Raw genomic sequence first — 72,089 nt, 5'->3', positions numbered from 1 at the left:
TCCTTCACCATAAGCGTCGCCTAGTGACCCACGCGGGTTTACCGTATCGAGGACCTCGCTTTAAGCGGGAAAGACGCGGATCGGGGGGCAGGGGTTTAGGCGGCGCAACATCTCGCGTTTCCTCCTGGAAATGCAGACCTCTAGTGTTACGTTTGCTGCCCTTCATTCTGAGGATCGTTCATTCTTGTCCGGTTAACTCCGCCCACAGTTTTCGAGATATCGACTCCGTTCAAAGTTTCATTCGTAGAGCTTCCCTGTGGGATGCGGGCTTGTATACAGCTTTTGGAAAAGTTGCATAGTTTTAGCACAGTAAGCATTTGAAGTTTCATCTTTTCTCCCATAGGAATGAATGGAAAAATGTCCATAAACTTTTGTCAAACTTTCAAACTGCTGTCACACGCTCAGTTTTCGAGCTAGAGACACCAGAACTCAAACGGGCAGACCCGAGAGTCCAAGGTCCCACCACGTGAAATTATGGGCCGATAGCCCACCCGCTTCATGACCTTTGACCCCGTTTTCCATTCACGGCCTACACAGCTCCACATAGTCCAATGTAAACTGCTGTGGGACAGTGCTCTCTTAACATCCCACTACCAACAGCTTAGCAGTAAACTCCTTCACCATAAGCATCGCCTAGTGACCCACGCGGGTTTACCTTGTCGAGGACCTCGCTTTAAGCGGGAAAGACGCGGATCGGGGGGCAGGGGTTTAGGCGGCGCAACATCTCGCGTTTCCTCCTGGTGTTACGTTTGCTGCCCTTCATTCTGAGGATCGTTCATTCTTGTCCGGTTAACTCCGCCCACAGTTTTCGAGATATCGACTCCGTTCAAAGTTTGTTTCGTAGAGCTGCCCTGTGGGATGCGGGCTTGTATACAGCTTTTGGAAAAGTTGCATAGTTTTTGCACAGGAAGCCTTTGAACTTTCATCTTTACTCCCATAGGAATGAATGGAAAAATGTCCATAAACTTTTGTCAAACTTTCAAACTGCTGTCACACGCTCAGTTTTCGAGCTAGAGACACCAGAACTCAAACGGGCAGACCCGAGGGTCCAAGGTCCCACCACGTAAAATTATAGGCCGATAGCCCACCCGCTTCATGACCTTTGACCCCGTTTTCCATTCACGGCCTACACAGCTCCATAGAGTCCAATGTAAACTGCTGTGGGACAGTGCTCTCTTAACATCCCACTACCAACAGCTTAGCAGTAAACTCCTTCACCATAAGCGTCGCCTAGTGACCCACGCGGGTTTACCGTATCGAGGACCTCGCTTTAAGCGGTAAAGACGCGGATCGGGGGGCGGGGGTTTAGGCGGCGCAACATCTCGCGTTTCCTCCTGGAAATGCAGACCTCTAGTGTTACGTTTGCTGCCCTTCATTCTGAGGATCGTTCATTCTTGTCCGGTTAACTCCGCCCACAGTTTTCGAGATATAGACTCCGTTCAAAGTTTGTCTCGTAGAGCTGCCCTGTGGGATGCGGGCTTGTATACAGCTTTTGGAAAAGTTACATAGTTTTCGCACAGTAAGCATTTGAAGTTTCATCTTTTCTCCCATAGGAATGAATGGAAAAATGTCCATAAACTTTTGTCAAACTTTAAAACTGCTGTCACACGGTCAGTTTTCGAGCTAGAGACACCAGAATTCAAACGGGCAGACCCGAGAGTCCACGGTCCCACCACGTGAAATTATGGGCCGATAGCCCACCCGCTTCATGACCTTTGACCCCGTTTTCCATTCACGGCCTACACAGCTCCATAGAGTCCAATGTAAACTGCTGTGGGAGAGTGCTCTCTTAACATCCCACTACCGACAGCTTAGCAGTAAACTCCGTCACCATAAGCGTCGCCTAGTGACCCACGCGGGTTTACCGTATCGAGCACCTCGCTTTAAGCGGGAAAGACGCGGATCGGGGGGCGGGGGTTTAGGCGGCGCAACATCTCGCGTTTCCTCCTGGAAATGCAGACCTCTAGTGTTACGTTTGCTGCCCTTCATTCTGAGGATCGTTCATTCTTGTCCGGTTAACTCCGCCCACAGTTTTCGAGATATCGACTCCGTTCAAAGTTTCATTCGTAGGGCTTCCCTGTGGGATGCGGGCTTGTATACAGGTTTTGGAAAAGTTACATAGTTTTTGCACAGTAAGCATTTGAAGTTTCGTGTTTTCTCCCATAGGAATGAATGGAAAAATGTCCATAAACTTTTGTCAAACATTCAAACTGCTGTCAAACGCTCAGTTTTCGAGCTAGAGACACCAGAACTCAAACGGGCAGACCCGAGGGTCCACGGTCCCAGCACGTGAAACTATGGGCCGATAGCCCACCCGCTTCATGACCTTTGACCCCGTTTTCCATTCACGGCCTACACAGCTCCATAGAGTCCAATGTAAACTGCTGTGGGAGAGTGCTCTCTTAACATCCCACTACCGACAGCTTAGCAGTAAACTCCTTCACCATAAGCGTCGCCTAGTGACCCACGCGGGTTTACCGTACCGAGGACCTCGCTTTAAGCGGGAAAGACGCGGATCGGGGGGCAGGGGTTTAGGCGGCGCAACATCTCACGTTTCCTCCTGGAAATGCAGACCTCTAGTGTTACGTTTGCTGCCCTTCATTCTGAGGATCGTTCATTCCTTGTCCGGTTAACTCCGCCCACAGTTTTCGAGATATCGACTCCGTTCAAAGTTTGTTTCGTAGAGCTGCCCTGTGGGATGCGGGCTTGTATACAGCTTTTGGAAAAGTTGCATAGTTTTTGCACAGTAAGCCTTTGAAGTTTCATCTTTTCTCCTATAGGAATGAATGGAAAAGTGTCCATAAACTTTTGTCAAACTTTCAAACTGCTTTCACACGCTCAGTTTTCGAGCTACAGACACCAGAATTCAAACGGGCAGACCCGAGAGTCCACGGTCCCGCCACGTGAAATTATGGGCCGATAGCCCACCCGCTTCATGACCTTTGACCCCGTTTTCCATTCACGGCCTACAGAGCGCCATAGAGTCCAATGTAAACTGCTGTGGGAGAGTGCTCTCTTAACATCCCACTACCGACAGCTTAGCAGTAAACTCCTTCACCATAGGCGTCGCCTAGTGACCCACGCGGGTTTACCGTATCGAGGACCTCGCTTTAAGCGAGAAAGACGCGGATCGGGGGGCGGGGGTTTAGGCGGCGCAACATCTCGCGTTTCCTCCTGGAAATGCAGACCTCTAGTGTTACGTTTGCTGCCCTTCATTCTGAGGATCGTTCATTCTTGTCCGGTTAACTCCGCCCACAGTTTTCGAGATATCGACTCCGTTCAAAGTTTGTTTCGTAGAGCTTCCCTGTGGGATGCGGCTTGTATACAGCTTTTGGAAAAGTTACATAGTTTTCGCACAGTAAGCATTTGAAGTTTCATCTTAACTCCCATAGGAATGAATGGAAAAATGTCCATAAACTTTTGTCAAACTTTCAAACTGCTGTCACACGGTCAGTTTTCGAGCTAGAGACACCAGAACTCAAACGGGCAGACCCGAGAGTCCACGGTCCCACCACGTGAAATTATAGGCCGATACCCCGCCCGCTTCATGACCTTTGACCCCGTTTTCCATTCACGGCCTACAGAGCTCCATAGAGTCCAATGTAAACTGCTGTGGGAGAGTGCTCTCTTAACATCCCACTACCGACAGCTTAGCAGTAAACTCCTTCACCATAAGCGTCGCCTAGTGACCCACGCGGGTTTACCGTATCGAGGACCTCGCTTTAAGCGGGAAAGACGCGGATCGGGGGACGGGGGTTTCGGCGGCGCAACATCTCGCGTTTCCTCCTGGAAATGCAGACCTCTAGTTCTTATTATTCTTCTTCTTATTATTCCACGTTTCCTTGTCTCCTTAACTAGTCCCGCAGCTTTCGAGCTATCGACTCCGTTCCACCTGGAAATCGTGCGTCCTATAGCGACGATGTGGGCTTGTATACAGCTTTCCGATACCCGCACTCGTTCGTCCGCTACACTCGTTTATCGCTCCGTTTTTCCCCACTCATTTCTATGGAATTAATTTTCAAAGTGCTCTAACTCGGTCATTTTTCAAGCTACGGACACGGGATTTCAGACGGTCGGACCCGGGCGTACCGGCTCCCATCACTTCCGTTTTCGGAATTTTTGCACTCATCCTTCCCTTTCTATACCTCCTTCAAAATCCCTCCATTCATTTCAATGGGAGGCTCTTAGAGTGGGGGTGATGTCATCCACTGTAGTTTCAGTGGCCAAAGCCGTTTTTTCACTTTTCAGCCGAACAAATCGCCATAACTTCCTCATACTTTCACCTAGAAACTTCATTTAAATTTTAAATGGTAGAGAAACTTGTCCTTTCTAAGACCTCTAAATTTGAACATTATTGAAAATACGGTTTTTGAGTTATGAATTTTTGTTCGGCACTAGGGAGGGTTTCGGCTCCCATAGGGTTCAATGTATTTTTGGAGCAGCTCAGAGTGCGGTTTCTAAAATTTTCTCCTGTTTTTAACTCGTCATAACATGCTCAATTCTCACTTAATCTGCAAATTTTTTATACCATATCGATCCCCAGACTCTCCTTGTCGCAACGGTATATACGGTTAAGTGATGTGGGGAAAACTTTCCGAGCTATAAGCATTTGTTCGGAGGGTGGGTACGCTCCCATAGGAACCCATTGAAATTATTTTTTTTCTTTTTCAATTTTCTGCTGAACATTTCACCATAACTTCCTTATACTTTCACCTACAGACTTCATTTAAACTTTAAATGGTAGAGAAATTTCCCCTTTCTCACACTTGTAAGTCTCAGACCGTTTGAGAATACCATTCTTGAGTTATGAATTTTTGTTTGACACTTGGGAGGGTTTTCCTCCCATAGAGCTCAATGTATTTTAAGAGCGGGTCGGCACGCAGATTTTCAAAACTTTGCCTGTTTTTAACTCGTAATTACACCATCAAATCTCGCTCAAAGTGCAAAAATTTTTACACCATCTCGAGCACCAGACTCTCCTTGTCGCTACGGTATGCTTCGTTCATTTTTGGACCTGGAAAAGTTTTTGAGATATTTGAGGTTTTTTGGAAGGTGCGCCACCGGTCGAAATTCATTGAATCATGAGTCTGTCAGTTGTATTCTGTGAGCGTGCGTGTGAGAGAGACAGAGGGGGGAGGAGGAGGGGCAGAGTCAGAGACTGAGGGGAAGAGCTGTGAGGGCCACAGAAATACACAGGCAGTCTGTAACACTTTAAAGGTCATTTTTAAGGGGGACGTCTTAATTATCCAGGGTTTCTTAAGGTGGAATTTTTAAAGAATACCTCATTCACAATATACTGGCTGTCTTTTCGACATTTTAAGCTTTATTTAAAGTGGTCATTTTTAAAGGTGGACGTGTCAATACAACTGTGGGTTTCTTAAGGTGGAATTTTTATTAAGGTGGTATTTAAAATGTATTGGCCATCTTTTTTTGCTTTTAAGACTCTTTTGGCCTGTGATGTGGACATTTCAATACAATTCTGGGTTTCTTAAGGTGGAATTGTTTTTAAAGGTGGAATTCAAAATGTATCGTTTTCCATTCACGGCCTACAGAGCTCCATAGAGTCCAATGTAAACTGCTGTGGGAGAATGCTCTCTTAACATCCCACTACCAACAGCTTAGCAGTAAACTCCTTCACCATAAGCGTCGCCTAGTGACCCACGCGGGTTTACCGTATCGAGGACCTCGCTTTAAGCGGGAAAGACGCGGATCGGGGGGCAGGGGTTTAGGCGGCGCAACATCTCGCGTTTCCTCCTGGAAATGCAGACCTCTAGTTATGTTGCGCCTGCTGCTTTAAGCAGCGGCGCAATATATTGTTCTTCTTAAGTCATATTATTATTTTTATTATTTTTATTATTCCGCGTTTCCTTGTCCGCCTAACTAGTCCCGCAGCTTTCGAGCTATCGACTCCGTTCCACCTGGAAATCGTGCGTCCTATAGCGACGATGTGGGCTTGTATACAGCTTTCCGATACCCGCACTCGTTCGTCCGCTACACTCGTTTATCGCTCCGTTTTTCCCCAGTCATTTCTATGGAATTAATTTTCAAAGTGCTCTAACTCGGTCATTTTTCAAGCTACGGACACGGGATTTCAGACGGTCGGACCCGGGCGTACCGGCTCCCGTCACTTCCGTTTTCGGAATTTTTGCACTCATCCTTCCCTTTCTATCACTCCTTCAAAATCCCTCCATTCATTTCAATGGGAGGCTCTTAGAGTGGGTGACATCATACACTGTAGATTCCTTCTCAGAAAACGGGTTTTTCACTTTCCAGCCGAACAAATCGCCATAACTTCCTCATACTTTCACCTAGAAACTTCATTTAAATTTTAAATGGTAGAGAAACTTGTCCTTTCTAAGACCTCTAAATTTGAACATTATTGAAAATACGGTTTTTGAGTTATGAATTTTTGTTCGGCACTAGGGAGGGTTTCGGCTCCCATAGGGTTCAATGTATTTTTGGAGCAGCTCAGAGTGCGGTTTCTAAAAATTTCTCCTGTTTTTAACTCGTCATAACATGCTCAATTCTCACTTAATCTGCAATTTTTTTATACCACATCGATCCCCAGACTCTCCTTGTCGCAACGGTATATACGGTTAAGTGATGTGGGGAAAACTTTCCGAGCTATAAGCATTTGTTCGGAGGGTGGGTACGCTCCCATAGGAACCCATTGAAATTATTTTTTTTCTTTTTCAATTTTCTGCCGAACATTTCACCATAACTTCCTTATACTTTCACCTACAGACTTCATTTCAATTTTAAATGGTAGAGAAATGTCCCCTTTCTCAAACTTGTAAGTTTCAGACCGTTTGATAATACCGTTCTTGAGTTATGAATTTTTGTTTGACACTTGGGAGGGTTTTCCTCCCATAGAGCTCAATGTATTTTAAGAGCGGGTCTGCACGCAGATTTTCAAAACTTTGCCTGTTTTTAACTCGTAATTACACCATCAAATCTCGCTCAAAGTGCAAAAATTTTTACACCATCTCGAGCACAAGACTCTCCTTGTCGCTACGGTATGCTTCGTTCAATTTTGGTTGGGAAAAGTTTTCGAGCTACGGGTGATTTTTTGGAGGGTGCTCCCCGGTCGAAATTCATTGAATCATGAGTCTGTCAGTTGTATTCTGTGAGCGTGCGTGTGAGAGAGAGACAGAGGGGGGAGGGGGAGGGGCAGAGTCAGAGACTGACGGGGAGAGCTGTGAGGGCCACAGAAATACACAGGCAGTCTGTAACACTTTAAAGGTCATTTTTAAGGGGGACGTCTTAATTATCCAGGGTTTCTTAAGGTGGAATTTTTTAAGAATACCTCATTCACAATATACTGCCTGTCTTTTCGACATTTTAAGCTTTATTTCAAGTGGTCATTTTTAAAGGTGGACGTGTCAATACAACTGTGGGTTTCTTAAGGTGGAATTTTTATTAAGGTGGTATTTAAAATGTATTGGCCATCTTTTTTGCTTTTAAGACTCTTTTGGCCTGTGATGTGGACATTTCAATACAATTCTGGGTTTCTTAAGGTGGAATTGTTTTTAAAGGTGGAATTCAAAATTTATCGTTTTCTATTCACGCCCTACTGAGCTCCATAGAGTCCAATGTAAACTGCTGTGGGAGAGTGCTCTCTTAACATCCCACTACCAACAGCTTAGCAGTAAACTCCTTCACCATAAGCGTCGCCTAGTGACCCACGCGGGTTTTCCCTACCTACGACTTCGCTTTAAGCGGGAAAGACGCGGATCGGGGGACGGGGGTTTCGGCGGCGCAACATCTCGCGTTTCCTCCTGGAAATGCAGACCTCTAGTGTTACGTTTGCTGCCCTTCATTCTGAGGATCGTTCATTCTTGTCCGGTTAACTCCGCCAACAGTTTTCGAGATATCGACTCCGTTCAAAGTTTGTTTCGTAGAGCTTCCCTGTGGGATGCGGGCTTGTATACAGCTTTTGGAAAAGTTACATAGTTTTTGCACAGTAAGCATTTGAAGTTTCATCTTTACTCTCATAGGAATGAATGGAAAAATGTCCATAAACTTTTGTCAAACTTTCAAACTGCTGTCACACGCTCAGTTTTCGAGCTACAGACACCAGAATTCAAACGGGCAGACCCGAGAGTCCACGGTCCCGCCACGTGAAATTATAGGCCGATACCCCACCCGCTTCATGACCTTTGACCCCGTTTTCCATTCACAGCCTACAGAGCTCCATAGAGTCCAATGTAAACTGCTGTGGGAGAGTGCTCTCTTAACATCCCACTACCAACAGCTTAGCAGTAAACTCCTTCACCATAAGCGTCGCCTAGTGACCCACGCGGGTTTACCGTATCGAGGACCTCGCTTTAAGCGGGAAAGACGCGGATCGGGGGACGGGGGTTTCGGCGGCGCAACATCTCGCGTTTCCTCCTGGAAATGCAGACCTCTAGTGTTACGTTTGCTGCCCTTCATTCTGAGGATCGTTCATTCTTGTCCGGTTATCTCCGCCCACAGTTTTCGAGATATCGACTCCGTTCAAAGTTTGTTTCGTAGAGCTTCCCTGTGGGATGCGGGCTTGTATACAGCTTTTGGAAAAGTTACATAGTTTTTGCACAGTAAGCATTTGAAGTTTCATCTTTACTCCCATAGGAATGAATGGAAAAATGTCCATAAACTTTTGTCAAACTTTCAAACTGCTGTCACACGCTCAGTTTTCGAGCTAGAGACACCAGAACTCAAACGGGCACACCCGAGAGTCCACGGTCCCACCACGTGAATTTATGGGCCGATAGCCCACCCGCTTCATGACCTTTGACCCCGTTTTCCTTTCACGGCCTACACAGCTCCATAGAGTCCAATGTAAACTGCTGTGGGAGAGTGCTCTCTTAACATCCCACTACCGACAGCTTAGCAGTAAACTCCTTCACCATAAGCGTCGCCTAGTGACCCACGCGGGTTTACCGTATCGAGGACCTCGCTTTAAGCGGGAAAGACGCGGATCGGGGGACGGGGGTTTAGGCGGCGCAACATCTCGCGTTTCCTCCTGGAAATGCAGACCTCTAGTTATGTTGCGCCTGCTGCTTTAAGCAGCGGCGCAATATATTGTTCTTCTTAAGTCATATTATTATGTTGCGCCTGCTGCTTTAAGCAGCGGCGCAATATATTGTTATCCGTAAGTCATATTATTATTATTTTTATTATTATTTTTATTATTCCGCGTTTCCTTGTCCGCTTAACTAGTCCCGCAGCTTTCGAGCTATCGACTCCGTTCCACCTGGAAATCGTGCGTCCTATAGCGACGATGTGGGCTTGTATACAGCTTTCCGATACCCGCACTCGTTCGTCCGCTACACTCGTTTTTCGCTCTGTTTTTCCCCAGTCATTTCTATGGAATTAATTTTCAAAGTGCTCTAACTCGGTCATTTTTCAAGCTACGGACACGGGATTTCAGACGGTCGGACCCGGGCGTACCGGCTCCCATCACTTCCGTTTTCGGAATTTTTGCACTCATCCTTCCCTTTCTTTTCCTCCTTCAAAATCCCTCCATTCATTTCAATGGGAGGCTCTTAGAGTGGGGGTGATGTCATCCACTGTAGTTTCAGTGGCAAAAAGCCGTTTTTTCACTTTTCAGCCGAACAAATCGCCATAACTTCCTCATAGTTTCACCTAGAAACTTCATTTAAATTTTAAATGGTAGAGAAACTTGTCCTTTCTGAGACCTCTAAATTTGAACATTATTGAAAATACGGTTTTTGAGTTATGAATTTTTGTTCGGCACTAGGGACGGTTTCGGCTCCCATAGGGTTCAATGTATTTTTGGAGCAGCTCAGAGTGCGATTTCTAAAATTTTCTCCTGTTTTTAACTCGTCATAACATGCTCAATTCTCACTTAATCTGCAAATTTTTTATACCATATCGATCCCCAGACTCTCCTTGTCGCAACGGTATATACGGTTAAGTGATGTGAGGAAAACTTTCCGAGCTATAAGCATTTGTTCGGAGGGTGGGTACGCTCCCATAGGAACCCATTGAAATTATTTTTTTTCTTTTTCAATTTTCTGCCGAACATTTCACCATAACTTCCTTATACTTTCACCTACAGACTTCATTTAAATTTTAAATGGTAGAGAAATTTCCCCTTTCTCAAACTTGTAAGTTTCAGACCGTTTGAGAATACCGTTCTTGAGTTATGAATTTTTGTTTGACACTTGGGAGGGTTTTCCTCCCATAGAGCTCAATGTATTTTAAGAGCGGGTCGGCACGCAGATTTTCAAAACTTTGCCTGTTTTTAACTCGTAATTACACCATCAAATCTCGCTCAAAGTGCAAAAATTTTTACACCATCTCGAGCACCAGACTCTCCTTGTCGCTACGGTATGCTTCGTTCATTTTTGGTTGGGAAAAGTTTTCGAGCTACGGGTGATTTTTTGGAGGGTGCTCCCCGGTCGAAATTCATTGAATCATGAGTCTGTCAGTTGTATTCTGTGAGCATGCGTGTGAGAGAGACAGAGGGGGGAGGGGGAGGGGCAGAGGCAGAGACTGAGGGGAAGAGCTGTGAGGGCCACAGAAATACACAGGCAGTCTGTAACACTTTAAAGGTCATTTTTAAGGGGGACGTCTTAATTATCCAGGGTTTCTTAAGGTGGAATTTTTAAAGAATACCTCATTCACAATATACTGGCTGTCTTTTCGACATTTTAAGCTTTATTTAAAGTGGTCATTTTTAAAGGTGGACGTGTCAATACAACTGTGGGTTTCTTAAGGTGGAATTTTTATTAAGGTGGTATTTAAAATGTATTGGCCATCTTTTTTTGCTTTTAAGACTCTTTTGGCCTGTGATGTGGACATTTCAATACAATTCTGGGTTTCTTAAGGTGGAATTGTTTTTAAAGGTGGAATTCAAAATTTATCGTTTTCTATTCACGCCCTACTGAGCTCCATAGAGTCCAATGTAAACTGCTGTGGGAGAGTGCTCTCTTAACATCCCACTACCAACAGCTTAGCAGTAAACTCCTTCACCATAAGCGTCGCCTAGTGACCCACGCGGGTTTACCGTATCGAGGACCTCGCTTTAAGCGGGAAAGACGCGGATTGGGGGACGGGGGTTTAGGTGGCGCAACATCTCGCGTTTCCTCCTGGAAATGCAGACCTCTAGTTATGTTGCGCCTGCTGCTGTAAGCAGCGGCGCGATATATTGTTATCCGTAAGTCATATTATTATTATTATTATTATTCTTATTATTCCGCGTTTCCTTGTCCGCCTAACTAGTCCCGCAGCTTTCGAGCTATCGACTCCGTTCCACCTGGAAATCGTGCGTCCTATAGCGACGATGTGGGCTTGTATACAGCTTTCCGATACCCGCACTCGTTCGTCCGCTACACTCGTTTATCGCTCCGTTTTTCCCCAGTCATTTCTATGGAATTAATTTTCGAACTGCTCTAACTCGGTCAATTTTCAAGCTACGGACACGAGATTTCAGACGGTCGGACCCGGGCGCACCGTGACCCGTCACTTCCGTTTTCGGACCTCTCGCACTCATCCCTCTCTTTCTATTCCTCCTTGAATATCCCTCCATTCACTTGTATGGAAGACATTTAGAGTGGGTGACATCATAGACACTCTGGGTTCACTGGCCAAAACCGTTTTTTCACTTTTCAGCCGAACAATTCACCATAACGTTCTCATACTTTCACCTAAAAACTTCATTTAAATTTTAAATGATAGAGAAACTTGTCCTTTCTAGCATCTGTAAATTTGAACGTAATTGATAATACGGTTTTTGAGTTATGAATTTTTGTTCGGCACTAGGGAGGGTTTTGGCTCCCATAGAGTTCAATGTATTTTTGGAGCGGCTCAGAGTGCGGTTTCTAAATTTTTCTCCTGTTTTTAACTCGTCATAACATGGTCAATTCTTGCTCAAACTGCTAATTTTTTATACCAGCTTCTTCCTTGGACTCTCCTTGTCGCAACGGTATATGCAGTTTAGCCATTTGGGATATCTTTTCTGAGCTATAAGCATTTGTTCGGAGGGTGGGTACGCTCCCATAGGAATACATTGAAATGAATATGCCTGTCCTTTTTCGATATTCAACTTTTAGCCGAACATTTTGCCATAACTTCCTTATACTTTCACCTACAGACTTCATTTTACTTTCAAATGGTAGAGAAACTTCCCCTTTCTAAAATATGTAGATTTGAAATCATTTGAAGATACGGTTCTGGAGTTATGAAGATTTGTTTGGCAGTAGGACGTTTCGGCTCCCATAGAGTTCAATGTATTTTCAGAAAGCCAAATTTTCTCAAATTTGCCCTTTTTTAACTCATCTTTACACCATCAATTCTCGCTCAAACTGAAAAAATTTTTACACCATCTCGAGCGCCAGACTCTCCTTGTCGCTACGGTATGCTTCGTTCAATTTTGGTTGGGAAAAGTTTTCGAGCTACGGGTCATTTTTTGAAGGGTGCTCCCCGGTCGAAATTCATTGAATCATGAGTCTGTCAGTTGTATTCTGTGAGCGTGCGTGTGAGAGAGACAGAGGGGGGAGGGGGAGGGGCAGAGGCAGAGACTGAGGGGAAGAGCTGTGAGGGCCACAGAAATACACAGGCAGTCTGTAACACTTTAAAGGTCATTTTTAAGGGGGACGTCTTAATTATCCAGGGTTTCTTAAGGTGAAATTTTTTAAGAATACCTCATTCACAATACACTGGCTGTCTTTTCGACATTTTAAGCTTTATTTCAACTGGTCATTTTTAAAGGTGGACGTGTCAATACAACTGTGTGTTTCTTAAGGTGGTATTTAAAATGTATTGGCCATCTTTTTTTGCTTTTAAGACTCTTTTGGCCTGTGATGTGGACATTTCAATACAATTCTGGGTTTCTTAAGGTGGAATTGTTTTTAAAGGTGGAATTCAAAATGTATCGTTTTCTATTCACGCCCTACTGAGCTCCATAGACTCCAATGTAAACTGCTGTGGGAGACTGCTCTCTTAACATCCCACTACCGACAGCTTAGCAGTAAACTCCTTCACCATAAGCGTCGCCTAGTGACCCACGCGGGTTTACCGTATCGAGGACCTCGCTTTAAGCGGGAAAGACGCGGATCGGGGGACGGGGGTTTAGGCGGCGCAACATCTCGCGTTTCCTCCTGGAAATGCAGACCTCTAGTGTTACGTTTGCTGCCCTTCATTCTGAGGATCGTTCGTTCTTGTCCGGTTAACTCCGCCCACAGTTTTCGAGATATCGACTCCGTTCAAAGTTTCATTCGTAGAGCTTCCCTGTGGGATGCGGGCTTGTATACAGCTTTTGGAAAAGTTGCATAGTTTTCGCACAGGAAGCATTTGAAGTTTCATCTTCCCCCCCTAGGAATGAATGGAAAAATGTCCATAAACTTTTGTCAAACTTTCAAACTGCTGTCACACGCTCAGTTTTCGAGCTAGAGACACCAGAATTCAAACGGGCAGACCCGAGAGTCCAAGGTCCCACCACGTGAAACTATAGGCCGATAGCCCACCCGCTTCATGACCTTTGACCCCGTTTTCCATTCACGGCCTACAGAGCTCCATAGAGTCCAATGTAAACTGCTGTGGGAGAGTGCTCTCTTAACATCCCACTACCGACAGCTTAGCAGTAAACTCCTTCACCATAAGCGTCGCCTAGTGACCCACGCGGGTTTACCGTATCGAGGACCTCGCTTTAAGCGGGAAAGATGCGGATCGGGGGGCAGGGGTTTAGGCGGCGCAACATCTCGCGTTTCCTCCTGGAAATGCAGACCTCTAGTTATGTTGCGACTGCTGCTTTAAGCAGCGGCGCAATATATTGTTCTTCTTAAGTCATATTATTATTATTTTTATTCTTATTATTCCGCGTTTCCTTGTCCGCCTAACTAGTCCCGCAGCTTTCGAGCTATCGACTCCGTTCCACCTGGAAATCGTGCGTCCTATAGCGACGATGTGGGCTTGTATACAGCTTTCCGATACCCGCACTCGTTCGTCCGCTACACTCGTTTATCGCTCCGTTTTTCCCCAGTCATTTCTATGGAATTAATTTTCAAAGTGCTCTAACTCGGTCATTTTTCAAGCTACGGACACGGGATTTCAGAAGGTCGGACCCGGGCGTACCGGCTCCCATCACTTCCGTTTTCGGAATTTTTGCACTCATCCTTCCCTTTCTATCACTCCTTCAAAATCCCTCCATTCATTTCAATGGGAGGCTCCTAGAGTGGGTGACATCATACACTGTAGATTCCTTCTCAGAAAACGGGTTTTTCACTTTTGAGCCGAACAAATTGCCATAACTTCCTCTTACTTTCACCTAGAAACTTCATTTAAATTTTAAATGGTAGAGAAACTTGTCCTTTCTAAGACCTCTAAATTTGAACATTATTGAAAATACGGTTTTTGAGTTATGAATTTTTGTTCCGCACTAGGGAGGGTTTCGGCTCCCATAGGGTTCAATGTATTTTTGGAGCAGCTCAGAGTGCGGTTTCTAAAATTTTCTCCTGTTTTTAACTCGTCATAACATGCTCAATTCTCACTTAATCTGCAAATTTTTTATACCATATCGATCCCCAGACTCTCCTTGTCGCAACGGTATATACGGTTAAGTGATGTGGGGAAAACTTTCCGAGCTATAAGCATTTGTTCGGAGGGTGGGTATGCTCCCATAGGAACCCATTGAAATTATTTTTTTTCTTTTTCAATTTTCTGCCGAACATTTCACCATAACTTCCTTATACTTTCACCTACAGACTTCATTTAAACTTTAAATGGTAGAGAAATTTCCCCTTTCTCACACTTGTAAGTTTCAGACCGTTTGAGAATACCGTTCTTGAGTTATGAATTTTTGTTTGACACTTGGGAGGGTTTTCCTCCCATAGAGCTCAATGTATTTTAAGAGCGGCTCGGCACGCAGATTTTCAAAACTTTGCCTGTTTTTAACTCGTAATTACACCATCAAATCTCGCTCAAAGTGCAAAAATTTTTACACCATCTCGAGCACCAGACTCTCCTTGTCGCTACGGTATGCTTCGTTCATTTTTGGACCTGGAAAAGTTTTTGAGATATTTGAGGTTTTTTGGAAGGTGCGCAACCGGTCGAAATTCATTGAATCATGAGTCTGTCAGTTGTATTCTGTGAGCGTGCGTGTGAGAGAGCGAGAGGGGGGAGGGGGAGGGGCAGAGGCAGACACTGACGGGGAAGAGGTGTGAGGGCCACAGAAATACACAGGCAGTCTGTAACACTTTAAAGGTCATTTTTAAGGGGGACATCTTAATTATCCAGGGTTTCTTAAGGTGGAATTTTTTAAGAATACCTCATTCACAATATACTGCCTGTCTTTTCGACATTTTAAGCTTTATTTAAAGTGGTCATTTTTAAAGGTGGACGTGTCAATACAACTGTGGGTTTCTTAAGGTGGAATTTTTATTAAGGTGGTATTTAAAATGTATTGGCCATCTTTTTTGCTTTTAAGATTCTTTTGGCCTGTGATGTGGACATTTCAATACAATTCTGGGTTTCTTAAGGTGGAATTGTTTTTAAAGGTGGAATTCAAAATGTATCGTTTTCTATTCACGCCCTACTGAGCTCCATAGAGTCCAATGTAAACTGCTGTGGGAGAGTGCTCTCTTAACATCCCACTACCAACAGCTTAGCAGTAAACTCCTTCACCATAAGCGTCGCCTAGTGACCCACGCAGGTTTACCGTATCGAGGACCTCGCTTTAAGCGGGAAAGACGCGGATCGGGGGACGGGGGTTTAGGCGGCGCAACATCTCGCGTTTCCTCCTGGAAATGCAGACCTCTAGTGTTACGTTTGCTGCCCTTCATTCTGAGGATCGTTCGTTCTTGTCCGGTTAACTCCGCCCACAGTTTTCGAGATATCGACTCCGTTCAAAGTTTGTTTCGTAGAGCTGCCCTGTGGGAAGCGGGCTTGTATACAGCTTTTGGAAAAGTTACATAGTTTTTGCACAGGAAGCCTTTGAACTTTCATCTTTACTCCCATAGGAATGAATGGAAAAATGTCCATAAACTTTTGTCAAACTTTCAAACTGCTGTCACACGGTCAGTTTTCGAGCTAGAGACACCAGAACTCAAACGGGCAGACCCGAGGGTCCACGGTCCCACCACGTGAAACTATAGGCCGATAGCCCACCCGCTTCATGACCTTTGACCCCGTTTTCCATTCACGGCCTACAGAGCTCCATAGAGTCCAATGTAAACTGCTGTGGGAGAGTGCTCTCTTAACATCCCACTACCGACAGCTTAGCAGTAAACTCCTTCACCATAAGCGTCGCCTAGTGACCCACGCGGGTTTACCGTATCGAGGACCTCGCTTTAAGCGGGAAAGATGCGGATCGGGGGGCAGGGGTTTAGGCGGCGCAACATCTCGCGTTTCCTCCTGGAAATGCAGACCTCTAGTGTTACGTTTGCTGCCCTTCATTCTGAGGATCGTTCATTCTTGTCCGGTTAACTCCGCCCACAGTTTTCGAGATATCGACTCCGTTCAAAGTTTGTTTCGTAGAGCTTCCCTGTGGGATGCGGGCTTGTATACAGCTTTTAGAAAAGTTACATAGTTTTCGCACAGGAAGCATTTGAAGTTTCATCTTATCTCACATAGGAATTAATGGAAAAATGTCCATAAACTTTTGTCAAACATTCAAACTGCTGTCACACGGTCAGTTTTCGAGCTAGAGACACCAGAACTCAAACGGGCAGACCCGAGGGTCCACGGTCCCACCACGTAAAATTATGGGCCGATAACCCACCCGCTTCATGACCTTTGACCCCGTTTTCCTTTCACGGCCTACAGAGCTCCATAGAGTCCAATGTAAACTGCTGTGGGAGAGTGCTCTTTTAACATCCCACTACCGACAGCTTAGCAGTAAACTCCTTCACCATAAGCGTCGCCTAGTGACCCACGCGGGTTTACCGTATCGAGGACCTCGCTTTAAGCGGGAAAGACGCGGATCGGGGGACGGGGGTTTAGGCGGCGCAACATCTCGCGTTTCCTCCTGGAAATGCAGACCTCTAGTGTTACGTTTGCTGCCCTTCATTCTGAGGATCGTTCGTTCTTGTCCGGTTAACTCCGCCCACAGTTTTCGAGATATCGACTCCGTTCAAAGTTTCATTCGTAGGGCTTCCCTGTGGGATGCGGGCTTGTACACAGCTTTTGGAAAAGTTACATAGTTTTCGCACAGTAAGCATTTGAACTTTCATCTTTACTCCCATAGGAATGAATGGAAAAATGTCCATAAACTTTTGTCAAACTTTCAAACTGCTGTCACACGGTCAGTTTTCGAGCTAGAGACACCAGAACTCAAACGGGCAGACCCGAGGGTCCACGGTCCCACCACGTGAAACTATAGGCCGATAGCCCACCCGCTTCATGACGTTTGACCCCGTTTTCCATTCACGGCCTACAGAGCTCCATAGAGTCCAATGTAAACTGCTGTGGGAGAGTGCTCTCTTAACATCCCACTACCGACAGCTTAGCAGTAATCTCCTTCACCATAAGCGTCGCCTAGTGACCCACGCGGGTTTACCGTATCGAGGACCTCGCTTTAAGCGGGAAAGACGCGGATCGGGGGGCAGGGGTTTAGGCGGCGCAACATCTCGCGTTTCCTCCTGGAAATGCAGACCTCTAGTGTTACGTTTGCTGCCCTTAATTCTGAGGATCGTTCATTCTTGTCCGGTTAACTCCGCCCACAGTTTTCGAGATATCGACTCCGTTCAAAGTTTCATTCGTAGGGCTTCCCTGTGGGATGCGGGCTTGTATACAGGTTTTGGAAAAGTTACATAGTTTTTGCACAGTAAGCATTTGAAGTTTCGTGTTTTCTCCCATAGGAATGAATGGAAAAATGTCCATAAACTTTTGTCAAACATTCAAACTGCTGTCAAACGCTCAGTTTTCGAGCTAGAGACACCAGAACTCAAACGGGCAGACCCGAGGGTCCACGGTCCCAGCACGTGAAACTATGGGCCGATAGCCCACCCGCTTCATGACCTTTGACCCCGTTTTCCATTCACGGCCTACACAGCTCCATAGAGTCCAATGTAAACTGCTGTGGGAGAGTGCTCTCTTAACATCCCACTACCGACAGCTTAGCAGTAAACTCCTTCACCATAAGCGTCGCCTAGTGACCCACGCGGGTTTACCGTACCGAGGACCTCGCTTTAAGCGGGAAAGACGCGGATCGGGGGGCAGGGGTTTAGGCGGCGCAACATCTCGCGTTTCCTCCTGGAAATGCAGACCTCTAGTGTTACGTTTGCTGCCCTTCATTCTGAGGATCTTCATTCCTTGTCCGGTTAACTCCGCCCACAGTCTTCGAGATATCGACTCCGTTCAAAGTTTGTTTCGTAGAGCTTACCTGTGGGATGCGGGCTTGTATACAGCTTTTGGAAAAGTTGCATAGTTTTTGCACAGTAAGCATTTGAAGTTTCATCTTTACTCCGATAGGAATGAATGGGAAAATGTCCATAAACTTTTGTCAAACTTTCAAACTGCTGTCACACGCTCAGTTTTCGAGCTAGAGACACCAGAATTCAAACGGGCAGACCCGAGAGTCCAAGGTCCCACCACGTGAAACTATAGGCCGATAGCCCACCCGCTTCATGACCTTTGACCCCGTTTTCCATTCACGGCCTACACAGCTCCATAGAGTCCAATGTAAACTGCTGTGGGAGAGTGCTCTCTTAACATCCCACTACCGACAGCTTAGCAGTAAACTCCTTCACCATAAGCGTCGCCTAGTGACCCACGCGGGTTTACCGTATCGAGGACCTCGCTTTAAGCGGGAAAGACGCGGATCGGGGGGCGGGGGTTTAGGCGGCGCAACATCTCGCGTTTCCTCCTGGAAATGCAGACCTCTAGTGTTACGTTTGCTGCCCTTCATTCTGAGGATCGTTCATTCTTGTCCGGTTAACTCCGCCCACAGTTTTCGAGATATCGACTCCGTTCAAAGTTTGTTTCGTAGAGCTTCCCTGTGGGATGCGGGCTTGTATACAGCTTTTGGAAAAGTTACATAGTTTTTGCACAGTAAGCATTTGGAGTTTCATCTTTACTCCCATAGGAATGAATGGAAAAATGTCCATAAACTTTTGTCAAACTTTAAAACTGCTGTCACACGCTCAGTTTTCGAGCTAGAGACACCAGAACTCAAACGGGCAGACCCGAGGGTCCACGGTCCCACCACGTAAAATTATGGGCCGATAGCCCACCCGCTTCATGACCTTTGACCCCGTTTTCCATTCACGGCCTATAGAGCTCCATAGAGTCCAATGTAAACTGCTGTGGGAGAGTGCTCTCTTAACATCCCACTACCGACAGCTTAGCAGTAAACTCCTTCACCATAAGCGTCGCCTAGTGACCCACGCGGGTTTACCGTATCGAGGACCTCGCTTTAAGCGGGAAAGACGCGGATCGGGGGACGGGGGTTTAGGCGGCGCAACATCTCGCGTTTCCTCCTGGAAATGCAGACCTCTAGTGTTACGTTTGCTGCCCTTCATTCTGAGGATCGTTCATTCTTGTCCGGTTAACTCCGCCCACAGTTTTCGAGATATCGACTCCGTTCGAAGTTTCATTCGTAGAGCTTCCCTGTGGGATGCGGGCTTGTATACAGCTTTTGGAAAATTTGCATAGTTTTCGCACAGTAAGCATTTGAAGTTTCATCTTTTCTCCCATAGGAATGAATGGAAAAATGTCCATAAACTTTTGTCAAACTTTCAAACTGCTGTCACACGCTCAGTTTTCGAGCTAGAGACACCAGAACTCAAACGGGCAGACCCGAGAGTCCAAGGTCCCACCACGTGAAATTATGGGCCGATAGCCCACCCGCTTCATGACCTTTGACCCCGTTTTCCATTCACGGCCTACACAGCTCCATAGAGTCCAATGTAAACTGCTGTGGGAGAGTGCTCTCTTAACATCCCACTACCGACAGCTTAGCAGTAAACTCCTTCACCATAAGCGTCGCCTAGTGACCCACGCGGGTTTACTGTATCGAGGACCTCGCTTTAAGCGGGAAAGACGCGGATCGGGGGGCAGGGGTTTAGGCGGCGCAACATCTCGCGTTTCCTCCTGGAAATGCAGACCTCTAGTGTTACGTTTGCTGCCCTTAATTCTGAGGATCGTTCGTTCTTGTCCGGTTAACTCCGCCCACAGTTTTCGAGATATCGACTCCGTTCAAAGTTTGTTTCGTAGAGCTTCCCTGTGGGATGCGGGCTTGTATACAGCTTTTGGAAAAGTTGCATAGTTTTCGCACAGTAAGCATTTGAAGTTTCATCCTTACTCCCATAGGAATGAATGGAAAAATGTCCATAAACTTTTGTCAAACTTTCAAACTACCGTCACACGGTCAGTTTTCGAGCTAGAGACACCAGAACTCAAACGGGCAGACCCGAGAGTCCACGGTCCCACCACGTGAAATTATAGGCCGATACCCCGCCCGCTTCATGACCTTTGACCCCGTTTTCCATTCACGGCCTACAGAGCTCCATAGAGTCCAATGTAAACTGGTGTGGGAGAGTGCTCTCTTAACATCCCACTACCGACAGCTTAGCAGTAAACTCCTTCACCATAAGCGTCGCCTAGTGACCCACGCGGGTTTACCGTATCGAGGACCTCGCTTTAAGCGGGAAAGACGCGGATCGGGGGGCAGGGGTTTAGGCGGCGCAACATCTCGCGTTTCCTCCTGGAAATGCAGACCTCTAGTGTTACGTTTGCTGCCCTTCATTCTGAGGATCGTTCATTCTTGTCCGGTTAACTCCGCCCACAGTTTTCGAGATATCGACTCCGTTCAAAGTTTGTTTCGTAGAGCTTCCCTGTGGGATGCGGGCTTGTATACAGCTTTTGGAAAAGTTACATAGTTTTCGCACAGTAAGCATTTGAAGTTTCATCTTAACTCCCATAGGAATGAATGGAAAAATGTCCATAAACTTTTGTCAAACTTTCAAACTGCTGTCACACGGTCAGTTTTCGAGCTAGAGACACCAGAACTCAAACGGGCAGACCCGAGAGTCCACGGTCCCACCACGTGAAATTATAGGCCGATACCCCGCCCGCTTCATGACCTTTGACCCCGTTTTCCATTCACGGCCTACAGAGCTCCATAGAGTCCAATGTAAACTGCTGTGGGAGAGTGCTCTCTTAACATCCCACTACCGACAGCTTAGCAGTAAACTCCTTCACCATAAGCGTCGCCTAGTGACCCACGCGGGTTTACCGTATCGAGGACCTCGCTTTAAGCGGGAAAGACGCGGATCGGGGGGCAGGGGTTTAGGCGGCGCAACATCTCGCGTTTCCTCCTGGAAATGCAGACCTCTAGTGTTACGTTTGCTGCCCTTCATTCTGAGGATCGTTCATTCTTGTCCGGTTAACTCCGCCCACAGTTTTTGAGATATCGACTCCGTTCAAAGTTTGTTTCGTAGAGCTTCCCTGGGGGATGCGGGCTTGTATACAGCTTTTGGAAAAGTTACATAGGTTTCGCACAGTAAGCATTTGAAGTTTCATCTTAACTCCCATAGGAATGAATGGAAAAATGTCCATAAACTTTTGTCAAACTTTAAAACTGCTGTCACACGGTCAGTTTTCGAGCTATAGACACCAGAACTCAAACGGGCAGACCCGAGGGTCCACGGTCCCACCACGTAAAATTATGGGCCGATAGCCCACCCGCTTCATGACCTTTGACCCCGTTTTCCATTCACGGCCTACAGAGCTCCATAGAGTCCAATGTAAACTGCTGTGGGAGAGTGCTCTCTTAACATCCCACTACCGACAGCTTAGCAGTAAACTCCTTCACCATAAGCGTCGCCTAGTGACCCACGCGGGTTTACCGTATTGAGGACCTCGCTTTAAGCGGGAAAGACGCGGATCGGGGGGCAGGGGTTTCGGCGGCGCAACATCTCGCGTTTCCTCCTGGAAATGCAGACCTCTAGTGTTACGTTTGCTGCCCTTCATTCTGAGGATCGTTCATTCTTGTCCGGTTAACTCCGCCCACAGTTTTCGAGATATCGACTCCGTTCAAAGTTTCATTCGTAGAGCTTCCCTGTGGGATGTGGGCTTGTATACAGCTTTTGGAAAAGTTACATAGTTTTTGCACAGTAAGCATTTGAAGTTTCATCTTAACTCCCATAGGAATGAATGGAAAAATGTCCATAAACTTTTGTCAAACTTTCAAACTGCTGTCACACGCTCAGTTTTCGAGCTACAGACACCAGAATTCAAACGGGCAGACCCGAGAGTCCACGGTCCCGCCACGTGAAATTATAGGCCGATACCCCGCCCGCTTCATGACCTTTGACCCCGTTTTCCATTCACGGCCTACACAGCTCCATAGAGTCCAATGTAAACTGCTGTGGGACAGTGCTCTCTTAACATCCCACTACCAACAGCTTAGCAGTAAACTCCTTCACCATAAGCGTCGCCTAGTGACCCACGCGGGTTTACCGTATCGAGGACCTCGCTTTAAGCGGTAAAGACGCGGATCGGGGGGCGGGGGTTTAGGCGGCGCAACATCTCGCGTTTCCTCCTGGAAATGCAGACCTCTAGTGTTACGTTTGCTGCCCTTCATTCTGAGGATCGTTCATTCTTGTCCGGTTAACTCCGCCCACAGTTTTTGAGATATCGACTCCGTTCAAAGTTTCATTCGTACAGCTTCCCTGTGGGATGCGGGCTTGTATACAGCTTTTGGAAAAGTTACATAGTTTTTGCACAGTAAGCATTTGAAGTTTCGTGTTTTCTCCCGTAGGAATGAATGGAAAAATGTCCATAAACTTTTGTCAAACTTTCAAAGTGCTGTCACACGGTCAGTTTTCGAGCTAGAGACACCAGAACTCAAACGGGCAGACCCGAGGGTCCACGGTCCCACCACGTGAAACTATAGGCCGATAGCCCACCCGCTTCATGACCTTTGACCCCGTTTTCCATTCACGGCCTACACAGCTCCATAGAGTCCAATGTAAACTGCTGTGGAAGAGTGCTCTCTTAACATCCCACTACCGACAGCTTAGCAGTAAACTCCTTCACCATAGGCGTCGCCTAGTGACCCACGAGGGTTTCCGTACCGAGGACCTCGCTTTAAGCGGGAAAGACGCGGATCGGGGGACGGGGGTTTAGGCGGCGCAACATCTCGCGTTTCCTCCTGGAAATGCAGACCTCTAGTGTTACGTTTGCTGCCCTTCATTCTGAGGATCGTTCGTTCTTGTCCGGTTAACTCCGCCCACAGTTTTCGAGATATCGACTCCGTTCAAAGTTTGTTTCGTAGAGCTGCCCTGTGGGATGCGGGCTTGTATACAGCTTTTGGAAAAGTTACATAGTTTTTGCACAGGAAGCCTTTGAACTTTCATCTTTACTCCCATAGGAATGAATGGAAAAATGTCCATAAACTTTTGTCAAACTTTCAAACTGCTGTCACACGGTCAGTTTTCGAGCTAGAGACACCAGAACTCAAACGGGCAGACCCGAGAGTCCACGGTCCCACCACGTGAAATTATAGGCCGATACCCCGCCCGCTTCATGACCTTTGACCCCGTTTTCCATTCACGGCCTACAGAGCTCCATAGAGTCCAATGTAAACTGCTGTGGGAGAGTGCTCTCTTAACATCCCACTACCGACAGCTTAGCAGTAAACTCCTTCACCATAAGCGTCGCCTAGTGACCCACGCGGGTTTACCGTATCGAGGACCTCGCTTTAAGCGGGAAAGAGGCGGATCGGGGGACGGGGGTTTCGGCGGCGCAACATCTCGCGTTTCCTCCTGGAAATGCAGACCTCTAGTGTTACGTTTGCTGCCCTTCATTCTGAGGATCGTTCATTCTTGTCCGGTTAACTCCGCCCACAGTTTTCGAGATATCGACTCCGTTCAAAATTTGTTTCGTACAGCTTCCCTGTGGGATGCGGGCTTGTATACAGCTTTTGGAAAAGTTACATAGTTTTACCACAGTAAGCATTTGAAGTTTCAACTTTTCTCCCATAGGAATGAATGGAAAAATGTCCATAAACTTTTGTCAAGCTTTCAAACTGCTGTCACAGGGTCAGTTTTCGAGCTAGAGACACCAGAACTCAAACGGGCAGACCCGAGGGTCCACGGTCCCACCACGTGAAACTATGGGCCGATAGCCCACCCGCTTCATGACCTTTGACCCCGTTTTCCATTCACGGCCTACACAGCTCCATAGAGTCCAATGTAAACTGCTCTGGGAGAGTGCTCTCTTAACATCCCACTACCAACAGCTTAGCAGTAAACTCCTTCACCATAAGCGTCGCCTAGTGACCCACGCGGGTTTACCGTATCGAGGACCTCGCTTTAAGCGGGAAAGACGCGGATCGGGGGGCGAGGCTTTAGGCGGCGCAACATCTCGCGTTTCCTCCTGGAAATGCAGACCTCTAGTGTTACGTTTGCTGCCCTTCATTCTGAGGATCGTTCATTCTTGTCCGGTTAACTCCGCCCACAGTTTTCGAGATATAGACTCCGTTCAAAGTTTGTCTCGTAGAGCTGCCCTGTGGGATGCGGGCTTGTATACAGCTTTTGGAAAAGTTACATAGTTTTCGCACAGTAAGCATTTGAAGTTTCATCTTTTCTCCCATAGGAATGAATGGAAAAATGTCCATAAACTTTTGTCAAACTTTAAAACTGCTGTCACACGGTCAGTTTTCGAGCTAGAGACACCAGAATTCAAACGGGCAGACCCGAGAGTCCACGGTCCCACCACGTGAATTTATGGGCCGATAGCCCACCCGCTTCATGACCTTTGACCCCGTTTTCCTTTCACGGCCTACAGAGCTCCATAGAGTCCAATGTAAACTGCTGTGGGAGAGTGCTCCCTTAACATCCCACTACCGACAGCTTAGCAGTAAACTCCTTCACCATAAGCGTCGCCTAGTGACCCACGCGGGTTTACCGTATCGAGGACCTCGCTTTAAGCGGGAAAGACGCGGAACGGGGGGCGGGGGTTTAGGCGGCGCAACATCTCGTGTTACGTTTGCTGCCCTTCATTCTGAGGATCGTTCATTCTTGTCCGGTTAACTCCGCCCACAGTTTTCGAGATATCGACTCCGTTCAAAGTTTCATTCGTAGAGCTTCCCTGTGGGATGCGGGCTTGTATACAGCTTTTGGAAAAGTTGCATAGTTTTCGCACAGTAAGCATTTGAAGTTTCGTGTTTTCTCCCATAGGAATGAATGGAAAAATGTCCATAAACTTTTGTCAAACTTTCAAACTGCTGTCACACGGTCAGTTTTCGAGCTAGACACACCAGAATTCAAACGGGCAGACCCGAGAGTCCACGGTCCCGCCACGTGAAATTATGGGCCGATAGCCCACCCGCTTCATGACCTTTGACCCCGTTTTCCATTCACGGCCTACAGAGCTCCATAGAGTCCAATGTAAACTGCTGTGGGAGAGTGCTCTCTTAACATCCCACTACCAACAGCTTAGCAGGTAACTCCTTCACCATAAGCGTCGCCTAGTGACCCACGCGGGTTTACCGTATCGAGGACCTCCCTTTAAGCGGGAAAGACGCGGATCGGGGGACGGGGGTTTAGGCGGCGCAACATCTCGCGTTTCCTCCTGGAAATGCAGACCTCTAGTGTTACGTTTGCTGCCCTTCATTCTGAGGATCGTTCATTCTTGTCCGGTTAACTCCGCCCACAGTTTTCGAGATATCGACTCCGTTCAAAGTTTCATTCGTAGAGCTTCCCTGTGGGATGCGGGCTTGTATACAGCTTTTGGAAAAGTTACATAGTTTTCGCACAGTAAGCATTTGAAGTTTCATCTTTACTCCCATAGGAATGAATGGAAAAATGTCCATAAACTTTTGTCAAACTTTCAAACTGCTGTCACACGGTCAGTTTTCGAGCTAGAGACACCAGAACTCAAACGGGCAGACCCGAGAGTCCAAGGTCCCACCACGTGAAATTATGGGCCGATAGCCCACCCGCTTCATGACCTTTGACCCCGTTTTCCATTCACGGCCTACACAGCTCCACATAGTCCAATGTAAACTGCTGTGGGACAGTGCTCTCTTAACATCCCACTACCAACAGCTTAGCAGTAAACTCCTTCACCATAAGCGTCGCCTAGTGACCCACGCGGGTTTACCGTGTCGAGGACCTCGCTTTAAGCGGGAAAGACGCGGATCGGGGGGCAGGGGTTTAGGCGGCGCAACATCTCGCGTTTCCTCCTGGAAATGCAGACCTCTAGTTATTATTATTATTCTTATTATTCCGCGTTTCCTTGTCCGCCTAACTAGTCCCGCAGCTTTCGAGCTATCGACTCCGTTCCACCTGGAAATCGTGCGTCCTATAGCGACGATGTGGGCTTGTATACAGCTTTCCGATACCCGCACTCGTTCGTCCGCTACACTCGTTTATCGCTCCGTTTTTCCCCAGTCATTTCTATGGAATTAATTTTCAAAGTGCTCTAACTCGGTCATTTTTCAAGCTATGGACACGGGATTTCAGACGGTCGGACCCGGGCGTACCGGCTCCCATCACTTCCGTTTTCGGAATTTTTGCACTCATCCTTCCCTTTCTATTCCTCCTTCAAAATCCCTCCATTCATTTCAATGGGAGGCTCTTACAGTGGGTGACGTCATACACTGTAGATTCCTTCTCAGAAAACGGGTTTTTCACTTTTCAGCCAAACAAATCACCATAACTTCCTCATACTTTCACCTAGAAACTTCATTTAAATTTTAAATGGTAGAGAAACTTGTCCTTTCTAAGACCTCTAAATTTGAACATTATTGAAAATATGGTTTTTGAGTTATGAATTTTTGTTCGGCACTAGGGAGGGTTTCGGCTCCCATAGGGTTCAATGTATTTTTGGAGCAGCTCAGAGTGCGGTTTCTAAAATTTTCTCCTGTTTTTAACTCGTCATAACATGCTCAATTCTCACTTAATCTGCAAATTTTTTATACCATATCGATCCCCAGACTCTCCTTGTCGCAACGGTATATACGGTTAAGTGATGTGGGGAAAACTTTCCGAGCTATAAGCATTTGTTCGGAGGGTGGGTACGCTCCCATAGGAACCCATTGAAATTTTTTTTTTTCTTTTTCAATTTTCTGCCGAACATTTCACCATAACTTCCTTATACTTTCACCTACAGACTTCATTTAAACTTTAAATGCTAGAGAAATTTCCCCTTTCTCACACTTGTAAGTTTCAGACCGTTTGAGAATACCGTTCTTGAGTTATGAATTTTTGTTTGACACATGGGAGGGTTTTCCTCCCATAGAGCTCAATGTATTTTAAGAGCGGGTCTGCACGCAAATTTTCAAAACTTTGCCTGTTTTTAACTCGTAATTACACCATCAAATCTCGCTCAAAGTGCAAAAATTTTTACACCATCTCGAGCACCAGACTCTCCTTGTCGCTACGGTATGCTTCGTTCAATTTTGGTTGGGAAAAGTTTTCGAGCTACGGGTGATTTTTTGGAGGGTGCTCCCCGGTCGAAATTCATTGAATCGTGAGTTTGTCAGTTGTATTCTGTGAGCGTGCGTGTGAGAGAGACACAGAGGGGGGAGGGGGAGGGGCAGAGGCAGACACTGACGGGGAGAGCTGTGAGGGCCACAGAAATACACAGGCAGTCTGTAACACTTTAAAGGTCATTTTTAAGGGGGACGTCTTAATTATCCAGGGTTTCTTAAGGTGGAATTTTTAAAAAAGACCTCATTCACAATATACTGGCTGTCTTTTCAACATTTTAAGACGCGGATCGGGGGACGGGGGTTTCGGCGGCGCAACATCTCGCGTTTCCTCCTGGTGTTACATTTGCTGCCCTTCATTCTGAGGATCGTTCATTCTTGTCCGGTTAACTCCGCCCACAGTTTTCCAGATATCGACTCCGTTCAAAGTTTCATTCGTAGAGCTGCCCTGTGGGATGCGGGCTTGTATACAGCTTTTGGAAAAGTTGCATAGTTTTCGCACAGTAACCATTTGAAGTTTCATCTTTACTCCCATAGGAATGAATGGAAAAATGTCCATAAACTTTTGTCAAACTTTCAAACTGCTGTCACAGGGTCAGTTTTCGAGCTAGAGACACCAGAACTCAAACGGGCAGACCCGAGGGTCCACGGTCCCGCCACGTAAAATTATGGGCCGATAGCCCACCCGCTTCATGACCTTTGACCCCGTTTTCCATTCACGGCCTACAGAGCTCCATAGAGTCCAATGTAAACTGCTGTGGGAGAGTGCTCTCTTAACATCCCACTACCAACAGCTTAGCAGTAAACTCCTTCACCATAAGCGTCGCCTAGTGACCCACACGGGTTTACCGTATCGAGGACCTCGCTTTAAGCGGGAAAGACGCGGATCGGGGGGCAGGGGTTTAGGCGGCGCAACATCTCGCGTTTCCTCCTGGAAATGCAGACCTCTAGTGTTACGTTTGCTGCCCTTCATTCTGAGGATCGTTCATTCTTGTCCGGTTAACTCCGCCCACAGTTTTCGAGATATCGACTCCGTTCAAAGTTTCATTCGTAGAGCTTCCCTGTGGGATGCGGGCTTGTATACAGCTTTTGGATAAGTTGCATACTTTTCGCACAGTAACCATTTGAAGTTTCATCTTTTGTCCCATAGGAATGAATGGAAAAATGTCCATAAACTTTTGTCAAACTTTCAAACTGCTGTCACACGGTCAGTTTTCGAGCTAGAGACACCAGAACTCAAACGGGCAGACCCGAGGGTCCACGGTCCCACCACGTAAAATTATGGGCCGATAGCCCACCCGCTTCATGACCTTTGACCCCGTTTTCCATTCACGGCCTACACAGCTCCATAGAGTCCAATGTAAACTGCTGTGGGAGAGTGCTCTCTTAACATCCCACTACCGACAGCTTAGCAGTAAACTCCTTCACCATAGCGTCGCCTAGTGACCCACGCGGGTTTACCGTATCGAGAACCTCGCTTTAAGCGGGAAAGACGCGGATCGGGGGACGGGGGTTTAGGCGGCGCAACATCTCGCGTTTCCTCCTGGAAATGCAGACCTCTAGTGTTACGTTTGCTGCCCTTCATTCTGAGGATCGTTCATTCTTGTCCGGTTAACTCCGCCCACAGTTTTCGAGATATCGACTCCGTTCAAAGTTTGTTTCGTAGAGCTTCCCTGTGGGATGCGGGCTTGTATACAGCTTTTGGAAAAGTTACATAGTTTTCGCACAGTAACCATTTGAAGTTTCATCTTTTGTCCCATAGGAATGAATGGAAAAATGTCCATAAACTTTTGTCAAACTTTCAAACTGCTGTCACACGGTCAGTTTTCGAGCTAGAGACACCAGAACTCAAACGGGCAGACCCAAGGGTCCACGGTCCCACCACGTGAAACTATAGGCTGATAGCCCACCCGCTTCATGACCTTTGACCCCGTTTTCCTTTCACGGCCTACAGAGCTCCATAGAGTCCAATGTAAACTGCTGTGGGAGAGTGCTCTCTTAACATCCCACTACCGACAGCTTAGCAGTAAACTCCTTCACCATAAGCGTCGCCTAGTGACCCACGCGGGTTTACCGTATCGAGGACCTCGCTTTAAGCGGGAAAGACGCGGATCGGGGGGCAGGGGTTTAGGCGGCGCAACATCTCGCGTTTCCTCCTGGAAATGCAGACCTCTAGTTATTTTTATTATTTTTATTATTCCGCGTTTCCTTGTCCGCCTAACTAGTCCCGCAGCTTTCGAGCTATCGACTCCGTTCCACCTGGAAATCGTGCGTCCTATAGCGACGATGTGGGCTTGTATACAGCTTTCCGATACCCGCACTCGTTCGTCCGCTACACTCGTTTATCGCTCCGTTTTTCCCCAGTCATTTCTATGGAATTAATTTTCAAAGTGCTCTAACTCGGTCATTTTTCAAGCTACGGACACGGGATTTCAGACGGTCGGACCCGGGCGTACCGGCTCCCGTCACTTCCGTTTTCGGAATTTTTGCACTCATCCTTCCCTTTCTATCACTCCTTCAAAATCCCTCCATTCATTTCAATGGGAGGCTCTTAGAGTGGGTGACATCATACACTGTAGATTCCTTCTCAGAAAACGGGTTTTTCACTTTCCAGCCGAACAAATCGCCATAACTTCCTCATACTTTCACCTAGAAACTTCATTTAAATTTTAAATGGTAGAGAAACTTGTCCTTTCTAAGACCTCTAAATTTGAACATTATTGAAAATACGGTTTTTGAGTTATGAATTTTTGTTCGGCACTAGGGAGGGTTTCGGCTCCCATAGGGTTCAATGTATTTTTGGAGCAGCTCAGAGTGCGGTTTCTAAAAATTTCTCCTGTATTTAACTCGTCATAACATGCTCAATTCTCACTTAATCTGCAATTTTTTTATACCACATCGATCCCCAGACTCTCCTTGTCGCAACGGTATATACGGTTAAGTGATGTGGGGAAAACTTTCCGAGCTATAAGCATTTGTTCGGAGGGTGGGTACGCTCCCATAGGAACCCATTGAAATTATTTTTTTTCTTTTTCAATTTTCTGCCGAACATTTCACCATAACTTCCTTATACTTTCACCTACAGACTTCATTTAAATTTTAAATGGTAGAGAAATGTCCCCTTTCTCAAACTTGTAAGTTTCAGACCGTTTGATAATACCGTTCTTGAGTTATGAATTTTTGTTTGACACTTGGGAGGGTTTTCCTCCCATAGAGCTCAATGTATTTTAAGAGCGGGTCTGCACGCAGATTTTCAAAACTTTGCCTGTTTTTAACTCGTAATTACACCATCAAATCTCGCTCAAAGTGCAAAAATTTTTACACCATCTCGAGCACAAGACTCTCCTTGTCGCTACGGTATGCTTCGTTCAATTTTGGTTGGGAAAAGTTTTCGAGCTACGGGTGATTTTTTGGAGGGTGCTCCCCGGTCGAAATTCATTGAATCATGAGTCTGTCAGTTGTATTCTGTGAGCGTGCGTGTGAGAGAGAGACAGAGGGGGGAGGGGGAGGGGCAGAGTCAGAGACTGACGGGGAGAGCTGTGAGGGCCACAGAAATACACAGGCAGTCTGTAACACTTTAAAGGTCATTTTTAAGGGGGACGTCTTAATTATCCAGGGTTTCTTAAGGTGGAATTTTTTAAGAATACCTCATTCACAATATACTGCCTGTCTTTTCGACATTTTAAGCTTTATTTCAAGTGGTCATTTTTAAAGGTGGACGTGTCAATACAACTGTGGGTTTCTTAAGGTGGAATTTTTATTAAGGTGGTATTTAAAATGTATTGGCCATCTTTTTTGCTTTTAAGACTCTTTTGGCCTGTGATGTGGACATTTCAATACAATTCTGGGTTTCTTAAGGTGGAATTGTTTTTAAAGGTGGAATTCAAAATTTATCGTTTTCTATTCACGCCCTACTGAGCTCCATAGAGTCCAATGTAAACTGCTGTGGGAGAGTGCTCTCTTAACATCCCACTACCAACAGCTTAGCAGTAAACTCCTTCACCATAAGCGTCGCCTAGTGACCCACGCGGGTTTTCCCTACCTACGACTTCGCTTTAAGCGGGAAAGACGCGGATCGGGGGACGGGGGTTTCGGCGGCGCAACATCTCGCGTTTCCTCCTGGAAATGCAGACCTCTAGTGTTACGTTTGCTGCCCTTCATTCTGAGGATCGTTCATTCTTGTCCGGTTAACTCCGCCAACAGTTTTCGAGATATCGACTCCGTTCAAAGTTTGTTTCGTAGAGCTTCCCTGTGGGATGCGGGCTTGTATACAGCTTTTGGAAAAGTTACATAGTTTTTGCACAGTAAGCATTTGAAGTTTCATCTTTACTCTCATAGGAATGAATGGAAAAATGTCCATAAACTTTTGTCAAACTTTCAAACTGCTGTCACACGCTCAGTTTTCGAGCTACAGACACCAGAATTCAAACGGGCAGACCCGAGAGTCCACGGTCCCGCCACGTGAAATTATAGGCCGATACCCCGCCCGCTTCATGACCTTTGACCCCGTTTTCCATTCACAGCCTACAGAGCTCCATAGAGTCCAATGTAAACTGCTGTGGGAGAGTGCTCTCTTAACATCCCACTACCAACAGCTTAGCAGTAAACTCCTTCACCATAAGCGTCGCCTAGTGACCCACGCGGGTTTACCGTATCGAGGACCTCGCTTTAAGCGGGAAAGACGCGGATCGGGGGACGGGGGTTTCGGCGGCGCAACATCTCGCGTTTCCTCCTGGAAATGCAGACCTCTAGTGTTACGTTTGCTGCCCTTCATTCTGAGGATCGTTCATTCTTGTCCGGTTATCTCCGCCCACAGTTTTCGAGATATCGACTCCGTTCAAAGTTTGTTTCGTAGAGCTTCCCTGTGGGATGCGGGCTTGTATACAGCTTTTGGAAAAGTTACATAGTTTTTGCACAGTAAGCATTTGAAGTTTCATCTTTACTCCCATAGGAATGAATGGAAAAATGTCCATAAACTTTTGTCAAACTTTCAAACTGCTGTCACACGCTCAGTTTTCGAGCTAGAGACACCAGAATTCAAACGGGCACACCCGAGAGTCCACGGTCCCACCACGTGAATTTATGGGCCGATAGCCCACCCGCTTCATGACCTTTGACCCCGTTTTCCTTTCACGGCCTACACAGCTCCATAGAGTCCAATGTAAACTGCTGTGGGAGAGTGCTCTCTTAACATCCCACTACCGACAGCTTAGCAGTAAACTCCTTCACCATAAGCGTCGCCTAGTGACCCACGCGGGTTTACCGTATCGAGGACCTCGCTTTAAGCGGGAAAGACGCGGATCGGGGGACGGGGGTTTAGGCGGCGCAACATCTCGCGTTTCCTCCTGGAAATGCAGACCTCTAGTTATGTTGCGCCTGCTGCTTTAAGCAGCGGCGCAATATATTGTTATCCGTAAGTCATATTATTATTATTTTTATTATTATTTTTATTATTCCGCGTTTCCTTGTCCGCTTAACTAGTCCCGCAGCTTTCGAGCTATCGACTCCGTTCCACCTGGAAATCGTGCATCCTATAGCGACGATGTGGGCTTGTATACAGCTTTCCGATATCCGCACTCGTTCGTCCGCTACACTCGTTTTTCGCTCTGTTTTTCCCCAGTCATTTCTATGGAATTAATTTTCAAAGTGCTCTAACTCGGTCATTTTTCAAGCTACGGACACAGGATTTCAGACGGTCGGACCCGGGCGTACCGGCTCCCATCACTTCCGTTTTCGGAATTTTTGCACTCATCCTTCCCTTTCTTTTCCTCCTTCAAAATCCCTCCATTCATTTCAATGGGAGGCTCTTAGAGTGGGGGTGATGTCATCCACTGTAGTTTCAGTGGCAAAAAGCCGTTTTTTCACTTTTCAGCCGAACAAATCGCCATAACTTCCTCATAGTTTCACCTAGAAACTTCATTTAAATTTTAAATGGTAGAGAAACTTGTCCTTTCTGAGACCTCTAAATTTGAACATTATTGAAAATACGGTTTTTGAGTTATGAATTTTTGTTCGGCACTAGGGACGGTTTCGGCTCCCATAGGGTTCAATGTATTTTTGGAGCAGCTCAGAGTGCGGTTTCTAAAATTTTCTCCTGTTTTTAACTCGTCATAACATGCTCAATTCTCACTTAATCTGCAAATTTTTTATACCATATCGATCCCCAGACTCTCCTTGTCGCAACGGTATATACGGTTAAGTGATGTGAGGAAAACTTTCCGAGCTATAAGAATTTGTTCGGAGGGTGGGTACGCTCCCATAGGAACCCATTGAAATTATTATTTTTCTTTTTCAATTTTCTGCCGAACATTTCACCATAACTTCCTTATACTTTCACCTACAGACTTCATTTGAATTTTAAATGGTAGAGAAATTTCCCCTTTCTCAAACTTGTAAGTTTCAGACCGTTTGAGAATACCGTTCTTGAGTTATGAATTTTTGTTTGACACTTGGGAGGGTTTTCCTCCCATAGAGCTCAATGTATTTTAAGAGCGGCTCGGCACGCAGATTTTCAAAACTTTGCCTGTTTTTAACTCGTAATTACACCATCAAATCTCGCTCAAAGTGCAAAAATTTTACACCATCTCGAGCACAAGACTCTCCTTGTCGCTACGGTATGCTTTGTTCATTTTTGGTTGGGAAAAGTTTTCGAGCTACGGGTGATTTTTTGGAGGGTGCTCCCCGGTCGAAATTCATTGAATCATGAGTCTGTCAGTTGTATTCTGTGAGCGTGCGTGTGAGAGAGACAGAGGGGGGAGGGGGAGGGGCAGAGGCAGAGACTGAGGGGAAGAGCTGTGAGGGCCACAGAAATACACAGGCAGTCTGTAACACTTTAAAGGTCATTTTTAAGGGGGACGTCTTAATTATCCAGGGTTTCTTAAGGTGGAATTTTTAAAGAATACCTCATTCACAATATACTGGCTGTCTTTTCGACATTTTAAGCTTTATTTAAAGTGGTCATTTTTAAAGGTGGACGTGTCAATACAACTGTGGGTTTCTTAAGGTGGAATTTTTATTAAGGTGGTATTTAAAATGTATTGGCCATCTTTTTTTGCTTTTAAGACTCTTTTGGCCTGTGATGTGGACATTTCAATACAATTCTGGGTTTCTTAAGGTGGAATTGTTTTTAAAGGTGGAATTCAAAATGTATCGTTTTCCATTCACGGCCTACAGAGCTCCATAGAGTCCAATGTAAACTGCTGTGGGAGAGTGCTCTCTTAACATCCCACTACCGACAGCTTAGCAGTAAACTCCTTCACCATAAGCGTCGCCTAGTGACCCACGCGGGTTTACCGTATCGAGGACCTCGCTTTAAGCGGTAAAGACGCGGATCGGGGGGCAGGGGTTTAGGCGGCGCAACATCTCGCGTTTCCTCCTGGAAATGCAGACCTCTAGTGTTACGTTTGCTGCCCTTCATTCTGAGGATCGTTCATTCTTGTCCGGTTAACTCCGCCCACAGTTTTCGAGATATCGACTCCGTTCAAAGTTTCATTCGTAGAGCTTCCCTGTGGGATGCGGGCTTGTATACAGCTTTTGGAAAATTTACATAGTTTTAGCACAGTAAGCATTTGAAGTTTCATCTTTTGTGCCATAGGAATGAATGGAAATATGTCCATAAACTTTTGTCAAACTTTCAAAGTGCTGTCACACGGTCAGTTTTCGAGCTAGAGACACCAGAACTCAAACGGGCAGACCCGAGGGTCCACGGTCCCACCACGTAAAACTATGGGCCGATAGCCCACCCGCTTCATGACCTTTGACCCCGTTTTCCATTCACGGCCTACAGAGCGCCATAGAGTCCAATGTAAACTGCTGTGGGAGAGTGCTCTCTTAACATCCCACTACCGACAGCTTAGCAGTAAACTCCTTCACCATAAGCGTCGCCTAGTGACCCACGCGGGTTTACCGTATCGAGGGCCTCGCTTTAAGCGGAAAAGACGCGGATCGGGGGGCAGGGGTTTAGGCGGCGCAACATCTCGCGTTTCCTCCTGGAAATGCAGACCTCTAGTGTTACGTTTGCTGCCCTTCATTCTGAGGATCGTTCATTCTTGTCCGGTTAACTCCGCCCACAGTTTTCGAGATATCGACTCCGTTCAAACTTTGTTTTGTAGAGCTGCCCTGTGGGATGCGGGCTTGTATACAGCTTTTGGAAAAGTTACATAGTTTTCGCACATAAGCATTTGAACTTTCATCTTTACTCCCATAGGAATGAATGGAAAAATGTCCATAAACTTTTGTCAAACTTTCAAACTGCTGTCACACGGTCAGTTTTCGAGCTACAGACACCAGAATTCAAACGGGCAGACCCGAGAGTCCACGGTCCCACCACGTGAATTTATGGGCCGATAGCCCACCCGCTTCATGACCTTTGACCCCGTTTTCCTTTCACGGCCTACAGAGCTCCATAGAGTCCAATGTAAACTGCTGTGGGAGAGTGCTCTCTTAACATCCCACTACCGACAGCTTAGCAGTAAACTCCTTCACCATAAGCGTCGCCTAGTGACCCACGCGGGTTTACCGTGTCGAGGACCTCGCTTTAAGCGGGAAAGACGCGGATCGGGGGGCAGGGGTTTAGGCGGCGCAACATCTCGCGTTTCCTCCTGGAAATGCAGACCTCTAGTGTTACGTTTGCTGCCCTTCATTCTGAGGATCGTTCATTCTTGTCCGGTTAACTCCGCCCACAGTTTTCGAGATATCGACTCCGTTCAAAGTTTCATTCGTAGAGCTTCCCTGTGGGATGCGGGCTTGTATACAGCTTTTGGAAAAGTTGCATAGTTTTCGCACAGTAAGCATTTGAAGTTTCATCTTTTCTCTCATAGGAATGAATGGAAAAATGTCCATAAACTTTTGTCAAACTTTTAAATTGCTGTCACACGGTCATTTTTCGAGCTACAGACACCAGAATTCAAACGGTCAGACCCGAGGGTCCACGGTCCCACCACCTGAAATTATAGGCCGATAGCCCACCCGCTTCATGACCTTTGACCCCGTTTTCCATTCACGGCCTACTGAGCTCCATAGAGTCCAATGTAAACTGCTGTGGGAGACTGCTCTCTTAACATCCCACTACCGACAGCTTAGCAGTAAACTCCTTCACCATAAGCGTCGCCTAGTGACCCACGCGGGTTTACCGTATCGAGGACCTCGCTTTAAGCGGGAAAGACGCGGATCGGGGGGCGGGGGTTTCGGCGGCGCAACATCTCGCGTTTCCTCCTGGAAATGCAGACCTCTAGTGTTACGTTTGCTGCCCTTCATTCTGAGGATCGTTCATTATTGTCCGGTTAACTCCGCCCACAGTTTTCGAGATATCGACTCCGTTCAAAGTTTGTTTCGTAGAGCTTCCCTGTGGGATGCGGGCTTGTATACAGCTTTTGGAAAAGTTACATAGTTTTCGCACAGTAAGCATTTGAAGTTTCATGTTTACTCCCATAGGAATGAATGGAAAATTGTCCATAAACTTTTGTCAAACTTTAAAACTGCTGTCACACGCTCAGTTTTCGAGCTACAGACACCAGAACTCAAACGGTCAGACCCGAGAGTCCACGGTCCCACCACGTGAAACTATAGGCCGATAGCCCACCCGCTTCATGACCTTTGACCCCAATTTCCATTCACGGCCTACAGAGCTCCATAGAGTCCAATGTAAACTGCTGTGGGACAGTGCTCTATTAACATCCCACTACCGACAGCTTAGCAGTAAACTCCTTCACCATAAGCGTCGCCTAGTGACCCACGCGGGTTTACCGTGTCGAGGACCTCGCTTTAAGCGGGAAAGACGCGGATCGGGGGGCAGGGGTTTAGGCGGCGCAACATCTCGCATTTCCTCCTGGAAATGCAGACCTCTAGTGTTACGTTTGCTGCCCTTCATTCTGAGGATCGTTCATTCTTGTCCGGTTAACTCCGCCCACAGTTTTCGAGATATCGACTCCGTTCAAAGTTTCATTCGTAGAGCTTCCCTGTGGGATGCGGGCTTGTATACAGCTTTTGGAAAAGTTGCATAGTTTTCGCACAGTAAGCATTTGAAGTTTCATCTTTTCTCTCATAGGAATGAATGGAAAAATGTCCATAAACTTTTGTCAAACTTTTAAATTGCTGTCACACGGTCATTTTTCGAGCTACAGACACCAGAATTCAAACGGTCAGACCCGAGGGTCCACGGTCCCACCACCTGAAATTATAGGCCGATAGCCCACCCGCTTCATGACCTTTGACCCCGTTTTCCATTCACGGCCTACTGAGCTCCATAGATTCCAATGTAAACTGCTGTGGGAGACTGCTCTCTTAACATCCCACTACCGACAGCTTAGCAGTAAACTCCTTCACCATAAGCGTCGCCTAGTGACCCACGCGGGTTTACCGTATCGAGGACCTCGCTTTAAGCGGGAAAGACGCGGATCGGGGGGCGGGGGTTTAGGCGGCGCAACATCTCGCGTTTCCTCCTGGAAATGCAGACCTCTAGTGTTACGTTTGCTGCCCTTCATTCTGAGGATCGTTCATTATTGTCCGGTTAACTCCGCCCACAGTTTTCGAGATATCGACTCCGTTCAAAGTTTGTTTCGTAGAGCTTCCCTGTGGGATGCGGGCTTGTATACAGCTTTTGGAAAAGTTACATAGTTTTCGCACAGTAAGCATTTGAAGTTTCATGTTTACTCCCATAGGAATGAATGGAAAAATGTCCATAAACTTTTGTCAAACTTTAAAACTGCTGTCACACGCTCAGTTTTCGAGCTACAGACACCAGAACTCAAACGGTCAGACCCGAGAGTCCACGGTCCCACCACGTGAAACTATAGGCCGATAGCCCACCCGCTTCATGACCTTTGACCCCAATTTCCATTCACGGCCTACAGAGCTCCATAGAGTCCAATGTAAACTGCTGTGGGACAGTGCTCTATTAACATCCCACTACCGACAGCTTAGCAGTAAACTCCTTCACCATAAGCGTCGCCTAGTGACCCACGCGGGTTTACCGTATCGAGGACCTCGCTTTAAGCGGGAAAGACGCGGATCGGGGGGCAGGGGTTTAGGCGGCGCAACATCTCGCGTTTCCTCCTGGAAATGCAGACCTCTAGTGTTACGTTTGCTGCCCTTCATTCTGAGGATCGTTCACTCTTGTCCGGTTAACTCCGCTCACAGTTTTCGAGATATGGACTCCGTTCAAAGTTTGTTTCGTAGAGCTTCCCTGTGGGATGCAGGCTTGTATACAGCTTTTTGAAAAGTTACATAGTTTTCGCACAGTAAGCATTTGAAGCTTCATCTTTACTCCCATAGGAATGAATGGGAAAATGTCCATAAACTTTTGTCAAACATTCAAACTGCTGTCACACGGTCAGTTTTCGAGCTAGAGACACCAGAATTCAAACGGGCAGACCCGAGGGTCCACGGTCCCAGCACGTGAAACTATAGGCCGATAGCCCACCCGCTTCATGACCTTTGACCCCGTTTTCCTTTCACGGCCTACTGAGCTCCATAGAGTCCAATGTAAACTGCTGTGGGAGAGAGCTCTCTTAACATCCCACTACCGACAGCTTAGCAGTAAACTTCTTCACCATAAGCGTCGCCTAGTGACCCACGCGGGTTTACCGTATCGAGGACCTCGCTTTAAGCGGGAAAGACGCGGATCGGGGGACGGGGGTTTAGGCGGCGCAACATCTCGCGTTTCCTCCTGGAAATGCAGACCTCTAGTGTTACGTTTGCTGCCCTTCATTCTGAGGATCGTTCATTCTTGTCCGGTTAACTCCGCCCACAGTTTTTGAGATATCGACTCCGTTCAAAGTTTCATTCGTACAGCTTCCCTGTGGGATGCGGGCTTGTATACAGCTTTTGGAAAAGTTACATAGTTTTTGCACAGTAAGCATTTGAAGTTTCGTGTTTTCTCCCATAGGAATGAAAGGAAAAATGTCCATAAACTTTTGTCAAACTTTCAAAGTGCTGTCACACGGTCAGTTTTCGAGCTAGAGACACCAGAACTCAAACGGGCAGACCCGAGGGTCCACGGTCCCACCACGTGAAACTATAGGCCGATAGCCCACCCGCTTCATGACCTTTGACCCCGTTTTCCATTCACGGCCTACACAGCTCCATAGAGTCCAATGTAAACTGCTGTGGAAGAGTGCTCTCTTAACATCCCACTACCGACAGCTTAGCAGTAAACTCCTTCACCATAGGCGTCGCCTAGTGACCCACGAGGGTTTCCGTACCGAGGACCTCGCTTTAAGCGGGAAAGACGCGGATCGGGGAACGGGGGTTTAGGCGGGGCAACATCTCGCGTTTCCTCCTGGAAATGCAGACCTCTAGTGTTACGTTTGCTGCCCTTCATTCTGAGGATCTTCATTCCTTGTCCGGTTAACTCCGCCCACAGTTTTCGAGATATCGACTCCGTTCAAAGTTTCATTCGTAGAGCTTCCCTGTGGGATGCGGGCTTGTATACAGCTTTTGGAAAAGTTGCATAGTTTTCGCACAGTAAGCATTTGAAGTTTCATCTTTTCTCCCATAGGAATGAATGGAAAAATGTCCATAAACTTTTGTCAAACTTTCAAACTGCTGTCACACGCTCAGTTTTTGAGCTAGAGACACCAGAACTCAAACGGGCAGACCCGAGAGTCCACGGTCCCCCCACGTGAAATTATGGGCCGATAGCCCACCCGCTTCATGACCTTTGACCCCGTTTTCCATTCACGGCCTACAGAGCTCCATAGAGTCCAATGTAAACTGCTGTGGGAGACTGCTCTCTTAACATCCCACTACCGACAGCTTAGCAGTAAACTCCTTCACCATAAGCGTGGCCTAGTGACCCACGCGGGTTTACCGTATCGAGGACCTCGCTTTAAGCGGGAAAGACGCGGATCGGGGGGCAGGGGTTTAGGCGGCGCAACATCTCGCGTTTCCTCCTGGAAATGCAGACCTCTAGTGTTACGTTTGCTGCCCTTCATTCTGAGGATCTTCATTCCTTGTCCGGTTAACTCCGCCCACAGTTTTCGAGATATCGACTCCGTTCAAAGTTTGTTTCGTAGAGCTTACCTGTGGGATGCGGGCTTGTATACAGCTTTTGGAAAAGTTGCATAGTTTTTGCACAGTAAGCATTTGAAGTTTCATCTTTACTCCCATAGGAATGAATGGGAAAATGTCCATAAACTTTTGTCAAACTTTCAAACTGCTGTCACACGCTCAGTTTTCGAGCTAGAGACACCAGAATTCAAACGGGCAGACCCGAGAGTCCAAGGTCCCACCACGTGAAACTATAGGCCGATAGCCCACCCGCTTCATGACCTTTGACCCCGTTTTCCATTCACGGCCTACACAGCTCCATAGAGTCCAATGTAAACTGCTGTGGGAGAGTGCTCTCTTAACATCCCACTACCGACAGCTTAGCAGTAAACTCCTTCACCATAAGCGTCGCCTAGTGACCCACGCGGGTTTACCGTATCGAGGACCTCGCTTTAAGCGGGAAAGACACGGATCGGGGGGCGGGGGTTTAGGCGGCGCAACATCTCGCGTTTCCTCCTGGAAATGCAGACCTCTAGTGTTACGTTTGCTGCCCTTCATTCTGAGGATCGTTCGTTCTTGTCCGGTTAACTCCGCCCACAGTTTTCGAGATATCGACTCCATTCAAAGTTTCATTCGTAGAGCTTCCCTGTGGGATGCGGGCTTGTATACAGCTTTTGGAAAAGTTGCATAGTTTTAGCACAGTAAGCATTTGAAGTTTCATCTTTTGTCCCATAGGAATGAATGGAAATATGTCCATAAACTTTTGTCAAACTTTCAAACTGCTGTCACACGCTCAGTTTTCGAGCTAGAGACACCAGAACTCAAACGGGCAGACCCGAGGGTCCACGGTCCCACCACGTGAAATTATGGGCCGATAGCCCACCCGCTTCATGACCTTTGACCCCGTTTTCCTTTCACGGCCTACAGAGCTCCATAGAGTCCAATGTAAACTGCTGTGGGAGAGTGCTCTCTTAACATCCCACTACCAACAGCTTAGCAGTAAACTCCTTCACCATAAGCGTCGCCTAGTGACCCACGTGGGTTTACCGTATCGAGGACCTCGTTTTAAGCGGGAAAGACGCGGATCGGGGGGCAGGGGTTTAGGCGGCGCAACATCTCGCGTTTCCTCCTGGAAATGCAGACCTCTAGTGTTACGTTTGCTGCCCTTCATTCTGAGGATCGTTTGTTCTTGTCCGGTTAACTCCGCCCACAGTTTTCGAGATATCGACTCCGTTCAAAGTTTGTTTCGTAGAGCTGCCCTGTGGGATGCGGGCTTGTATACAGCTTTTGGAAAAGTTACATAGTTTTTGCACAGGAAGCCTTTGAACTTTCATCTTTACTCCCATAGGAATGAATGGAAAAATGTCCATAAACTTTTGTCAAACTTTAAAACTGCTGTCACACGGTCAGTTTTCGAGCTAGAGACACCAGAATTCAAACAGGCAGACCCGAGGGTCCACGGTCCAGCCACGTGAATTTATGGGCCGATAGCCCACCCGCTTCATGACCTTTGACCCCGTTTTCCATTCACGGCCTACACAGCTCCATAGAGTACAATGTAAACTGCTGTGGGAGAGTGCTCTCTTAACATCCCACTACCGACAGCTTAGCAGTAAACTCCTTCACCATAAGCGTCGCCTAGTGACCCACGCGGGTTTACCGTATCGAGGACCTCGCTTTAAGCGAGAAAGACGCGGATCGGGGGGCAGGGGTTTAGGCGGCGCAACATCTCGCGTTTCCTCCTGGAAATGCAGACCTCTAGTGTTACGTTTGCTGCCCTTCATTCTGAGGATCGTTCATTCTTGTCCGGTTAACTCCGCCCACAGTTTTCGAGATATAGACTCCGTTCAAAGTTTGTCTCGTAGAGCTTCCCTGTGGGATGCGGGCTTGTATACAGCTTTTGGAAAAGTTACATAGTTTTCGCAGAGTAAGCATTTGAAGTTTCATCTTAACTCCCATAGGAATGAATGGAAAAATGTCCATAAACTTTTGTCAAACTTTAAAACTGCTGTCACACGGTCAGTTTTCGAGCTAGAGACACCAGAACTCAAACGGGCAGACCCGAGGGTCCACGGTCCCACCACGTAAAATTATGGGCCGATAGCCCACCCGCTTCATGACCTTTGACCCCGTTTTCCATTCACGGCCTACAGAGCTCCATAGAGTCCAATGTAAACTTCTGTGGGAGAGTGCTCTCTTAACATCCCACTACCGACGGCTTAGCAGTAAACTCCTTCACCATAAGCGTCGCCTAGTGACCCACGCGGGTTTACCGTATCGAGGACCTCGCTTTAAGCGGGAAAGACGCGGATCGGGGGGCAGGGGTTTCGGCGGCGCAACATCTCGCGTTTCCTCCTGGAAATGCAGACCTCTAGTGTTACGTTTGCTGCCCTTCATTCTGAGGATCGTTCATTCTTGTCCGGTTAACTCCGCCCACAGTTTTCGAGATATCGACTCCGTTCAAAGTTTATTTCGTAGAGCTGCCCTGTGGGATGCGGGCTTGTATACAGCTTTTGGAAAAGTTGCATAGTTTTCGCACAGTAACCATTTGAAGTTTCATCTTTACTCCCATAGGAATGAATGGAAAAATGTCCATAAACTTTTGTCAAACTTTAAAACTGCTGTCACACGGTCAGTTTTCGAGCTAGAGACACCAGAACTCAAACGGGCAGACCCGAGGGTCCACGGTCCCACCACGTGAAACTATAGGCCGATAGCCCACCCGCTTCATGACCTTTGACCCCGTTTTCCATTCACGGCCTACAGAGCTCCATAGAGTCCAATGTAAACTGCTGTGGGAGAGTGCTCTCTTAACATCCCACTACCGACAGCTTAGCAGTAAACTCCTTCACCATGAGCGTCGCCTAGTGACCCACGCGGGTTTACCGTATCGAGGGCCTCGCTTTAAGCGGAAAAGACGCGGATCGGGGGGCAGGGGTTTAGGCGGCGCAACATCTCGCGTTTCCTCCTGGAAATGCAGACCTCTATCTAGTGTTACGTTTGCTGCCCTTCATTCTGAGGATCGTTCATTCTTGTCCGGTTAACTCCGCCCACAGTTTTCGAGATATCGACTCCGTTCAAAGTTTCATTCGTAGAGCTTCCCTGTGGGATGCGGGCTTGTATACAGCTTTTGGAAAATTTGCATAGTTTTCGCACAGTAAGCATTTGAAGTTTCATCTTTTCTCCCATAGGAATGAATGGAAAAATGTCCATAAACTTTTGTCAAACTTTCAAACTGCTGTCACACGCTCAGTTTTCGAGCTAGAGACACCAGAACTCAAACGGGCAGACCCGAGAGTCCAAGGTCCCACCACGTGAAATTATGGGCCGATAGCCCACCCGCTTCATGACCTTTGACCCCGTTTTCCATTCACGGCCTACACAGCTCCACATAGTCCAATGTAAACTGCTGTGGGACAGTGCTCTCTTAACATCCCACTACCAACAGCTTAGCAGTAAACTCCTTCACCATAAGCGTCGCCTAGTGACCCACGCGGGTTTACCGTGTCGAGGACCTCGCTTTAAGCGGGAAAGACGCGGATCGGGGGGCAGGGGTTTAGGCGGCGCAACATCTCGCGTTTCCTCCTGGAAATGCAGACCTCTAGTTATGTTGCGCCTGCTGCTTTAAGCAGCAGCGCGCAATATATTGTTCTTCTTAAGTCATATTATTATTATTATTATTATTATTATTATTATTATTCCGCGTTTCCTTGTCCGCCTAACTAGTCCCGCAGCTTTCGAGCTATCGACTCCGTTCCACCTGGAAATCGTGCATCCTATAGCGACGATGTGGGCTTGTATACAGCTTTCCGATACCCGCACTCGTTCGTCCGCTACACTCGTTTTTCGCTCCGTTTTTCCCCAGTCATTTCTATGGAATTAATTTTCAAAGTGCTCTAACTCGGTCATTTTTCAAGCTACGGACACGGGATTTCAGACGGTCGGACCCGGGCGTACCGGCTCCCATCACTCCCGTTTTCGGAATTTTTGCACTCATCCTTCCCTTTCTTTTCCTCCTTCAAAATCCCTCCATTCATTTCAATGGGAGGCTCTTAGAGTGGGGGTGATGTCATCCACTGTAGTTTCAGTGGCAAAAAGCCGTTTTTTCACTTTTCAGCCGAACAAATCCCCATAACTTCCTTATAGTTTCACCTAGAAACTTCATTTAAATTTTAAATGGTAGAGAAACTTGTCCTTTCTAACACCTCTAAATTTGAACATTATTGAAAATACGGTTTTTGAGTTATGAATTTTTGTTCGGCACTAGGGACGGTTTCGGCTCCCATAGGGTTCAATGTATTTTTGGAGCAGCTCAGAGTGCGGTTTCTAAAAATTTCTCCTGTTTTTAACTCGTCATAACATGCTCAATTCTCACTTAATCTGCATATTTTTTATACCATATCGATCCCCAGACTCTCCTTGTCGCAACGGTATATACGGTTAAGTGATGTGGGGAAAACTTTCCGAGCTATAAGCATTTGTTCGGAGGGTGGGTACGCTCCCATAGGAACCCATTGAAATTATTTTTTTTCTTTTTCAATTTTCTGCCGAACATTTCACCATAACTTCCTTATACTTTCACCTACAGAATTCATTTAAATTTTAAATGGTAGAGAAATGTCCCCTTTCTCAAACTTGTAAGTTTCAGACCGTTTGATAATACCGTTCTTGAGTTATGAATTTTTGTTTGACACTTGGGAGGGTTTTCCTCTCATAGAGCTCAATGTATTTTAAGAGCGGGTCGGCACGCAGATTTTCAAAACTTTGCCTGTTTTTAACTCGTAATTACACCATCAAATCTCGCTCAAAGTGCAAAAATTTTTACACCATCTCGAGCACCAGACTCTCCTTGTCGCTACGGTATGCTTTGTTCATTTTTGGTTGGGAAAAGTTTTCGAGCTACGGGTGATTTTTTGGAGGGTGCTCCCCGGTCGAAATTCATTGAATCATGAGTCTGTCAGTTGTATTCTGTGAGCATGCGTGTGAGAGAGACAGAGGGGGGAGGGGGAGGGGCAGAGGCAGAGACTGAGGGGAAGAGCTGTGAGGGCCACAGAAATACACAGGCAGTCTGTAACACTTTAAAGGTCATTTTTAAGGGGGACGTCTTAATTATCCAGGGTTTCTTAAGGTGGAATTTTTAAAGAATACCTCATTCACAATATACTGGCTGTCTTTTCGACATTTTAAGCTTTATTTAAAGTGGTCATTTTTAAAGGTGGACGTGTCAATACAACTGTGGGTTTCTTAAGGTGGAATTTTTATTAAGGTGGTATTTAAAATGTATTGGCCATCTTTTTTTGCTTTTAAGACTCTTTTGGCCTGTGATGTGGACATTTCAATACAATTCTGGGTTTCTTAAGGTGGAATTGTTTTTAAAGGTGGAATTCAAAATGTATCGTTTTCCATTCACGGCCTACAGAGCTCCATAGAGTCCAATGTAAACTGCTGTGGGAGAGTGCTCTCTTAACATCCCACTACCGACAGCTTAGCAGTAAACTCCTTCACCATAAGCGTCGCCTAGTGACCCACGCGGGTTTACCGTATCGAGGACCTCGCTTTAAGCGGTAAAGACGCGGATCGGGGGGCAGGGGTTTAGGCGGCGCAACATCTCGCGTTTCCTCCTGGAAATGCAGACCTCTAGTGTTACGTTTGCTGCCCTTCATTCTGAGGATCGTTCATTCTTGTCCGGTTAACTCCGCCCACAGTTTTCGAGATATAGACTCCGTTCAAAGTTTGTCTCGTAGAGCTGCCCTGTGGGATGCGGGCTTGTATACAGCTTTTGGAAAAGTTACATAGTTTTCGCACAGTAAGCATTTGAAGTTTCATCTTTTCTCCCATAGGAATGAATGGAAAAATGTCCATAAACTTTTGTCAAACTTTCAAACTGCTGTCACACGGTCAGTTTTCGAGCTAGAGACACCAGAATTCAAACGGGCAGACCCGAGAGTCCACGGTCCCACCACGTGAATTTATGGGCCGATAGCCCACCCGCTTCATGACCTTTGACCCCGTTTTCCTTTCACGGCCTACAGAGCTCCATAGAGTCCAATGTAAACTGCTGTGGGAGAGTGCTCCCTTAACATCCCAATACCGACAGCTTAGCAGTAAACTCCTTCACCATAAGCGTCGCCTAGTGACCCACGCAGGTTTACCGTATCGAGGACCTCGCTTTAAGCGGGAAAGACGCGGATCGGGGGGCGGGGGTTTAGGCGGCGCAACATCTCGCGTTTCCTCCTGGAAATGCAGACCTCTAGTGTTACGTTTGCTGCCCTTCATTCTGAGGATCGTTCATTCTTGTCCGGTTAACTCCGCCCACAGTTTTCGAGATATCGACTCCGTTCAAAGTTTCATTCGTAGAGCTTCCCTGTGGGATGCGGGCTTGTATACAGCTTTTGGAAAAGTTACATAGTTTTTGCACAGTAAGCATTTGAACTTTCGTGTTTTCTCCCATAGGAATGAATGGAAAAATGTCCATAAACTTTTGTCAAACTTTCAAACTGCTGTCACACGGTCAGTTTTCGAGCTACAGACACCAGAATTCAAACGGTCAGACCCGAGAGTCCACGGTCCCACCACGTTAAACTATAGGCCGATAGCCCACCCGCTTCATGACCTTTGACCCCATTTTCCATTCACGGCCTACACAGCTCCATAGAGTCCAATGTAAACTGCTGTGGGAGAGTGCTCTCTTAACATCCCACTACCAACAGCTTAGCAGTAAACTCCTTCACCATAGCGTCGCCTAGTGACCCACGCGGGTTTACCGTACCGACGGCCTCTCTTTAAGCGGGAAAGACGCGGATCGGGGGACGGGGGTTTCGGCGGCGCAACATCTCGCGTTTCCTCCTGGAAATGCAGACCTCTAGTGTTACGTTTGCTGCCCTTCATTCTGAGGATCGTTCATTCTTGTCCGGTTAACTCCGCCCACAGTTTTCGAGATATCGACTCCGTTCAAAGTTTCATTCGTAGAGCTTCCCTGTGGGATGCGGGCTTGTATACAGCTTTTGGAAAAGTTACATAGTTTTCGCCCAGTAAGCATTTGAAGTTTCATCTTTACTCCCATAGGAATGAATGGAAAAATGTCCATAAACTTTTGTCAAACTTTAAAACTGCTGTCACACGCTCAGTTTTCGAGCTAGAGACACCAGAACTCAAACGGGCAGACCCGAGGGTCCACGGTCCCACCACGTGAAATTATGGGCCGATAACCCACCCGCTTCATGACCTTTGACCCCGTTTTCCTTTCACGGCCTACAGAGCTCCATAGAGTCCAATGTAAACTGCTGTGGGAGAGTGCTCTCTTAACATCCCACTACCGACAGCTTAGCAGTAAACTCCTTCACCATAAGCGTCGCCTAGTGACCCACGCGGGTTTACCGTATCGAGGACCTCGCTTTAAGCGGGAAAGACGCGGATCGGGGGACGGGGGTTTAGGCGGCGCAACATCTCGCGTTTCCTCCTGGAAATGCAGACCTCTAGTGTTACGTTTGCTGCCCTTCATTCTGAGGATCGTTCATTCTTGTCCGGTTAACTCCGCCCACAGTTTTCGAGATATCGACTCTGTTCAAAGTTTGTTTCGTAGAGCTTCCCTGTGGGATGCGGGCTTGTATACAGCTTTTGGAAAAGTTGCATAGTTTTCGCACAGTAACCATTTGAAGTTTCATCTTTACTCCCATAGGAATGAATGGAAAAATGTCCATAAACTTTTGTCAAACTTTCAAACTGCTGTCACACGGTCAGTTTTCGAGCTAGAGACACCAGAATTCAAACGGGCAGACCCGAGGGTCCACGGTCCCACCACGTAAAATTAAGAGCCGATAGCCCACCCGCTTCATGACCTTTGACCCCGTTTTCCATTCACGGCCTACAGAGCTCCACAGAGTCCAATGTAAACTGCTGTGGGAAAGTGCTCTCTTAACATCCCACTACCGACAGCTTAGCAGTAAACTCCTTCACCATAAGCGTCGCCTAGTGACCCACGTGGGTTTGCCGTATCGAGGACCTCGCTTTAAGCGGGAAAGACGCGGATCGGGGGGCGGGGGTTTAGGCGGCGCAACATCTCGCGTTTCCTCCTGGAAATGCAGACCTCTAGTTATGTTGCGCCTGCTGCTTTAAGCAGCGGCGCAATATATTGTTCTTCTTAAGTCATATTATTATTATTTTTATTCTTATTATCCCGCGTTTCCTTGTCCGCCTAACTAGTCCCGCAGCTTTCGAGCTATCGACTCCGTTCCACCTGGAAATCGTGCGTCCTATAGCGACGATGTGGGCTTGTATACAGCTTTCCGATACCCGCACTCGTTCGTCCGCTACACTCGTTTATCGCTCCGTTTTTCCCCAGTCATTTCTATGGAATTAATTTTCAAAGTGCTCTAACTCGGTCATTTTTCAAGCTACGGACACGGGATTTCAGACGGTCGGACCCGGGCGTACCGGCTCCCATCACTTCCGTTTTCGGAATTTTTGCACTCATCCTTCCCTTTCTATCACTCCTTCAAAATCCCTCCATTCATTTCAATGGGAGGCTCTTAGAGTGGGTGACATCATACACTGTAGATTCCTTCTCAGAAAACGGGTTTTTCACTTTTCAGCCGAACAAATTGCCATAACTTCCTCATACTTTCACCTAGAAACTTCATTTAAATTTTAAATGGTAGAGAAACTTGTCCTTTCTAAGACCTCTAAATTTGAACATTATTGAAAATACGGTTTTTGAGTTATGAATTTTTGTTCGGCACTAGGGAGGGTTTCGGCTCCCATAGGGTTCAATGTATTTTTGGAGCAGCTCAGAGTGCGGTTTCTAAAATTTTCTCCTGTTTTTAACTCGTCATAACATGCTCAATTCTCACTTAATCTGCAAATTTTTTATACCATATCGATCCCCAGACTCTCCTTGTCGCAACGGTATATACGGTTAAGTGATGTGAGGAAAACTTTCCGAGCTATAAGCATTTGTTCGGAGGGTGGGTACGCTCCCATAGGAACCCATTGAAATTATTTTTTTTCTTTTTCAATTTTCTGCCGAACATTTCACCATAACTTCCTTATACTTTCACCTACAGACTTCATTTAAACTTTAAATGGTAGAGAAATTTCCCCTTTCTCACACTTGTAAGTTTCAGACCGTTTGAGAATACCGTTCTTGAGTTATGAATTTTTGTTCCACACTTGGGAGGGTTTTCCTCCCATAGAGCTCAATGTATTTTAAGAGCGGCTCGGCACGCAGATTTTCAAAACTTTGCCTGTTTTTAACTCGTAATTACACCATCAAATCTCGCTCAAAGTGCAAAAATTTTTACACCATCTCGAGCACCAGACTCTCCTTGTCGCTACGGTATGCTTCGTTCAATTTTGGACCTGGAAAAGTTTTTGAGATATTTGAGGTTTTTTGGAAGGTGCGCCACCGGTCGAAATTCATTGAATCATGAGTCTGTCAGTTGTATTCTGTGAGCGTGCGTGTGAGAGAGACAGAGGGGGGAGGGGGAGGGGCAGAGGCAGAGACTGAGGGGAAGAGCTGTGAGGGCCACAGAAATACACAGGCAGTCTGTAACACTTTAAAGGTCATTTTTAAGGGGGACGTCTTAATTATCCAGGGTTTCTTAAGGTGGAATTTTTAAAGAATACCTCATTCACAATATACTGGCTGTCTTTTCGACATTTTAAGCTTTATTTAAAGTGGTCATTTTTAAAGGTGGACGTGTCAATACAACTGTGGGTTTCTTAAGGTGGAATTTTTATTAAGGTGGTATTTAAAATGTATTGGCCATCTTTTTTTGCTTTTAAGACTCTTTTGGCCTGTGATGTGGACATTTCAATACAATTCTGGGTTTCTTAAGGTGGAATTGTTTTTAAAGGTGGAATTCAAAATGTATCGTTTTCCATTCACGGCCTACAGAGCTCCATAGAGTCCAATGTAAACTGCTGTGGGAGAGTGCTCTCTTAACATCCCACTACCGACAGCTTAGCAGTAAACTCCTTCACCATAAGCGTCGCCTAGTGACCCACGCGGGTTTACCGTATCGAGGACCTCGCTTTAAGCGGGAAAGACGCGGATCGGGGGGCAGGGGTTTAGGCGGCGCAACATCTCGCGTTTCCTCCTGGAAATGCAGACCTCTAGTGTTACGTTTGCTGCCCTTCATTCTGAGGATCGTTCATTCTTCTCCGGTTAACTCCGCCCACAGTTTTCGAGATATCGACTCCGTTCAAAGTTTCATTCGTAGAGCTTCCCTGTGGGATGTGGGCTTGTATACAGCTTTTGGAAAAGTTACATAGTTTTTGCACAGTAAGCATTTGAAGTTTCATCTTTACTCTCATAGGAATGAATGGAAAAATGTCCATAAACTTTTGTCAAACTTTCAAACTGCTGTCACACGCTCAGTTTTCGAGCTACAGACACCAGAATTCAAACGGGCAGACCCGAGAGTCCACGGTCCCGCCACGTGAAATTATGGGCCGATAGCCCACCCGCTTCATGACCTTTGACCCCGTTTTCCATTCACGGCCTACACAGCTCCATAGAGTCCAATGTAAACTGCTGTGGGAGAGTGCTCTCTTAACATCCCACTACCGACAGCTTAGCAGTAAACTCCGTCACCATAAGCGTCGCCTAGTGACCCACGCGGGTTTACCGTATCGAGCACCTCGCTTTAAGCGGGAAAGACGCGGATCGGGGGGCGGGGCTTTAGGCGGCGCAACATCTCGCGTTTCCTCCTGGAAATGCAGACCTCTAGTGTTACGTTTGCTGCCCTTCATTCTGAGGATCGTTCATTCTTGTCCGGTTAACTCCGCCCACAGTTTTCGAGATATCGACTCCGTTCAAAATTTCATTCGTAGGGCTTCCCTGTGGGATGCGGGCTTGTATACAGGTTTTGGAAAAGTTACATAGTTTTTGCACAGTAAGCATTTGAAGTTTCGTGTTTTCTCCCATAGGAATGAATGGAAAAATGTCCATAAACTTTTGTCAAACATTCAAACTGCTGTCAAACGCTCAGTTTTCGAGCTAGAGACACCAGAACTCAAACGGGCAGACCCGAGGGTCCACGGTCCCAGCACGTGAAACTATGGGCCGATAGCCCACCCGCTTCATGACCTTTGACCCCGTTTTCCATTCACGGCCTACACAGCTCCATAGAGTCCAATGTAAACTGCTGTGGGAGAGTGCTCTCTTAACATTCCACTACCGACAGCTTAGCAGTAAACTCCTTCACCATAAGCGTCGCCTAGTGACCCACGCGGGTTTACCGTACCGAGGACCTCGCTTTAAGCGGGAAAGACGCGGATCGGGGGGCAGGGGTTTAGGCGGCGCAACATCTCACGTTTCCTCCTGGAAATGCAGACCTCTAGTGTTACGTTTGCTGCCCTTCATTCTGAGGATCGTTCATTCCTTGTCCGGTTAACTCCGCCCACAGTTTTCGAGATATCGACTCCGTTCAAAGTTTGTTTCGTAGAGCTTCCCTGTGGGATGCGGGCTTGTATACAGCTTTTGGAAAAGTTGCATAGTTTTTGCACAGTAAGCCTTTGAAGTTTCATCTTTTCTCCTATAGGAATGAATGGAAAAATGTCCATAAACTTTTGTCAAACTTTCAAACTGCTTTCACACGCTCAGTTTTCGAGCTACAGACACCAGAATTCAAACGGGCAGACCCGAGAGTCCACGGTCCCGCCACGTGAAATTATGGGCCGATAGCCCACCCGCTTCATGACCTTTGACCCCGTTTTCCATTCACGGCCTACAGAGCGCCATAGAGTCCAATGTAAACTGCTGTGGGAGAGTGCTCTCTTAACATCCCACTACCGACAGCTTAGCAGTAAACTCCTTCACCATAGGCGTCGCCTAGTGACCCACGCGGGTTTACCGTATCGAGGACCTCGCTTTAAGCGAGAAAGACGCGGATCGGGGGGCGGGGGTTTAGGCGGCGCAACATCTCGCGTTTCCTCCTGGAAATGCAGACCTCTAGTGTTACGTTTGCTGCCCTTCATTCTGAGGATCGTTCATTCTTGTCCGGTTAACTCCGCCCACAGTTTTCGAGATATCGACTCCGTTCAAAGTTTGTTTCGTAGAGCTTCCCTGTGGGATGCGGCTTGTATACAGCTTTTGGAAAAGTTACATAGTTTTCGCACAGTAAGCATTTGAAGTTTCATCTTAACTCCCATAGGAATGAATGGAAAAATGTCCATAAACTTTTGTCAAACTTTCAAACTGCTGTCACACGGTCAGTTTTCGAGCTAGAGACACCAGAACTCAAACGGGCAGACCCGAGAGTCCACGGTCCCACCACGTGAAATTATAGGCCGATACCCCGCCCGCTTCATGACCTTTGACCCCGTTTTCCATTCACGGCCTACAGAGCTCCATAGAGTCCAATGTAAACTGCTGTGGGAGAGTGCTCTCTTAACATCCCACTACCGACAGCTTAGCAGTAAACTCCTTCACCATAAGCGTCGCCTAGTGACCCACGCGGGTTTACCGTATCGAGGACCTCGCTTTAAGCGGGAAAGACGCGGATCGGGGGACGGGGGTTTCGGCGGCGCAACATCTCGCGTTTCCTCCTGGAAATGCAGACCTCTAGTGTTACGTTTGCTGCCCTTCATTCTGAGGATCGTTCATTCTTGTCCGGTTAACTCCGCCCACAGTTTTCGAGATATCGACTCCGTTCAAAGTTTGTTTCGTAGAGCTTCCCTGTGGGATGCGGGCTTGTATACAGCTTTTAGAAAAGTTACATAGTTTTCGCACAGGAAGCATTTGAAGTTTCATCTTTTCTCACATAGGAATGAATGGAAAAATGTCCATAAACTTTTGTCAAACATTCAAACTGCTGTCACACGGTCAGTTTTCGAGCTAGAGACACCAGAACTCAAACGGGCAGACCCGAGGGTCCACGGTCCCACCACGTAAAATTATGGGCCGATAACCCACCCGCTTCATGACCTTTGACCCCGTTTTCCTTTCACGGCCTACAGAGCTCCATAGAGTCCAATGTAAACTGCTGTGGGAGAGTGCTCTCTTAACATCCCACTACCGACAGCTTAGCAGTAAACTCCTTCACCATAAGCGTCGCCTAGTGACCCACGCGGGTTTACCGTATCGAGGACCTCGCTTTAAGCGGGAAAGACGCGGATCGGGGGACGGGGGTTTAGGCGGCGCAACATCTAGTGTGTTACGTTTGCTGCCCTTCATTCTGAGGATCGTTCATTCTTGTCCGGTTAACTCCGCCCACAGTTTTCGAGATATCGACTCCGTTCAAAGTTTGTTTCGTACAGCTTCCCTGTGGGATGCGGGCTTGTATACAGCTTTTGGAAAAGTTACATAGTTTTCGCACAGTAAGCATTTGAAGTTTCGTGTTTTCTCCCATAGGAATGAATGGAAAAATGTCCATAAACTTTTGTCAAACTTTCAAACTGCTGTCACACGCTCAGTTTTCGAGCTAGAGACACCAGAACTGAAACCGTCAGACCCGAGAGTCCACGGTCCCACCACGTGAAATTATAGGCCGATACCCCGCCCGCTTCATGACCTTTGACCCCATTTTCCATTCACGGCCTACACAGCTCCATAGAGTCCAATGTAAACTGCTGTGGGAGAGTGCTCTCTTAACATCCCACTACCAACAGCTTAGCAGTAAACTCCTTCACCATAAGCGTCGCCTAGTGACCCACGCGGGTTTACCGTACCGAGGACCTCGCTTTAAGCGGTAAAGACGCGGATCGGGGGAAGGGGGTTTAGGCGGCGCAACATCTCGCGTTTCCTCCTGGAAATGCAGACCTCTAGTTATGTTGCGCCTGCTGCTTTAAGCAGCGGCGCAATATATTGTTCTTCTTAAGTCATATTATTATTATTTTTATTCTTATTATTCCGCGTTTCCTTGTCCGCCTAACTAGTCCCGCAGCTTTCGAGCTATCGACTCCGTTCCACCTGGAAATCGTGCGTCCTATAGCGACGATGTGGGCTTGTATACAGCTTTCCGATACCCGCACTCGTTCGTCCGCTACACTCGTTTATCGCTCCGTTTTTCCCCAGTCATTTCTATGGAATTAATTTTCAAAGTGCTCTAACTCGGTCATTTTTCAAGCTACGGACACGGGATTTCAGACGGTCGGACCCGGGCGTACCGGCTCCCATCACTTCCGTTTTCGGAATTTTTGCACTCATCCTTCCCTTTCTATCACTCCTTCAAAATCCCTCCATTCATTTCAATGGGAGGCTCTTAGAGTGGGTGACATCATACACTGTAGATTCCTTCTCAGAAAACGGGTTTTTCACTTTTCAGCCGAACAAATCGCCATAACTTCCTCATAGTTTCACCTAGAAACTTCATTTAAATTTTAAATGGTAGAGAAACTTGTCCTTTCTGAGACCTCTAAATTTGAACATTATTGAAAATACGGTTTTTGAGTTATGAATTTTTGTTCGGCACTAGGGACGGTTTCGGCTCCCATAGGGTTCAATGTATTTTTGGAGCAGCTCAGAGTGCGGTTTCTAAAATTTTCTCCTGTTTTTAACTCGTCATAACATGCTCAATTCTCACTTAATCTGCAAATTTTTTATACCATATCGATCCCCAGACTCTCCTTGTCGCAACGGTATATACGGTTAAGTGATGTGAGGAAAACTTTCCGAGCTATAAGCATTTGTTCGGAGGGTGGGTACGCTCCCATAGGAACCCATTGAAATTATTTTTTTTCTTTTTCAATTTTCTGCCGAACATTTCACCATAACTTCCTTATACTTTCACCTACAGACTTCATTTAAATTTTAAATGGTAGAGAAATTTCCCCTTTCTCAAACTTGTAAGTTTCAGACCGTTTGAGAATACCGTTCTTGAGTTATGAATTTTTGTTTGACACTTGGGAGGGTTTTCCTCCCATAGAGCTCAATGTATTTTAAGAGCGGGTCGGCACGCAGATTTTCAAAACTTTGCCTGTTTTTAACTCGTAATTACACCATCAAATCTCGCTCAAAGTGCAAAAATTTTTACACCATCTCGAGCACAAGACTCTCCTTGTCGCTACGGTATGCTTTGTTCATTTTTGGTTGGGAAAAGTTTTCGAGCTACGGGTGATTTTTTGGAGGGTGCTCCCCGGTCGAAATTCATTGAATCATGAGTCTGTCAGTTGTATTCTGTGAGCATGCGTGTGAGAGAGACAGAGGGGGGAGGGGGAGGGGCAGAGGCAGAGACTGAGGGGAAGAGCTGTGAGGGCCACAGAAATACACAGGCAGTCTGTAACACTTTAAAGGTCATTTTTAAGGGGGACGTCTTAATTATCCAGGGTTTCTTAAGGTGGAATTTTTAAAGAATACCTCATTCACAATATACTGGCTGTCTTTTCGACATTTTAAGCTTTATTTAAAGTGGTCATTTTTAAAGGTGGACGTGTCAATACAACTGTGGGTTTCTTAAGGTGGAATTTTTATTAAGGTGGTATTTAAAATGTATTGGCCATCTTTTTTTGCTTTTAAGACTCTTTTGGCCTGTGATGTGGACATTTCAATACAATTCTGGGTTTCTTAAGGTGGAATTGTTTTTAAAGGTGGAATTCAAAATGTATCGTTTTCCATTCACGGCCTACTGAGCTCCATAGAGTCCAATGTAAACTGCTGTGGGAGAGTGCTCTCTTAACATCCCACTACCGACAGCTTAGCAGTAAACTCCTTCACCATAAGCGTCGCCTAGTGACCCACGCGGGTTTACCGTACCGAGGACCTCGCTTTAAGCGGTAAAGACGCGGATCGGGGGACGGGGGTTTAGGCCGCGCAACATCTCGCGTTTCCTCCTGGAAATGCAGACCTCTAGTGTTACGTTTGCTGCCCTTCATTCTGAGGATCGTTCATTCTTGTCCGGTTAACTCCGCCCACAGTTTTCGAGATATCGACTCCGTTCAAAGTTTGTTTCGTAGAGCCGCCCTGTGGGATGCGGGCTTGTATACAGCTTTTGGAAAAGTTGCATAGTTTTCGCACAGTAAGCATTTGAAGTTTCATCTTTACTCCCATAGGAATGAATGGAAAAATGTCCATAAACTTTTGTCAAACTTTAAAACTGCTGTCACACGGTCAGTTTTCGAGCTAGAGACACCAGAACTCAAACGGGCAGACCCGAGGGTCCACAGTCCCAGCACGTGAAACTATGGGCCGATAGACCACCCGCTTCATGACCTTTGACCCCGTTTTCCTTTCACGGCCTACAGAGCTCCATAGAGTCCAATGTAAACTGCTGTGGGAGAGTGCTCTCTTAACATCCCACTACCGACAGCTTAGCAGTAAACTCCTTCACCATAAGCGTCGCCTAGTGACCCACGCGGGTTTACCGTATCGAGGACCTCGCTTTAAGCGGTAAAGACGCGGATCGGGGGAAGGGGGTTTAGGCGGCGCAACATCTCGCGTTTCCTCCTGGAAATGCAGACCTCTAGTTATGTTGCGCCTGCTGCTTTAAGCAGCGGCGCAATATATTGTTCTTCTTAAGTCATATTATTATTATTTTTATTCTTATTATTCCGCGTTTCCTTGTCCGCCTAACTAGTCCCGCAGCTTTCGAGCTATCGACTCCGTTCCACCTGGAAATCGTGCGTCCTATAGCGACGATGTGGGCTTGTATACAGCTTTCCGATACCCGCACTCGTTCGTCCGCTACACTCGTTTATCGCTCCGTTTTTCCCCAGTCATTTCTATGGAATTAATTTTCAAAGTGCTCTAACTCGGTCATTTTTCAAGCTACGGACACGGGATTTCAGACGGTCGGACCCGGGCGTACCGGCTCCCATCACTTCCGTTTTCGGAATTTTTGCACTCATCCTTCCCTTTCTATCACTCCTTCAAAATCCCTCCATTCATTTCAATGGGAGGCTCTTAGAGTGGGTGACATCATACACTGTAGATTCCTTCTCAGAAAACGGGTTTTTCACTTTTCAGCCGAACAAATCGCCATAACTTCCTCATAGTTTCACCTAGAAACTTCATTTAAATTTTAAATGGTAGAGAAACTTGTCCTTTCTGAGACCTCTAAATTTGAACATTATTGAAAATACGGTTTTTGAGTTATGAATTTTTGTTCGGCACTAGGGACGGTTTCGGCTCCCATAGGGTTCAATGTATTTTTGGAGCAGCTCAGAGTGCGGTTTCTAAAATTTTCTCCTGTTTTTAACTCGTCATAACATGCTCAATTCTCACTTAATCTGCAAATTTTTTATACCATATCGATCCCCAGACTCTCCTTGTCGCAACGGTATATACGGTTAAGTGATGTGAGGAAAACTTTCCGAGCTATAAGCATTTGTTCGGAGGGTGGGTACGCTCCCATAGGAACCCATTGAAATTATTTTTTTTCTTTTTCAATTTTCTGCCGAACATTTCACCATAACTTCCTTATACTTTCACCTACAGACTTCATTTAAATTTTAAATGGTAGAGAAATTTCCCCTTTCTCAAACTTGTAAGTTTCAGACCGTTTGAGAATACCGTTCTTGAGTTATGAATTTTTGTTTGACACTTGGGAGGGTTTTCCTCCCATAGAGCTCAATGTATTTTAAGAGCGGGTCGGCACGCAGATTTTCAAAACTTTGCCTGTTTTTAACTCGTAATTACACCATCAAATCTCGCTCAAAGTGCAAAAATTTTTACACCATCTCGAGCACAAGACTCTCCTTGTCGCTACGGTATGCTTTGTTCATTTTTGGTTGGGAAAAGTTTTCGAGCTACGGGTGATTTTTTGGAGGGTGCTCCCCGGTCGAAATTCATTGAATCATGAGTCTGTCAGTTGTATTCTGTGAGCATGCGTGTGAGAGAGACAGAGGGGGGAGGGGGAGGGGCAGAGGCAGAGACTGAGGGGAAGAGCTGTGAGGGCCACAGAAATACACAGGCAGTCTGTAACACTTTAAAGGTCATTTTTAAGGGGGACGTCTTAATTATCCAGGGTTTCTTAAGGTGGAATTTTTAAAGAATACCTCATTCACAATATACTGGCTGTCTTTTCGACATTTTAAGCTTTATTTAAAGTGGTCATTTTTAAAGGTGGATGTGTCAATACAACTGTGGGTTTCTTAAGGTGGAATTTTTATTAAGGTGGTATTTAAAATGTATTGGCCATCTTTTTTTGCTTTTAAGACTCTTTTGGCCTGTGATGTGGACATTTCAATACAATTCTGGGTTTCTTAAGGTGGAATTGTTTTTAAAGGTGGAATTCAAAATGTATCGTTTTCCATTCACGGCCTACTGAGCTCCATAGAGTCCAATGTAAACTGCTGTGGGAGAGTGCTCTCTTAACATCCCACTACCGACAGCTTAGCAGTAAACTCCTTCACCATAAGCGTCGCCTAGTGACCCACGCGGGTTTACCGTACCGAGGACCTCGCTTTAAGCGGTAAAGACGCGGATCGGGGGACGGGGGTTTAGGCGGCGCAACATCTCGCGTTTCCTCCTGGAAATGCAGACCTCTAGTGTTACGTTTGCTGCCCTTCATTCTGAGGATCGTTCATTCTTGTCCGGTTAACTCCGCCCACAGTTTTCGAGATATCGACTCCGTTCAAAGTTTGTTTCGTAGAGCCGCCCTGTGGGATGCGGGCTTGTATACAGCTTTTGGAAAAGTTGCATAGTTTTCGCACAGTAAGCATTTGAAGTTTCATCTTTACTCCCATAGGAATGAATGGAAAAATGTCCATAAACTTTTGTCAAACTTTAAAACTGCTGTCACACGGTCAGTTTTCGAGCTAGAGACACCAGAACTCAAACGGGCAGACCCGAGGGTCCACGGTCCCAGCACGTGAAACTATGGGCCGATAGCCCACCCGCTTCATGACCTTTGACCCCGTTTTCCTTTCACGGCCTACAGAGCTCCATAGAGTCCAATGTAAACTGCTGTGGGAGAGTGCTCTCTTAACATCCCACTACCGACAGCTTAGCAGTAAACTCCTTCACCATAAGCGTCGCCTAGTGACCCACGCGGGTTTACCGTATCGAGGACCTCGCTTTAAGCGGGAAAGACGCGGATCGGGGGGCAGGGATTTAGGCGGCGCAACATCTCCCGTTTCCTCCTGGAAATGCAGACCTCTAGTGTTACGTTTGCTGCCCTTCATTCTGAGGATCGTTCATTCTTGTCCGGTTAACTCCGCCCACAGTTTTCGAGATATCGACTCCATTCAAAGTTTCATTCGTAGAGCTTCCCTGTGGGATGCGGGCTTGTATACAGCTTTTGGAAAACTTGCATAGTTTTTGCACAGGAAGCCTTTGAACTTTCATCTTTACTCCCATAGGAATGAATGGAAAAATGTCCATAAACTTTTGTCAAACTTTCAAACTGCTCTCACACGGTCAGTTTTCGAGCTAGAGACACCAGAACTCAAACGGGCAGACCCGAGGGTCCAAGGTCCCACCACGTGTAATTATAGGCCGATAGCCCACCCGCTTCATGACCTTTGACCCCGTTTTCCATTCACGGCCTACACAGCTCCATAGAGTCCAATGTAAACTGCTGTGGGAGAGTGCTCTCTTAACATCCCACTACCAACAGCTTAGCAGTAAACTCCTTCACCATAAGCGTCGCCTAGTGACCCACGCGGGTTTACCGTATCGAGGACCTCGCTTTAAGCGGGAAAGACGCGGATCGGGGGGCAGGGGTTTAGGCGGCGCAACATCTCGCGTTTCCTGCTGGAAATGCAGACCTCTAGTTATGTTGCGCCTGCTGCTTTAAGCAGCGGCGCAATATATTGTTCTTCTTAAGTCATATTATTATTATTTTTATTCTTATTATTCCGCGTTTCCTTGTCCGCCTAACTAGTCCCGCAGCTTTCGAGCTATCGACTCCGTTCCACCTGGAAATCGTGCGTCCTATAGCGACGATGTGGGCTTGTATACAGCTTTCCGATACCCGCACTCGTTCGTCCGCTACACTCGTTTATCGCTCCGTTTTTCCCCAGTCATTTCTATGGAATTAATTTTCAAAGTGCTCTAACTCGGTCATTTTTCAAGCTACGGACACGGGATTTCAGACGGTCGGACCCGGGCGTACCGGCTCCCATCACTTCCGTTTTCGGAATTTTTGCACTCATCCTTCCCTTTCTATCACTCCTTCAAAATCCCTCCATTCATTTCAATGGGAGGCTCTTAGAGTGGGTGACATCATACACTGTAGATTCCTTCTCAGAAAACGGGTTTTTCACTTTTCAGCCGAACAAATCGCCATAACTTCCTCATAGTTTCACCTAGAAACTTCATTTAAATTTTAAATGGTAGAGAAACTTGTCCTTTCTGAGACCTCTAAATTTGAACATTATTGAAAATACGGTTTTTGAGTTATGAATTTTTGTTCGGCACTAGGGACGGTTTCGGCTCCCATAGGGTTCAATGTATTTTTGGAGCAGCTCAGAGTGCGGTTTCTAAAATTTTCTCCTGTTTTTAACTCGTCATAACATGCTCAATTCTCACTTAATCTGCAAATTTTTTATACCATATCGATCCCCAGACTCTCCTTGTCGCAACGGTATATACGGTTAAGTGATGTGAGGAAAACTTTCCGAGCTATAAGCATTTGTTCGGAGGGTGGGTACGCTCCCATAGGAACCCATTGAAATTATTTTTTTTCTTTTTCAATTTTCTGCCGAACATTTCACCATAACTTCCTTATACTTTCACCTACAGACTTCATTTAAATTTTAAATGGTAGAGAAATTTCCCCTTTCTCAAACTTGTAAGTTTCAGACCGTTTGAGAATACCGTTCTTGAGTTATGAATTTTTGTTTGACACTTGGGAGGGTTTTCCTCCCATAGAGCTCAATGTATTTTAAGAGCGGGTCGGCACGCAGATTTTCAAAACTTTGCCTGTTTTTAACTCGTAATTACACCATCAAATCTCGCTCAAAGTGCAAAAATTTTTACACCATCTCGAGCACAAGACTCTCCTTGTCGCTACGGTATGCTTTGTTCATTTTTGGTTGGGAAAAGTTTTCGAGCTACGGGTGATTTTTTGGAGGGTGCTCCCCGGTCGAAATTCATTGAATCATGAGTCTGTCAGTTGTATTCTGTGAGCATGCGTGTGAGAGAGACAGAGGGGGGAGGGGGAGGGGCAGAGGCAGAGACTGAGGGGAAGAGCTGTGAGGGCCACAGAAATACACAGGCAGTCTGTAACACTTTAAAGGTCATTTTTAAGGGGGACGTCTTAATTATCCAGGGTTTCTTAAGGTGGAATTTTTAAAGAATACCTCATTCACAATATACTGGCTGTCTTTTCGACATTTTAAGCTTTATTTAAAGTGGTCATTTTTAAAGGTGGACGTGTCAATACAACTGTGGGTTTCTTAAGGTGGAATTTTTATTAAGGTGGTATTTAAAATGTATTGGCCATCTTTTTTTGCTTTTAAGACTCTTTTGGCCTGTGATGTGGACATTTCAATACAATTCTGGGTTTCTTAAGGTGGAATTGTTTTTAAAGGTGGAATTCAAAATGTATCGTTTTCCATTCACGGCCTACTGAGCTCCATAGAGTCCAATGTAAACTGCTGTGGGAGAGTGCTCTCTTAACATCCCACTACCGACAGCTTAGCAGTAAACTCCTTCACCATAAGCGTCGCCTAGTGACCCACGCGGGTTTACCGTACCGAGGACCTCGCTTTAAGCGGTAAAGACGCGGATCGGGGGACGGGGGTTTAGGCGGCGCAACATCTCGCGTTTCCTCCTGGAAATGCAGACCTCTAGTGTTACGTTTGCTGCCCTTCATTCTGAGGATCGTTCATTCTTGTCCGGTTAACTCCGCCCACAGTTTTCGAGATATCGACTCCGTTCAAAGTTTGTTTCGTAGAGCCGCCCTGTGGGATGCGGGCTTGTATACAGCTTTTGGAAAAGTTGCATAGTTTTCGCACAGTAAGCATTTGAAGTTTCATCTTTACTCCCATAGGAATGAATGGAAAAATGTCCATAAACTTTTGTCAAACTTTAAAACTGCTGTCACACGGTCAGTTTTCGAGCTAGAGACACCAGAACTCAAACGGGCAGACCCGAGGGTCCACGGTCCCAGCACGTGAAACTATGGGCCGATAGCCCACCCGCTTCATGACCTTTGACCCCGTTTTCCTTTCACGGCCTACAGAGCTCCATAGAGTCCAATGTAAACTGCTGTGGGAGAGTGCTCTCTTAACATCCCACTACCGACAGCTTAGCAGTAAACTCCTTCACCATAAGCGTCGCCTAGTGACCCACGCGGGTTTACCGTATCGAGGACCTCGCTTTAAGCGGGAAAGACGCGGATCGGGGGGCAGGGATTTAGGCGGCGCAACATCTCCCGTTTCCTCCTGGAAATGCAGACCTCTAGTGTTACGTTTGCTGCCCTTCATTCTGAGGATCGTTCATTCTTGTCCGGTTAACTCCGCCCACAGTTTTCGAGATATCGACTCCATTCAAAGTTTCATTCGTAGAGCTTCCCTGTGGGATGCGGGCTTGTATACAGCTTTTGGAAAACTTGCATAGTTTTTGCACAGGAAGCCTTTGAACTTTCATCTTTACTCCCATAGGAATGAATGGAAAAATGTCCATAAACTTTTGTCAAACTTTCAAACTGCTCTCACACGGTCAGTTTTCGAGCTAGAGACACCAGAACTCAAACGGGCAGACCCGAGGGTCCAAGGTCCCACCACGTGTAATTATAGGCCGATAGCCCACCCGCTTCATGACCTTTGACCCCGTTTTCCATTCACGGCCTACACAGCTCCATAGAGTCCAATGTAAACTGCTGTGGGAGAGTGCTCTCTTAACATCCCACTACCAACAGCTTAGCAGTAAACTCCTTCACCATAAGCGTCGCCTAGTGACCCACGCGGGTTTACCGTATCGAGGACCTCGCTTTAAGCGGGAAAGACGCGGATCGGGGGGCAGGGGTTTAGGCGGCGCAACATCTCGCGTTTCCTGCTGGAAATGCAGACCTCTAGTGTTACGTTTGCTGCCCTTCATTCTGAGGATCGTTCGTTCTTGTCCGGTTAACTCCGCCCACAGTTTTCGAGATATCGACTCCGTTCAAAGTTTCATTCGTAGAGCTTCCCTGTGGGATGCGGGCTTGTATACAGCTTTTGGAAAAGTTGCATAGTTTTAGCACAGTAAGCATTTGAAGTTTCATCTTTTCTCCCATAGGAATGAATGGAAATATGTCCATAAACTTTTGTCAAACTTTCAAACTGCTGTCACACGCTCATTTTTTGAGCTAGAGACACCAGAACTCAAACGGGTAGACCCGAGGGTCCAAGGTCCCACCACGTAAAATTATAGGCCGATAGCCCACCCGCTTCATGACCTTTGACCCCGTTTTCCATTCACGGCCTACACAGCTCCATAGAGTCCAATGTAAACTGCTGTGGGACAGTGCTCTCTTAACATCCCACTACCAACAGCTTAGCAGTAAACTCCTTCACCATAAGCGTCGCCTAGTGACCCACGCGGGTTTACCGTATCGAGGACCTCGCTTTAAGCGGTAAAGACGCGGATCGGGGGGCGGGGGTTTAGGCGGCGCAACATCTCGCGTTTCCTCCTGGAAATGCAGACCTCTAGTGTTACGTTTGCTGCCCTTCATTCTGAGGATCGTTCATTCTTGTCCGGTTAACTCCGCCCACAGTTTTCGAGATATCGACTCCGTTCAAAGTTTCATTCGTAGAGCTTCCCTGTGGGATGCGGGCTTGTATACAGCTTTTGGATAAGTTGCATACTTTTCGCACAGTAACCATTTGAAGTTTCATCTTTTGTCCCATAGGAATGAATGGAAAAATGTCCATAAACTTTTGTCAAACTTTCAAACTGCTGTCACACGGTCAGTTTTCGAGCTAGAGACACCAGAACTCAAACGGGCAGACCCGAGGGTCCACGGTCCCACCACGTAAAATTATGGGCCGATAGCCCACCCGCTTCATGACCTTTGACCCCGTTTTCCATTCACGGCCTACACAGCTCCTTAGAGTCCAATGTAAACTGCTGTGGGAGAGTGCTCTCTTAACATCCCACTACCGACAGCTTAGCAGTAAACTCCTTCACCATAGCGTCGCCTAGTGACCCACGCGGGTTTACCGTATCGAGAACCTCGCTTTAAGCGGGAAAGACGCGGATCGGGGGACGGGGGTTTAGGCGGCGCAACATCTCGCGTTTCCTCCTGGAAATGCAGACCTCTAGTGTTACGTTTGCTGCCCTTCATTCTGAGGATCGTTCATTCTTGTCCGGTTAACTCCGCCCACAGTTTTCGAGATATCGACTCCGTTCAAAGTTTGTTTCGTAGAGCTTCCCTGTGGGATGCGGGCTTGTATACAGCTTTTGGAAAAGTTACATAGTTTTCGCACAGTAACCATTTGAAGTTTCATCTTTACTCCCATAGGAATGAATGGAAAAATGTCCATAAACTTTTGTCAAACTTTCAAACTGCTGTCACACGGTCAGTTTTCGAGCTAGAGACACCAGAACTCAAACGGGCAGACCCAAGGGTCCACGGTCCCACCACGTGAAACTATAGGCTGATAGCCCACCCGCTTCATGACCTTTGACCCCGTTTTCCTTTCACGGCCTACAGAGCTCCATAGAGTCCAATGTAAACTGCTGTGGGAGAGTCCTCTCTTAACATCCCACTACCGACAGCTTAGCAGTAAACTCCTTCACCATAAGCGTCGCCTAGTGACCCACGCGGGTTTACCGTATCGAGGACCTCGCTTTAAGCGGGAAAGACGCGGATCGGGGGGCAGGGGTTTAGGCGGCGCAACATCTCGCGTTTCCTCCTGGAAATGCAGACCTCTAGTGTTACGTTTGCTGCCCTTCATTCTGAGGATCGTTCATTCTTGTCCGGTTAACTCCGCCCACAGTTTTCGAGCTATCGACTCCGTTCAAAGTTTGTCTCGTAGAGCTGCCCTGTGGGATGCGGGCTTGTATACAGCTTTTGGAAAAGTTACATAGTTTTCGCACAGTAAGCATTTGAAGTTTCATCTTTTCTCCCATAGGAATGAATGGAAAAATGTCCATAAACTTTTGTCAAACTTTAAAACTGCTGTCACACGGTCAGTTTTCGAGCTAGAGACACCAGAATTCAAACGGGCAGACCCGAGAGTCCACGGTCCCACCACGTGAAATTATGGGCCGATAGCCCACCCGCTTCATGACCTTTGACCCCGTTTTCCATTCACGGCCTACACAGCTCCATAGAGTCCAATGTAAACTGCTGTGGGAGAGTGCTCTCTTAACATCCCACTACCGACAGCTTAGCAGTAAACTCCGTCACCATAAGCGTCGCCTAGTGACCCACGCGGGTTTACCGTATCGAGCACCTCGCTTTAAGCGGGAAAGACGCGGATCGGGGGGCGGGGGTTTAGGCGGCGCAACATCTCGCGTTTCCTCCTGGAAATGCAGACCTCTAGTGTTACGTTTGCTGCCCTTCATTCTGAGGATCGTTCATTCTTGTCCGGTTAACTCCGCCCACAGTTTTCGAGATATCGACTCCGTTCAAAGTTTCATTCGTAGGGCTTCCCTGTGGGATGCGGGCTTGTATACAGGTTTTGGAAAAGTTACATAGTTTTTGCACAGTAAGCATTTGAAGTTTCGTGTTTTCTCCCATAGGAATGAATGGAAAAATGTCCATAAACTTTTGTCAAACATTCAAACTGCTGTCAAACGCTCAGTTTTCGAGCTAGAGACACCAGAACTCAAACGGGCAGACCCGAGGGTCCACGGTCCCAGCACGTGAAACTATGGGCCGATAGCCCACCCGCTTCATGACCTTTGACCCCGTTTTCCATTCACGGCCTACACAGCTCCATAGAGTCCAATGTAAACTGCTGTGGGAGAGTGCTCTCTTAACATCCCACTACCGACAGCTTAGCAGTAAACTCCTTCACCATAAGCGTCGCCTAGTGACCCACGCGGGTTTACCGTACCGAGGACCTCGCTTTAAGCGGGAAAGACGCGGATCGGGGGGCAGGGGTTTAGGCGGCGCAACATCTCACGTTTCCTCCTGGAAATGCAGACCTCTAGTGTTACGTTTGCTGCCCTTCATTCTGAGGATCGTTCATTCCTTGTCCGGTTAACTCCGCCCACAGTTTTCGAGATATCGACTCCGTTCAAAGTTTCATTCGTAGAGCTTCCCTGTGGGATGCGGGCTTGTATACAGCTTTTGGAAAACTTGCATAGTTTTTGCACAGGAAGCCTTTGAACTTTCATCTTTACTCCCATAGGAATGAATGGAAAAATGTCCATAAACTTTTGTCAAACTTTCAAACTGCTCTCACACGGTCAGTTTTCGAGCTAGAGACACCAGAACTCAAACGGGCAGACCCGAGGGTCCAAGGTCCCACCACGTGTAATTATAGGCCGATAGCCCACCCGCTTCATGACCTTTGACCCCGTTTTCCATTCACGGCCTACACAGCTCCATAGAGTCCAATGTAAACTGCTGTGGGAGAGTGCTCTCTTAACATCCCACTACCAACAGCTTAGCAGTAAACTCCTTCACCATAAGCGTCGCCTAGTGACCCACGCGGGTTTACCGTATCGAGGACCTCGCTTTAAGCGGGAAAGACGCGGATCGGGGGGCAGGGGTTTAGGCGGCGCAACATCTCGCGTTTCCTGCTGGAAATGCAGACCTCTAGTGTTACGTTTGCTGCCCTTCATTCTGAGGATCGTTCGTTCTTGTCCGGTTAACTCCGCCCACAGTTTTCGAGATATCGACTCCGTTCAAAGTTTCATTCGTAGAGCTTCCCTGTGGGATGCGGGCTTGTATACAGCTTTTGGAAAAGTTGCATAGTTTTAGCACAGTAAGCATTTGAAGTTTCATCTTTTCTCCCATAGGAATGAATGGAAATATGTCCATAAACTTTTGTCAAACTTTCAAACTGCTGTCACACGCTCATTTTTTGAGCTAGAGACACCAGAACTCAAACGGGTAGACCCGAGGGTCCAAGGTCCCACCACGTAAAATTATAGGCCGATAGCCCACCCGCTTCATGACCTTTGACCCCGTTTTCCATTCACGGCCTACACAGCTCCATAGAGTCCAATGTAAACTGCTGTGGGACAGTGCTCTCTTAACATCCCACTACCAACAGCTTAGCAGTAAACTCCTTCACCATAAGCGTCGCCTAGTGACCCACGCGGGTTTACCGTATCGAGGACCTCGCTTTAAGCGGTAAAGACGCGGATCGGGGGGCGGGGGTTTAGGCGGCGCAACATCTCGCGTTTCCTCCTGGAAATGCAGACCTCTAGTGTTACGTTTGCTGCCCTTCATTCTGAGGATCGTTCATTCTTGTCCGGTTAACTCCGCCCACAGTTTTCGAGATATCGACTCCGTTCAAAGTTTCATTCGTAGAGCTTCCCTGTGGGATGCGGGCTTGTATACAGCTTTTGGATAAGTTGCATACTTTTCGCACAGTAACCATTTGAAGTTTCATCTTTTGTCCCATAGGAATGAATGGAAAAATGTCCATAAACTTTTGTCAAACTTTCAAACTGCTGTCACACGGTCAGTTTTCGAGCTAGAGACACCAGAACTCAAACGGGCAGACCCGAGGGTCCACGGTCCCACCACGTAAAATTATGGGCCGATAGCCCACCCGCTTCATGACCTTTGACCCCGTTTTCCATTCACGGCCTACACAGCTCCATAGAGTCCAATGTAAACTGCTGTGGGAGAGTGCTCTCTTAACATCCCACTACCGACAGCTTAGCAGTAAACTCCTTCACCATAGCGTCGCCTAGTGACCCACGCGGGTTTACCGTATCGAGAACCTCGCTTTAAGCGGGAAAGACGCGGATCGGGGGACGGGGGTTTAGGCGGCGCAACATCTCGCGTTTCCTCCTGGAAATGCAGACCTCTAGTGTTACGTTTGCTGCCCTTCATTCTGAGGATCGTTCATTCTTGTCCGGTTAACTCCGCCCACAGTTTTCGAGATATCGACTCCGTTCAAAGTTTGTTTCGTAGAGCTTCCCTGTGGGATGCGGGCTTGTATACAGCTTTTGGAAAAGTTACATAGTTTTCGCACAGTAACCATTTGAAGTTTCATCTTTTGTCCCATAGGAATGAATGGAAAAATGTCCATAAACTTTTGTCAAACTTTCAAACTGCTGTCACACGGTCAGTTTTCGAGCTAGAGACACCAGAACTCAAACGGGCAGACCCAAGGGTCCACGGTCCCACCACGTGAAACTATAGGCTGATAGCCCACCCGCTTCATGACCTTTGACCCCGTTTTCCTTTCACGGCCTACAGAGCTCCATAGAGTCCAATGTAAACTGCTGTGGGAGAGTCCTCTCTTAACATCCCACTACCGACAGCTTAGCAGTAAACTCCTTCACCATAAGCGTCGCCTAGTGACCCACGCGGGTTTACCGTATCGAGGACCTCGCTTTAAGCGGGAAAGACGCGGATCGGGGGGCAGGGGTTTAGGCGGCGCAACATCTCGCGTTTCCTCCTGGAAATGCAGACCTCTAGTGTTACGTTTGCTGCCCTTCATTCTGAGGATCGTTCATTCTTGTCCGGTTAACTCCGCCCACAGTTTTCGAGCTATCGACTCCGTTCAAAGTTTGTCTCGTAGAGCTGCCCTGTGGGATGCGGGCTTGTATACAGCTTTTGGAAAAGTTACATAGTTTTCGCACAGTAAGCATTTGAAGTTTCATCTTTTCTCCCATAGGAATGAATGGAAAAATGTCCATAAACTTTTGTCAAACTTTAAAACTGCTGTCACACGGTCAGTTTTCGAGCTAGAGACACCAGAATTCAAACGGGCAGACCCGAGAGTCCACGGTCCCACCACGTGAAATTATGGGCCGATAGCCCACCCGCTTCATGACCTTTGACCCCGTTTTCCATTCACGGCCTACACAGCTCCATAGAGTCCAATGTAAACTGCTGTGGGAGAGTGCTCTCTTAACATCCCACTACCGACAGCTTAGCAGTAAACTCCGTCACCATAAGCGTCGCCTAGTGACCCACGCGGGTTTACCGTATCGAGCACCTCGCTTTAAGCGGGAAAGACGCGGATCGGGGGGCGGGGGTTTAGGCGGCGCAACATCTCGCGTTTCCTCCTGGAAATGCAGACCTCTAGTGTTACGTTTGCTGCCCTTCATTCTGAGGATCGTTCATTCTTGTCCGGTTAACTCCGCCCACAGTTTTCGAGATATCGACTCCGTTCAAAGTTTCATTCGTAGGGCTTCCCTGTGGGATGCGGGCTTGTATACAGGTTTTGGAAAAGTTACATAGTTTTTGCACAGTAAGCATTTGAAGTTTCGTGTTTTCTCCCATAGGAATGAATGGAAAAATGTCCATAAACTTTTGTCAAACATTCAAACTGCTGTCAAACGCTCAGTTTTCGAGCTAGAGACACCAGAACTCAAACGGGCAGACCCGAGGGTCCACGGTCCCAGCACGTGAAACTATGGGCCGATAGCCCACCCGCTTCATGACCTTTGACCCCGTTTTCCATTCACGGCCTACACAGCTCCATAGAGTCCAATGTAAACTGCTGTGGGAGAGTGCTCTCTTAACATCCCACTACCGACAGCTTAGCAGTAAACTCCTTCACCATAAGCGTCGCCTAGTGACCCACGCGGGTTTACCGTACCGAGGACCTCGCTTTAAGCGGGAAAGACGCGGATCGGGGGGCAGGGGTTTAGGCGGCGCAACATCTCACGTTTCCTCCTGGAAATGCAGACCTCTAGTGTTACGTTTGCTGCCCTTCATTCTGAGGATCGTTCATTCCTTGTCCGGTTAACTCCGCCCACAGTTTTCGAGATGTCGACTCCGTTCAAAGTTTGTTTCGTAGAGCTGCCCTGTGGGATGCGGGCTTGTATACAGCTTTTGGAAAAGTTGCATAGTTTTTGCACAGTAAGCCTTTGAAGTTTCATCTTTTCTCCTATAGGAATGAATGGAAAAATGTCCATAAACTTTTGTCAAACTTTCAAACTGCTTTCACACGCTCAGTTTTCGAGCTACAGACACCAGAATTCAAACGGGCAGACCCGAGAGTCCACGGTCCCGCCACGTGAAATTATGGGCCGATAGCCCACCCGCTTCATGACCTTTGACCCCGTTTTCCATTCACGGCCTACAGAGCGCCATAGAGTCCAATGTAAACTGCTGTGGGAGAGTGCTCTCTTAACATCCCACTACCGACAGCTTAGCAGTAAACTCCTTCACCATAGGCGTCGCCTAGTGACCCACGCGGGTTTACCGTATCGAGGACCTCGCTTTAAGCGAGAAAGACGCGGATCGGGGGGCGGGGTTTAGGCGGCGCAACATCTCGCGTTTCCTCCTGGAAATGCAGACCTCTAGTGTTACGTTTGCTGCCCTTCATTCTGAGGATCGTTCATTCTTGTCCGGTTAACTCCGCCCACAGTTTTCGAGATATCGACTCCGTTCAAAGTTTGTTTCGTAGAGCTTCCCTGTGGGATGCGGCTTGTATACAGCTTTTGGAAAAGTTACATAGTTTTCGCACAGTAAGCATTTGAAGTTTCATCTTAACTCCCATAGGAATGAATGGAAAAATGTCCATAAACTTTTGTCAAACTTTAAAACTGCTGTCACACGGTCAGTTTTCGAGCTAGAGACACCAGAACTCAAACGGGCAGACCCGAGGGTCCACGGTCCCAGCACGTGAAACTATGGGCCGATAGCCCACCCGCTTCATGACCTTTGACCCCGTTTTCCTTTCACGGCCTACAGAGCTCCATAGAGTCCAATGTAAACTGCTGTGGGAGAGTGCTCTCTTAACATCCCACTACCGACAGCTTAGCAGTAAACTCCTTCACCATAAGCGTCGCCTAGTGACCCACGCGGGTTTACCGTATCGAGGACCTCGCTTTAAGCGGGAAAGACGCGGATCGGGGGGCAGGGATTTAGGCGGCGCAACATCTCGCGTTTCCTCCTGGAAATGCAGACCTCTAGTGTTACGTTTGCTGCCCTTCATTCTGAGGATCGTTCATTCTTGTCCGGTTAACTCCGCCCACAGTTTTCGAGATATCGACTCCATTCAAAGTTTCATTCGTAGAGCTTCCCTGTGGGATGCGGGCTTGTATACAGCTTTTGGAAAACTTGCATAGTTTTTGCACAGGAAGCCTTTGAACTTTCATCTTTACTCCCATAGGAATGAATGGAAAAATGTCCATAAACTTTTGTCAAACTTTCAAACTGCTCTCACACGGTCAGTTTTCGAGCTAGAGACACCAGAACTCAGACGGGCAGACCCGAGGGTCCAAGGTCCCACCACGTGTAATTATAGGCCGATAGCCCACCCGCTTCATGACCTTTGACCCCGTTTTCCATTCACGGCCTACACAGCTCCATAGAGTCCAATGTAAACTGCTGTGGGAGAGTGCTCTCTTAACATCCCACTACCAACAGCTTAGCAGTAAACTCCTTCACCATAAGCGTCGCCTAGTGACCCACGCGGGTTTACCGTATCGAGGACCTCGCTTTAAGCGGGAAAGACGCGGATCGGGGGGCAGGGGTTTAGGCGGCGCAACATCTCGCGTTTCCTGCTGGAAATGCAGACCTCTAGTGTTACGTTTGCTGCCCTTCATTCTGAGGATCGTTCGTTCTTGTCCGGTTAACTCCGCCCACAGTTTTCGAGATATCGACTCCGTTCAAAGTTTCATTCGTAGAGCTTCCCTGTGGGATGCGGGCTTGTATACAGCTTTTGGAAAAGTTGCATAGTTTTAGCACAGTAAGCATTTGAAGTTTCATCTTTTCTCCCATAGGAATGAATGGAAATATGTCCATAAACTTTTGTCAAACTT

The sequence above is a fragment of the Hoplias malabaricus genome, chromosome 1, assembly GCF_029633855.1.
Source record: "Hoplias malabaricus isolate fHopMal1 chromosome 1, fHopMal1.hap1, whole genome shotgun sequence".
Lineage (NCBI taxonomy): Eukaryota > Metazoa > Chordata > Actinopteri > Characiformes > Erythrinidae > Hoplias > Hoplias malabaricus.
The sequence above is the reverse complement of the archived record's forward strand: the minus strand, read 5'-3'. Positions refer to the sequence as shown.